This window comes from Cervus elaphus, chromosome 3, assembly GCF_910594005.1.
Source record: "Cervus elaphus chromosome 3, mCerEla1.1, whole genome shotgun sequence".
In the NCBI taxonomy this organism is placed as follows: Eukaryota; Metazoa; Chordata; class Mammalia; order Artiodactyla; family Cervidae; genus Cervus; species Cervus elaphus.
The window spans coordinates 27475109-27544269 of NC_057817.1; the positions used below are offsets into that span (position 1 = coordinate 27475109).

The window sequence follows — 69161 nt, forward strand, 5'->3', positions numbered from 1 at the left end:
TCCCACAGAGTCTTCCATGAGGCCTAAGGGAGCACACCTTGGCTCAGTGGTCTCTGGAATGCCCAACCATTCCCAACAAGGCCCCAAGAAAGGATAGCCTGTCTAGATTTCACCTCCAGGCTCCATGCTTTCTCCAGGGCCCAGAAGGACTGGGGTAGACATGGCTCTTATAAGTCTTTATAGCTTTTGGCTCAGAATACAAGAGAATCTTTCAGATAGAGCCATATAGGGGGAGCATTCAGCCCCCTGCCATCACCCCCCTGAGCCTATATTGCTTTCCATGTTCTAACAACCCTGCAACATCCTTCCCTTTACAGCAATTTGTCAATAGCATTGAAAGATGCTAACCCATATTGTCAGAACAAATCCATATTGTGTGCCACCCATCCAATATAGTTAGATTGGTCCTTGAACACTAAAAGGCTGGGTAGGAACCAGGGCTCTTCCATGACTAGCCCTATGTGATCTGGGGGGGCAGGGTAGTACACTCCTCTGGGAAATGGATTAAGCATCTTCTTCCCAGGGCTGCCTTGGAGAATTACAGAGATGTGCATGCACTCAGTAAACTCCAGAGCACTGTGCAGGTGTGCTTTGTTGTAATCATTAAGAAGCAAGAGACTCTGGGACTGCATTTTCTGAGTTCACATCATGACCCACAAAGAGAAGCAACCAGAATTTTAATGAAACAGGTTAGGACAAAATCAAGAAGAGTAGAATATAGTAGAAAACATCAGAGTGTAGCATACATAATAAAAACATTTCAGGGCCTTTTATTTCAATAGTATGTGATATGTACATATGTGTGCACTTAATCACTATGCAAAATTATTTCTTACTATAATTGAAACTAAAAAGTTTAAATACATGGCTTATCAGTTAAGAACACAGACCCAGAGTCCAAACTGCCTAGTTTCAAAGTCCACCTCTGCCAGCTTCTAGCTATGTAACTTTAGGCAATTTCTTAACCTCTCCCTATCTCATTCCATGATTTGTAAAATAGGGGTAATGCTACCTACATAATAAAGTTTTTATAAGGATTAAAAGAATTAACCCAGGTCAAGCAGTTAAAATAGAGCCTGACACACTCAAAAGGATGTAATCATATTAGTGGTAGGTGTCACTGCTGCTGCAGTTATAATGTCAGGTTTGATGTGGAGGTAGAGATATGTGTTATTGTTTTTGTTGCTACTGCTGCTGCTGTGGATATATCAGCAGGTTTGATGGAATATACCTACCCACATTACTAAACCACGTATGTAAAATACCCACTAATGATGCCCATCTTAAAGGAATAATGAAGTGAAATGAAGTGAAAGTCGCTCAGCTGTGCCCTACTCTTTGTGACCCCATGGCCTATACAGTCCACGGACTTCTTCAGGCCAGAATACTGGAGTAGGTAGCCTTTCCCTTCTCCAAGGGATCTTCCCAACCCAGGGATCAAACCCAGGTCTCCCAAATTGCAGGCGGAATAGACAGATTAAATTTTAAAATATATGGATAATTCTTATCACAACAGCTGGCACATAGCAAGTGCTCAATAAATGTTATCAACTCTTATTCTACCACGGGGTTAATCTTAGGGGCAAGTAGAACTGGAGACCTTTCCTTTATCCTGAAAAAGAACCCAAAATCAAAGGTCCATCCTCAAGCCCAACTACCCCCAGGGAAGCTCTCTTCTTAGGCAAAGGAAAAGTGTCACCAATCCTCAGGGGACCACACTACTGGGTGAAAAGAAAAGCTTGGACAGTCCAAAAAATATGTTATCTGTTGTAATTGATAAATTTGTGTTCCTTATTTTGCCTTAACAGACCATCAGAAATCTTTAGCCACAAATTAATGACATGCTCATTCACCTTGCCTAATGGTGAATTTATTTATTTATTTATTGCCTAATTCCAAAACCTCCTGATTGGTGAGTATCCCAGGGATATCATGGGGTTGAGGCTGACAATCTATCCAAGTATAATGGAACTCTAAAGAGAGCAGGACTTCCACTGTGGCTGGACAGATGGAAGTTGGATTTGAAGAAAAGCTTGCCAGAAGGTGGGCAAGTAGTCATGTCTTCCTAAGGAGCTTGCATTATGTCTCCCATTTAAGGGAGGTTTATGTAAAAGATAAACATTCTTTATTCTGGAGTGGCCATCATGTTTGTGGAGACAGGGTGAACCAAAAGACCTTTTTATCTGGAGATCAGAGCCTCTTCTTTTAGCCCAAGTAGATCTTGTTTCAAGGGATGCCTGGAGATAAGGGGTAAATCAGGTAATTTTAACATTGAGAAGTTCTTGTTCAAGACTCCCTCTAGTCCATCCTGCTCCTGTGAAGGTTGTTGCAAAGTAGATGCCCCAAGATGGACAGTGGGTTAGACAAGGTAACATCTTGTTGTTAGATTCAAGAATTTTGTGATTGATGTATCCCTGCAATACGCTGAACCCTATCTTAAGTTTGCAAGGAGAGAGGAAAGCACTAAGAGGAGGAAAGAAATATGGATTCTGGAACTCCTGATCTGATGGGGAAGACAGACGCAGAAGTTCAGAAGTTCATGAGAAAGGGCAGAAGTCTGAAGAGAGCTTGTTTTTAGCTATACCATCAGATCCTCAGAAGCTCAATGCCTATTGACAATGCCCATTCTGGGACAGTGTGAAATACAGTTAGTCTGATGAGAAAGGTAAGAACGGATCCCTAGAAAGGGTGAGGACAGGCTTCATAAAGCAGCAGGAGGGACAGTGTTGGTAAAAAGACGTGCATGGAGGTATTTCAGAGAGTAGACAGTGGGGGCAATCTGAAGGCCCTTGCAGAAGAGGAAGGGATCACGAGATGCTGTGACAATGGAGAGCCAGTGGAGACAGAGACCTCTGAAGCAGAGCCCATGTCATTCTGCTGCATGGCTGCAGACTGGGAAGCAGCCTGTGAACTCTATGTCTGGAAGATACCAAAGCTCTAGGCTTGCAGCTATCCAAGAGGTTGTGCCAGAGCTCTGCCCCTCAGCCAAGACAGCCTGGGACAGTGACCAGTTGTCCATGAGAACTCACCAGAGGAGGGAGGGCCAAAGGCAGCCCTGGAGGATCTGGCAGAGGAGGAAGCCTGACTCAGGAGCTCCACCCTTGGTGTGGTCCATTCCCACCTACCAGTCTGAGCCCCTGCACCTCCCCCAGCCCATGTCCCTGCCCCATGAGGGCTCATTTCTTTAGAGCTGGAGCCTGCCCTTTAGGTAGGTCTATACCTCTGCCCCTTCCCTCATGAATCTCCTTTGTTCTTCCACTGTGGAGTGTCCCCCCACTATTCTCCCATGGGTCTTGACCTTCTTTTTCCTCCACTGTCCTCCTCTTCCCTCCTCTCCCCTCTGTCTCCCCCAGTCTCCCTTCCATGCCATTCTCCTCACCCCAGTCAGTCTCCATCCTTCTTCCAAGTGGCCCTGGAGAGTAGTAATCTAAAAGCAAGCATCTTTCTTCCTCCTTTGCTCTAAAAACTACCTTCCATCCACTTCTCTTTCCTCAACCCTACCCCATCTCTACTCTGGCCCATGGCCTTCAGAATTTTTGCCTTGTTGTCTGCCTTTCCCTTCCGCTCCCATCATCACTCAGGTTGAGGAGTTTGCTTTGGTAAAGGACACATATACTCACTTCATCTTTCCTTCAGGCCCCAGCCAAGAACCTCTCCCCACCCCACCCCCACCCTTAGGAATGGCCGCCATCCGATCTGCTTCATCTGGTCCCCACCCTATCTTACCAAAAAAAGCTTTGTATAATTAACCATCAAGCTTTGATGGCTCCATTACTCAGCACCTAATGTGCATCTGGGATTCATTTCATTCATGCAACAAATATTTATTGAGCACCTACTGTGTGCCAAGTCCTTGGAATATAGCCATGAACCAAATGTTTGTACCCATTGGTATGCTGCAGAGTTTGCATTTTTGTTCATGATCTGGGTATATGTACAGCTTTTCTCTTGGAATTGGAAGCTCACAACAAATGAGTAAGCTCTCCTCATCCTCTGGTCCTGCACCCTGAGAGCATGCTGAAGGACCCAGAAGAGATACTGGAGGGGGAGGAATAGTGAGCGTGTGTGAATGTACCATATACCATGTGATGCTGTAGTGATGGAAGACAGTGGATGGACAGGACTACGATCAAGCCTTTCCATTGCGATCAAATACACCAGGCTATGAGTGCCAGCTCTGCCTCTAACCTCAACCTGAGCAAATCTCTTGACCCTCTAGTCCTCAGTGTCCTCATCTGTAAAACAAGAATAATAACACCAGCCTCAAAGGGAAACTTGTAAAAATTAAATGCATTAATGAAAGTTGGGCAATCAGTATAGTATCTACTATGAAATAAGATGAACATCAACAGATGTTGTTATAAGTTTGGAAGACTGTTCATAAAATAGGTTTCTACACTAAGCATATGCTACCTGAATAATTTTTTTAAATAACCACATACCTTAGAAAAACTCTTGTACAGATATACCAGAAGACATGGGAAATAATGTTCATGGCAGATCTGTTCATAATACAAACTCTGGGAATACCCACGAGGCCTTGGAGGTGGAAAGATGAATAAACTGTGACATATTCATACAGAGAGTACAATCCACAGTGAACACAAACAGAATACAGCTATAGGAAGCAACTTTGAACAAAGGAATACACACAATATGATTCCATTCATATGAAGTTCAAAAACTGGAATATATGGTTTAGAGATGCATTCCTTGGTCCTTAAACTAAAGAAAAGAAAAGCATAGGCATCATTCAACACAAAACCCCAGAGAAGAACCATCCTGGTTCAGGAAGGAAGGCGGTGCAATGAAAATGAGGTTCAGAGGAAGTTCCTAAGTTACGCATATGTTCCATTTCTTCCCACAGGTGGTAGGCATACCAACTATACATTCTTTTGTAGGAGTGGTATATTTCACAATTAAAGCAATGTTAACTTTTCTGATGGCTCAGTGGGTAAAGAATCAACCTGCAATGCAAGAGATGCAGGAGATATGGGTTCAATCCCTGGGTCAGGTAGATCCCCTGAAGAAGGGAATGGCAACCCATTCCAGTATTCTTGCCTGAAAAAATCCCATGGACAGAGAAGCCTGGCAGACTACAGTCCAAAAGGTCACAAAGAGTTGGACACAACTGAGAACAATTGACTGGGCTTAACTTCCATAAAGCGCCCGTTGCCAGAGCCAAGAGCACAGAGTAGTTATTCTGCCAATCCTCCCCTCTCCCCTCTCCCCTTCCCTCACCAAGAGCTTTTTTCACTCCAAGAAAACCTACAGATAGAATGTCTTTTTAGGTCTTCAAAGTTAGCAGCCATTAGTAATACCTGAATTAAATGAAATGGTGTCACATTTGAATTTTTTTATATCCTGGTTTAAATTGCTTCTTGCTTCTTTCAAATTGCTTAGCAAAGACCAGCCATTAGTAATTAGCTTATGTTTATGCGTGTCACTTTTATAGGGAGTTACACTAGTAGAAAAGGCAAAGTGTATTCGATCTGCACTCTGACTCACAGGGCTTCTCCCTGGGACACCAAGCTGGCTGGCTGGAAGCACCACCTCCATTGTGGGCAGTGCCCAGAGTGGCAGATGAGGGCATAAAGGGCCTCAGAAGAGCCGACCCAGGTCCCCAAACACATAAAGTGACATCAGGAGCCACACCCTCCTCTGGGATGGCCAGATTGCTGACATGGTCAGTGACCCCATGTACATCCTATCGCAAGTCCCCATTCCTGAATGTTCTACATGGACATACTATTCTCTTCTCCTTCCTCCTCTATTCCTACCAAACCCTTCACCTCTTGCCCTAAGCTGCTTTGCCTCCCCTTTGCCCCTACAGCAAGCCAGCTACCAGGGGCTGACAGCTACAGTGTTCCTCTTCTCTTCTTTCCCCATCCATTTAAAACAAACCCCTGTACTTTTATGGGGTCATTTCTCTAGTCTTGCTCTATTGGAATGGGGTGTTTCATGTATGTAGAACACAGTATAATCTTATCAAGGTACTTACAATATACCAGACGCAAGCAAATAGCTAAAACTGCTATTCTCCATCCCTTTCCTTCAATTCTCAGCCACAGGGTCCTGCAGATCTCCTCTCCTCAGCCTCTCATTGCCCTGAGTCACACGCATGCACATTGGCCCTCCTGGTTCCAACCATTCCAACACCCCCTGACTCTGCCCATTTTTCTTAGACTGGCTCTCCTCAATCCTATATCCACAGATTGCTGTTGTTGTTTAATTGCTAGGTCATTTTCAATTCTTTTGTGACCCCATGAACTGTAACTCATCAGGGCTCCTCTGTCCACTGGATTTTTCAGGCAGGAAAACTGGAGTAAGTTGCCATTTCCTTCTTCAGGGGATCTTCCTGACTCAGGAATTGAACCCAAGTCTCCTGCCTTGACAGAAGGATTCTTTACCACTGAGCCACAAGAGGAGCCCTATATCCACACTAACCCTCTCCCAATAAGTTTCTCCATCCTCTTGAAAGTCTCCAAGGACTAGGAAATCCAAGGGTTGTCATAACCTATAGGGGAGAAGGCTTGGCATCTCCTCAGTTCCACTTCTTAATAGCTGGGAGATTTGGGGCAAGTTATTTAACCTCTCCAAGCCTCAGTTTCCTCATCTGTAAAATAGGGATAATGATACGTACTTCATATGGTGGATGTGAGAATTAGAGATCATTTATGGCATATAATGTTGGTAACATAGTAGGTGGCCAGTAAAAAGAAAATAGAACCTATATTTCCCTACAGAAATCTTTCTAATTGTAAAGGGGGAAACATACTCAAGTGATCTGATTTAGCATCACCAGTAACAGGACAACTTGATTGTGCTTTCTGGGGTGATATAGTAAGAGTTATAAAGCATTGTTTATGATATATGCTGCCCAAAAACATTTCAGTTAAATGCAATCAAGCCTCCAGATCAACAGTATCTGAAAGACATTGGTGTGATGGTGAAAATGTTCTGTTTCTATTCTGTCAATAATGTAGCTGCTAGTCATGTGTGGCATGTAACTGAAAGACTAGATTTTTAATTTATTTAATTTTAACTAATTTAAATTTAAATAGCCACATGTGTCTATTGGCTACCGTATTGAACAGCCCAGCTCAAGAGTTACTTTTCAGTGTATAGAAAATACAAGAGATATAGCCATAAGTTATTTTTAAAAACCTATTTTTAAAAATCATAGGACAGTTAGGAAATTTTAATATGAATGGATAGTAAATGATTTTTTGGAATTATCATTCTTCTCCTTGCATGTGAAAAATGGTACTGTCTCTATTCTTAAGAAATGCATGTTAAAGTATTTAAGGGTTCCATGCTATGCTTTCTGTAATCATCAAGTAACTGGGCAAATGTGAAGGCAAATATGGCACAATGTTAATAACTCTTGAATGTGGGTACCTGGGCGGAACACATCAGCGTTTTGTTACACAGGTACCATTTCTTCAACTTTCCTAATTTTGAAAATTCTCATAATAAAAGTGAAAGAAAACATAAAACACAAATATTTAATAATCTGCTGACTCCTGTCATGGCAGGAAAAGTCAGATGTTTTTCAGCAGCCAACTGGACTCTCTGGAGATTGGGAAAATACAGCTTTATGTAACAGTAGCGCCTTGCCCACTACTGGATGGAAACATCTAGAAGTTATTTGTTAACACCCCAGTCTCTCCTAGGCCCCCCACTCACACCTGCACACGCACAGGTCACCTGCTTCTGCCACATCTGGTTTCCCTTCTCCTTCCACCCTCCTGCCCTGCCCTTCCCTTTCCAGTCTCCTCAGATGACTGCATGCCCAGCTGGCAAGGCACTTTGAAGATGAAACATGCTGAGTCCCTTACAGCCCAGGAACTGGCATCCTTTACACAGAAGAGGGTGCGGGCCACTATTAAAGCACATTCTAGAGAGGCGTTCAACTCAGCTAGCCACACAAGCCCATAAAGCACAAATTGCCACAACCGCATCTGCATAGCCAAGCCCCTTCCGACCTGAGCATAAATAGGACCCCGGCTCTTTGAGGAGGACATTGGAGTTTCCACAAGACTCCAGCTCACCTCGCCTGTACTCTGCAACCTACACCTCCAGAAGGATCATGACCTGCGGATCAGGATTCCGTGGCCGCGCCTTCAGCTGCGTCTCTGCCTGCGGACCTCGGCCCGGCCGCTGCTGCATCACGGCCGCCCCCTACCGTGGCATCTCCTGCTACCGCGGCCTCACCGGGGGCTTTGGCAGCCGCAGCGTCTGCGGGGGCTTCCGTACTGGCGCCTTTGGCCGCAGCTTCGGGTACCGCTCCGGCGGCGTGGGCGGCCTCAACGCTCCCTGCATCACCACCGTGTCAGTCAATGAGAGCCTCCTCACGCCCCTCAACCTGGAGATCGACCCCAATGCGCAGTGCGTGAAGCAAGAGGAGAAGGAGCAGATCAAGTGTCTCAACAACAGATTCGCTGCCTTCATCGACAAGGTGGGTTTCCTTGATCACACCTTTCCTGAACCTTCCGTTCCTGGGTGGGCACTCAAGGGTTAGTCAGGGGGGCAGGAGAGATGTGGGCCAGGTGAGCCCCCAGGCTGATGGAGGAGATGGACACACTTCCAGGGTACAGACAGAACAGAGAGATGAGTCTAGAGCAGGGGCTCCTGATTAGAGCACTGTTATTATTTACAACCTCTGTCCAGACAGGCAAGGGCCCTACACACAGACCAGACCACATGTCAGAGAAGAAAGCATACATGCAAACAAGACTTAACAAATGCACATAAGATATAGGAATAGAACCACAGTTCAACCTTTGAGTGGGTGTCCTTGATCACACCTTTCCTGAACCCATCTATACTAAACTTGGGCTGGGCACTGATGGGGCAGTCAAATGCAAAAAGAGCTCTACTTGGCTCCTGACCACATGCCATCTAGACTCAGCAGGTCAGGATAACTCACTTGACCTGAGGAGGGAATGATCTTTCCCAACCCCTTGCTCTCACCTCTAATATGGAAAATCCAAACATGATCACTATCTTGAAATCCAGAAGTTTCCTTGCTTTCACAGTCCCCTCTGTCTAATCTCTGCTGAGTTCTTGGTTTGCGTTGTTGTTGTTCAGTTCCTCAGTTGTGTCCGACTCTTTGCGACCCCATGGACTGCAGCACACCAGCTTCCCTATCCTTCACCATCTCCCAGAGCTTGCTCAAACTCACGTCCATTGAGTCAGTGATGCGATCCAACTATCTCATCTTTTATCTCTTCCTTCTCCTCTTGCCCTCAGTCTTTCCCAGCATCAGGGTCTTTTCCAATGAGTCAACTCTTCACAACAAGTGGCCAAAGTATTGGAGCTTCAGCTTCAGCATCAGTCATTCCAATAAATATTCAGGGTTGATTTCCTTTAGGATTGACTGGTTTGATCTCCTTGCAGCCCAGGGGACTCTCAAGAGTCTCCTCCATCTCCAGAGTTCGAAAACATCAATTCTTCAGCACTCAGACTTCTTCAAGGTCCAGCTGTCACATCCATACATAACTACTGGAAAAACCTTAGCTTTGACTGTATGGACCTTTGTCAGAAAAAGTACTGGTTTTGGAGTTTACCTTACAGCAATCAGCACCCTCCCCAAGCCCCTCCATCCCCCAAATAGGCTTGGGGGCAGTAGGAGCCATCTGACCCCTCCCCCACCCCAAATGGCAGGTGCGCTTCCTGGAGCAGCAGAACAAGCTGCTGGAGACCAAGCTGCAGTTCTACCAGAACCGCCAGTGCTGCGAGAGCAACCTCGAGCCCCTGTTCAATGGCTACATCGAGACGCTGAGGCGGGAGGCTGAGTGCGCAGAGGCCGACAGCGGGAGGCTGTCCTCGGAGCTCAACAGCCTGCAGGAGGTGCTGGAGGGCTACAAGAAGAGGTGAGTGTGGCTGGGGGTGATGTTGGGCACAGGAAATGGACATGGATTCAACCCACTGGATGAGACTGAAGAACTCCAAAGAAGGGGGTGTGACCATGCAGGGCAAGTTGATGGTATGCAGCAGGATCTTCCCATCAGGCAGTCATTGTTCAGATGCTTATGAGGAGGGCAGTGATTCCATAGGAGGTCTCTCTCCCCTCCTTCAGGCTTCTCTTCTCACAGCCTGATCACCCAGCAACAGTGCCCTGTGCTCTGTGGGGAGGAGGCATCTGCATTCTCCCAGGCCTGGCCCTGAGGCTCCCACCTGTAGCACTTGGATGTGATATGAGTCTCAGTGTCTCTCAGAGCTGCCAGGTCCTGGTTCTCTGGGTGTCCCACTGTCTAGGTTGCTCTAGTGCTGATGGTCTCTGAGATTCATAGGTCCTCCCCCAGTTGAGCTCGGCTGGACACCCAGGTGGGGGGAGGCTGGGACTGCAGTGCTCCAGAGGGGCTGCTGTCCACTCCAGACTGGTGCTGAGTCCTTATTTTCCTCCAGAGGTGACCTCAGAGCAGTTTGGGCAGCAGGGCTCATGAGGTTCCAGAAGAGTCACTCCCTGGATCCCTCAATTCCAAGTGGAGAGAGAATCACAGACAACACACCAAGTCCAACCAGAGAGGACCCAGCAGGGCTGCCAGGGATCTGGCTATGTGGGGAGGTCCCTAGTGTTGTCCCCTTCACTCCTGTGACGTGGTGACCTCCCTCTGTCCTTTTCCCGCAGGTATGAGGAGGAAGTCGCTCTAAGAGCAACAGCCGAGAATGAGTTTGTGGCTCTGAAGAAGGTGAGTAACACAGGATTGGGAAGCACAGACATGAGGGCTATCAGAATGACAGGCTCTTGCTGGGGAGATCTATGTTCTCAACCTCCCTGTGGGGTGCAGTGACCTTGCCAAGTCAGGATGGGAAATTCCCATAGACCAGGTCATGAAAGGCACATCCAAGGCTTTGAAAAGGGCAGTTACCTTGGAAAATTCACTAGCACCCTGACCTGAAGCAGGGGTATGACTGAATTGATCTCTGGATATTCTGTGCTGCTTCAGAGTTGATAGTCTGTGGCTGGGGTCCCATGGAGGCATGGTAGCTTCCGTGTCTCTGTTGAGGGATGGTGTCCTGTCTAGTGTTTCAGGAATCTGGTTAAGAGGAGGGGCACAGTCCCAGGGTCTGGGGGGGAGGATGAAGCAGAGCCAACAGTGGCCAGGTGGAGTTTTGGAGGACTGTTGGAAAACAGGGAAGGGTCAAGGTGGTTGAGCGAGGGAGCCAGTCTGGCGAGCTTAGGGTAAAAAGAAGACATGGGAGGTAAGAGATCTCAGGTAGGAGGAGTGAAAGGCTAGTGGTCCACCTCCAAGGCACAAGGCATTTGTTCTTAGAAGGGGAGGAGGTTGTGAGATGCCTCCAGGGAAGGGCAGCATGGAGATAAGACAGGAAGAGGAACACAGAATCCTTTCCCCCTCACCTCCATGTACTGTGTGAGGAGAGAGAGGAATTCAGGTGATGATCACCAGGGGTCCTCTTTGCTCAAAGACTCCCCATCTTCCCAGGATGTGGACTGTGCCTACCTCCGCAAATCAGACCTTGAGGCCAATGTGGAGGCCCTGATTCAGGAGACTGACTTCCTTCGGCGACTATATGAGGAGGTGAGTGATTGTGGTCCAGGCAGAAAGCAGCAGCTGGCCTGGAAGAGAGGGCACTGTTCTGCGATCAGAGTTGGACAGGGATTTGGGCAGGAGCTACAGTCCATGAGGCTGTCAGAGGGGGCCAGGGCTGGAGACCAGGAAGGGCTGAGAAGGCTGGTACACACTGTGGTGGGGGAAGCAAAGCTGTAAACAAGACCCTTCCATCCTCCTGCCCCACCATCTGCAGGAGATCCGAGTTCTCCAAGCCCACATCTCAGACACCTCGGTCATCGTCAAGATGGACAACAGCCGGGACCTGAACATGGACAACATTGTGGCTGAGATCAAGGCTCAGTATGATGACATTGCCAGCCGCAGCCGGGCCGAGGCTGAGAGCTGGTACCGCAGCAAGGTGAGTGGTCCAGGACACCTGCGTTCTAGACAAGATGGAAGGGATGTGAGGTATATATTAACAGGATTTCTTTTGTCTGGGGATTCTGGTCCCTAGAGGTGGTGAAAGAAGTACAGACAGCTCTCAGGTTATAGTGGCAGGACAGGGCTGCCGTTATGGTTTCACAGGCTGTGCCCTGGGCAACCTGAAATCATCCGTGTTGTTCTGAGTGGGTGGTACATCCTGTCCTGAGTTTCATGAGCCTCTCTGCTTCTCGGTCCCCTTTCCCCACAACCAGTGTGAGGAGATCAAGGCCACAGTGATCCGACACGGGGAGACCCTGCGTCGCACCAAGGAGGAGATCAATGAGCTGAACCGCGTGATCCAGAGGCTGACGGCTGAGGTCGAGAATGCCAAGTGCCAGGTAGGAGCTGTTTGAGGCCCACCCAGGGTCCCACAGGCAGTGTGTGTGCCCAACTGGATCTCACCATTCATTCTCCAGTCCATTTGCATGACTTGAGACCAAGGCTGTGGTTACTCAGGGAGCCCCAGGTGATGACGGGGAGAGGCCTGTTCCTGGGGTGATCCCTGCTGTGTGGAGAGACCATAGCCCACCTTGTTCTCTCCTGGGCCCTTAGAACTCTAAGCTGGAGGCTGCAGTGACCCAGGCAGAGCAGCAGGGCGAGGCAGCCCTCACTGATGCCAAGTGCAAGCTGGCTGGGCTGGAGGAGGCCCTGCAGAAGGCCAAGCAGGACATGGCCTGCCTGCTCAAGGAGTACCAGGAGGTGATGAACTCCAAGCTGGGCCTGGACATTGAGATCGCCACCTACAGGCGACTGCTGGAGGGCGAGGAGCAGAGGTGGGTACTGTAGCCAAATTTCTGTCCCAGCAGAGGTGAGGACCATCCCAGCCTGGCTCTGACTACCCATTCCCACCCTTTACACAAATACCTCCCTTGATCCGGGCTGAGCAATGGCCAGGTCTGGAGCAAACCTATCATTTATCACTTTGAGGTGGGGTGGGGTATTCTGAGGACTCTTCCTTCTGACACTCTGCCCCTCCTTCTTATCACTCGTGGACCCCACTCCAAGAATTTGTGGAGCTCTGTTTGCAGCTCTGGCTGTCACTAATGTTGCCTTTTTCTTCTTCCCTCTCAGACTGTGTGAAGGCGTTGGGTCCGTGAATGTCTGTGAGTATCCTAGGCCCTGTGTGGATGGGTTTACTCACTTCCTGTAAAGGATGGAAGTAGTGTTTTCTCTGACACCTAAAAATGAGTGGGCTGGCATCACAGGAAGAGGGATTTGGGGTCAGACAGCAGGAAGGACCACTTCTTTTGGACTAGAGTTGTTAAGATGCTTGGAGAGGGTCATAGTCGGGGAGGCGGCACCCTCGGCCCCCCCAGAATTTTGACTCAGTCTTTGGGGTTCGCAGGTGTCAGCAGCTCCCGCGGCGGGGTCGTCTGCGGGGACCTCTGCGTGTCGGGCTCCCGGCCAGTGACGGGCAGCGTCTGCAGCGCCCCCTGCAGCGGGAACCTGGCGGTGAGCACCGGCCTGTGCGCGCCCTGCGGCCCCCGCAATTCCGTCACGTCTTGCGGCCTGGGCGCGAGCGGCGTGGGCTCCTGCGGCATCAGCTCCTGCGGCGTGGGTTCCTGCGGCAGCGTCTGTCGCAAATGTTAGGCCTCCCATCTCAGGCCCCGCCCGGGCATCTCTCCCGCGCAGCCCGGCGGGGCCCGCCCTGCATGGCCCCGCCCCCTCCCCGCCCACCCCAGCTCTGGGCGGAGCAAGCCCTAGGCTACCTCTCTCGTACTTGGAAAGGTCCGTCCCACTCCTGTCCTCTCCTCACGCCTGTGCTTAATGCCCTCTTCCTGGGTTCTGCCGCCCGCGCTGGGAAAGGCTACGCTAGAAAAAAGTCCTTTTGGTCACCACAGGAAGGGACCCCAGCGCAGGGAGGACCAAGACCCTACTCTGGGTTGTTGTGGGGCCAATGGCCAGAGTCCCCACCCTGTCCCAGCATCTCCCTTCCTTCTCTGCTGTGTTCATCTCTTCCAAGATCTGTGTTTCCAATAAACCACTGTAGCCAACCCTGAGCCTTGTCTGTACTTCTATTTTCCTCCTCAGGGTCGAGGTTTGGGAGGGTCCCCAAACATGAAGCAGACAGAGAAAGCCCCAGATCTGGGGTCTCCACTAGAGTCCTCTGTCCCTGGGCTCACAGCAGTCTCGGATTTAGCCAAGGACGGTGCTAGGCCACTATAGCCTGTAATTTTATCCACACCACCTTCATGCTATATCTTGCAGAGGAAGAAACTAGACCTCAGGGACCCACAGCAGCAGGGGCCAGGCCCTACCCTGAGTTCAGTGGCACACAGCTGGGGTTTGAACCTCGTTTGAATGTTCAGTGGTTATGTCACTAAGCCACAGCTGCCTCCCAGAAATCACCTCTGTGCACATCTGTAAACTTATGAATAGAGTCAACAGTCACTCAGAGCTTAAGGAAACATCACTCTTGGCTTTGGTGGAGAAGACTCATGCCTGAGTAATTCATGAGAATTCTTTAAGGGGTGAATATATGAATGTGACTTAAGCTTTCAAAAAGCTTTTGATATGACTGCCTTTTTTTTTTTAATGGAGTTCTTTTGGGGTTTGGAGACCTGCCATCACTGATAAATTACCTCAAAGCTAGACAACAACAAGGAGTAAAAAGATGATGTGGCCCAGAGGTGAGTAAACAGACCCTGGATCCAGACTGCATGGGTCCAAAACTGGGCTCTGTTCGTAGCTGAGTGACTTTGAGCAGTTTACTTACCCTCTCTGTGCCTCAGTTTCCATACGTCTAAAGTGAAATGCTAAAAAGAGCACCTCTTTTTCACCTCCTAGGGCTGTTGGCAGGATGAAAGAATTTTATATATGCAAAATAACTAGTGCTTGCCACAAAATAACCACAACATGTATTTATTGTCAGTAGTATTCTTTTGCAGACTATAAAATAGAAATCCTTCCTGGGATAAGGGCCATGGCCTGCCTATCATTACACTTATATCTGTGATCAGAGATGCAAGCATAAAGAGAAATCCCCACATCTTCTGGGCCATCAAGCGCCTCGCTGCAGTAAACTGTCCCCCTGACACTGATAAGGATATTACAAGTGCTGGTGCAAGTGGGACGATGACCCCTCAGCTTCACTAGAGACTGAACTGAGTACCCGAATATACACATATACAGCACAGTGAGTCTCAAAACTTCTGGATCCAGGCCCAGGAAGCTAACAGAAATGGAAGCCCCCATTCCATCACAATAGAAATAATTGAGACCAGAAGTGAGAGGTCTGGAAAGACACAGGCTCTTTTAAAGGACAGGATTAATCCTAGGTCTTCTGACCACCAATGTGTCCCCTCTACCCTCCAATGGAATTCTGAGGACAGAGCCCTCGGAGAGTTCTAGAATCCACAACTGTTCTAACCAGCCCTCTGTGCTGTGACAACACACAGCTCAGTAGTAGACCTTGTCTGGAGTCCAGATGCAAGGCCCCAGCATCAGCTCTATCCCCCACTCCCAGTTCAGGAGCCACCAGTCCTGAGAGACAGCTCCATCAACTGACCCCTCCCTCTGCATCTCACTAGTCTCATCAGCCCAGGGGACCTTGATGACCTGTCATACTTCACTCTCTCACCCTCCCTCTGGCTCTGACCTCTTACCTACTCCAGCTCCACAATCCTCACCTACCTATAGGTTCCCAGTCCTGGACAGGCTTAGGCAGAGGCACGAGGGTGAATGAATCACATGCATATTGCCCATGATGCAGAATGGTAAAGAAAATGAAACATCTTGCTGTGTGACATTCAGCAAGTCACTTCTCCTTTCTAGACCTCAGTGTATTCATTAGTGGGAAAAAAAAAAAAAAGATTGGACCAGATAGACGCTAAGGTCCCTTAGCCATTTAAAGTTCTATTTTTTTTTAATTGAAATATAGTTGATTTACAATGTTGTGTTAGTTTCAGGTATACAACAAAGTGATTCAGTATATATATAGATAGAGAGATAGATACTATTTTTCAGATTCTTTTACATTTTAGGTTATTATAGGTTATCTAATATAGTTCCCTGTGCTATACAGTAGGACCTGTTGTTTTTTTATATATAGTAGTTTGAATCTCTTAAACCCGAGCTCCTAACTTATCCCTCCCCCTGATCTTTCCCCTTTGGCTAACTGCAAGTTTGTTTTCTAACTCTGTGAGTCTGTTTTGTAAATAAGTTCATTAGGATCACTTTTTTAGACTCCACATATAAGTGGTATCATATTTGTCTTTCTCTGTCTTACTTTGCTTAAGTGTGATAATCTCTAGGTCCAAGTATGTTGCTGCAAATGGCATTATTTCATTCTTTTTTATGGCTGAGTAATATTCTAGTATATATATGCCACATCTTCGTAATCCATCCATCTGTCAATGAACATTTAGGTTGCTTCCATGTCTTGGCCTGTGTAATCAGTGAAAGGTCTATGATTCTTTAGCAGACATGGGACAGGACAAGGAGCTGGAGGGCAGTAGGGAGCCATGGTGTCAGGCACTGTGCTTCATCCCTCACAGCTCACTGTCTGTAGGTTTCTGTCTGTGAATGGAACAGAATGATTGCATCCAGGTACATGCACAGGTCTGGGCATCTGTGTGGAAACACGTACGTGTGTGAATATGTGTATACCTGTGTGTATGTGCTGAAGAGAGGACATCTGTGGGTACAACAGGGTATGACTGCAGTGTGTGTACACAAGTGGACAGGGTGAGACAGGGTCACATGTGAAGAACTGGACTCCACAGTGTGGTGGGAGTGGAGATAGGCAGGTGCTGCTGGGGGTCATACTGGGGAGGTACCCTCTGGCTGGGGAACCCTAGCTCTAACTTGGGCTCCTCTAGCTACCCCTCCTGCCCTGCAATTACTGCAGCTCCAGCCAGGACAGCCTTCTTGAAGTTGGCCTTCTTGAAGTTAGACAGCCTTCTTCAAAGGTACTCAAAACTTTTCCCAAGAACTCCAGTAAGTGAAATATTGATTATATTCACAGAATTCTTACTATATTTTCAGCTTCTTACATATAGTAATATATTTAATTCTGAAACCTCCCTGTGTTAGGTACTATTCTTATTTTACAGATCAACAGTAGAGAGATTAATTAGGGAGGTAAAATACAAGGGATAAATGAATCTTCATTAGGTGTAGAGAGAGCAGGACTGAGGCCCAGAAACAGTTGAAAAGTAAAAGCAAGATTGGGAACAGAATCTGGGCCCTTTCTTCTTATTCCAGGCTGGACTGGCTGATATACTGTAGCTAGAATCACATCAGGAAGGGCTGCATTTAGATGCATCAAGAGACTCTCAAGGAGGTCTCTAGGGTTAATAGTGGAAGAACAGGTCCCAATTCATCCAAGAACAGAGTGGACCACACAAGACCACAGAGCTTCAGCCCATTCATATCTACTACATGGCAGACTCTGGAGATGGGTGGATGAGATATGTCACGGTCATCAAAGGATGCTATGAAGTTGCATCCAACACTCCAAGTGCTGCTGTCAAGTGTGAGGCAGGTGTGGGGGCAGATGGGGGCTGACCCCTCAGGATCTCTTTCTCTGAGAAGCAACTGGTGACACCTCTCCTCTCTTCGGAAGGCACTCGACTCACAAAGCTTTGTAAATAGACAAGGACTGACTCTCCATAAATGCCCCAGGCTGGAATGTGGCCTGTGGCCAGGAAAGCCACTCAGAAAATTGGTCCCCAGACCACAAGCATTGGCCTGGGCCCAACAGGTGACTAAAATCTGACCCCATGGCCCTTGGCGTCTCTAGCCTGACATCAGGCTTGGGATTTGGAAAGAAAATCTGTGGTCTGCAACCAGTCCTCAGTGATACTGGATGCAGGATACTCACCATCAATCCTGCCTACAGCTCCTGGGGCACATGGGGTGGGGGGGAGGGCAGGGAGGGGCATAGTTCTTCCTTTTTCACTTCCCGTAATCTTCCTTCATTGACATGATCAACACGGCAGAAGGTGGAAAAACCTGACTTTGAATATCAGAGAATCTCATCACCTCCTAGCAAAATGCAGGGAACACGAAATCCACCTGAAGAAGTGTGCAGAGGAGCGGCTCTGCTTTCAGGCAGCTGCTTTGCATTGGGTGTGTTGGTCAGAATGTTTATACCATTGGTGTCGGTCAGAAAGGATCAAGGGGGCTAATGCGTGAGTCCAGTGGGGCCCTGTTCCCTGTCCCTCAGGTGAATGGCAGGCTACCAGCCAAGTTCTGGTCCCATTCCTCTTGCATGAGACTGCTGTTTATCCAGGAGGTAGGCCTTTTGGGTACCTGTTCTCTGGGCAGGAACCCAGAAAACACAGCAGACATTCTGGCACTAGCGAACCTTAAAAGGTAAACCTGGGGCCTCTGGCCAGTGACTCACCTTAGCCCCACCCAGGGACATAGAAAGCAGGGACCATTGTCCGCCAGATAGGTTGGTGATGTAATCCTTTGTGCAACAGAAAAGAATGTGAGCTCCTTGAATGGAGGCTTCTCTCAGGCCTGTGTGGCAAGGAAAGAACCCAGAAATCCAGCCTTTCTCAGGCCACCCCACTGCCACAAACTGGCCTACCTTCTGCACCCCCTCCCAAAGGTGCCTTGTGAAAATGCAGACCAAACTACACCAGAAACCTGGAAGTAGCCAAACTGGAACTTCTGATTCCAAAGTTCATGTTTTCCTCCTCTGTGGTATGTTGTTCCCAGCCCATGGTCAGATGATTTGTTCATTTAAAACCTGGACCACCCAACTGTGTCCATGTCCTCCAGCCCTAATCTGCCAGGGTCATTTTCCCCAGGGCCTGTCCTCAAGTGCTCGCACCAGGGCAGTAGAGGGAGGCTCACCTTCAACCCCATCACTGTATTTCTTTCTGCTCCATTTCCTGGTTTAAGGCCTTCTGCCACCCACCCACCCACCCACCACCAGACCACTGCCCAGAACTAGAGTTCCTTGCCCACCAAGCACTATGCCTGACCCTCAGTGGCCATTCAGCGCTTATAGAGTGAGTGGATCAATGAATGCAGTTCTCAGCAACTCTGGCAAGATCAGCTGCCTGTGGACCCCAGACCGGGAATCAGTCCTCCATCATGCATGAATCAACCCCTTCTTTCCCTTTCACTGGGTTTTCCTGGTAGCTCCAGGGGCCCTCACACACACACAAACACACACACACACAGAACATCCCCAACCCTTAAGATCCTGGTCCTCTGATATTGCCATCAACTGAAGTCATGTGGACCCACACAGCGAAAGGGGGGTTGCTTCCTGGTAATGTCTCCCCTTTTCTTTTCCCTCCCCCAAATCCAGCCAGCTTTGTCTTTGCTCTGGGGATAAAGAGCCTGAAGAATCTAGGCCCAAACAGCAGGAACGCTCCAACTGCTACATAACTTTTTATTGCAGAGGAGGAGTCCCAGGAAAAGAAGGGGATGGGGCAGTTCAGAGGGGAAGGGTGCTGTGTCCAGGGAAGACAAATGCCATGCTTCCCAGTGGCACAGCGTCCAGCCTATCCCCACACTGGGGACGGGTCTACCATGGTCCAGTAAACTGCATTCAAAGACTTTATACTCTAGGGTCGGGGACAAGAGGGAGAGGTAAGACGAGGGTCGGAACCATGGGAGAGGGCATCTGAGATAGAGGTCCAAGTCACTGGGGAGGAAGCTAGGGTTCCTTAACTTCTCCGGAGTGGGGCAGGAAGGATTCAGCATCCGCGTGAGCCGCTGCAGCGTAAACCCGCGACACAGCCGGGGGAGCCGCAGAGGGCACAGCCGCCGCCAGGGGCGCTCGTCTCCACGGAGCTGGGACCCGCTCCGGGCGGCAGCAGCGCCTCGGCGCCCGAGGCTGAGCCCGGCAGGCCGGTGGGAGCACTTCCCAGGACTGAGCGGAGAGCGGCTGTTGGAGGAAAAAGCTCTATCGTCTCCCCTGCCCTTTCCGCCCCAGAAGACAGACATACAGATATACAGATGCGCAGACACCTCCCCCTACCAGGAGACAGACGTGCAAACTCCTCAAAGTGACAGATACACAGACCCCATCCCCTAAGAAACAAACTCGGGAATGTCCCCTCCCTGGAGTCAGCCCCAGATTCTCCCCCACGCGAGAATAAAACAGTTTCTTCCACGGGGATGAACCCACAGACCTTCCTCCCACACCCCAAGACACACCAACAGATCCCCCGCCAAAGAACAGACCACAGAACTCCCTTTCCCGATACACACAAACACCAGTAAACCATCCCCAAGAGAATAAAAGCAGCCCTCACAAATGGGAGACACAGAGGAAGTGGCTCCCCACTCCCTCCCCAGAGAGGATACATACCCAGGGTGGGGAGGGGATAACATGTGACCCCTTTCATCCCAAGTTACTCTCTTATTTACTTACTGACATTTCCTGCCCCAAATCCCAGACCAAGCCTGCAGGGAGAAGGAGGGAGCAGGTGAGTGAATCCATCTACCAGACAGAAAAGTCACCCTTCTTCAAAACAAAGCACTTCTGGCCCCTTCCAGACAGGCAGAAATCCTTCCATTCTGAAAGCTCCTTGGGTCTCTCAGATCCCCTCAGCCCTTTCGAGTAAAGACTCCTTCTGGACCTTTACATTCAACCCTTCCTGTCTTAAATTCAAATAATTCTTTTACTGAAGAATTCTTAGAGAAGGGAGAAGGCAGAAGATCTACACTGTCTTTAGCTTATCTTGAAATTAGACCCCATGATGGGGGCATTTTGAAGGCAGGTCCTAGAGGAGGTAGGTCAGTTGTCTGGAGAATATTATTCAAGCCTCACCCAGTCAGTTTCTACCTGTGGGTCCTTAAGGTGGCCTTTTATTCTCTGAGACTCAGTTTCCTCATCTGTAAAATGGGGATAATAGAACCTCCTCCTCCCCCCCAGGAGTTTAAAGGAGACAATAAATGCAGCTTGTCTGCTGCACAATGGGTTCCCTTTCCTTCCCCTCAGCCTAGTGGGCCCAGCTGAAGCTGGAAGCCCTTGGGTCTCTACCTGCCTAATGTTAAAAGCCAGACCCTACCTGTCGCCATAAACCCTGCCTTCCCTAGGCCTGAAGGAGAGAGGAGCAGAGCTGAAGGCGCCCACACCAGCGATCTTACTACCCCTGGCTGGGCCTTGGTCCTTGCAGTTGTCTCAGTATACAAACTGGCCCCTGCTTTCTGATCCTGGGAGTAAAAGAGTCACTCATCACAGGTGCTAAGGTTACTTGTTAGCTGGGACCCTTGGTCTAAAGGTCTGTGAGATGGTGGGAAGAAAACTGACTCCAGGAGAACAGATCCCTGGATACCCAGCTCACCTCTCCTCACCTTATCCCCCACCCCAGCTGGCGAGGACCCAGGCAGGATCCTCCCAAAGCCTCTCTACTCCTCGCCTTGACCACATCTGAAGCACCGCCTAGCCCTCACCTGCTCTCCTCGCCCTCCAGCAGTTTCCTGTAGATGGCGATCTCAAACTCCAGGCCCAGCTTGACGATCATGAGCTTCTGGTACTCACGCAGCTGCCGCACCATGTCCTGCTTGGCCTTCTGCAGGGCAGCTTCCAGCCAGACCAGCTTGCCCTTGGCGCTTCCTGAGGCACTTTCCTTCTGCAGAGCGGCTGGGTCCTTGCCTCTCTCTGGTTCACAGGGCTGGGGACAAAGGGGGCAAAGAACACAGACAGGAGGACATCCTCAGCCCCTCCCCACTCAAGGATCCACACCTTTCTCCATAGCCGGAGGGCCGAAGAGAAACTAGAGATCGTTAAGGGGAATGAGTGTGCCTACTCTGAAATCTGTGTTTGTGTGTCTGCCCCACTCCCAGGGTGGAGGTTGGGGACCAGCCTTCTTAGATGACTGAGAGCCTTTTGCATCTAGTATGTGTGTGTGCATGCTAAGTTGCTTCAGTCATGTCCAACTCTTTGCAACCCCATGGACTGTAGCCCACCAGGCTCCTCTGTCCATGGGATTCTCTAGGCAAGAATACTGGAGTGGGTTGCCATGTGCTCCTCCAGGGGATCTTCCCAACCCAGAGGTTGAACCCGTGTCTTCTGCAGCTCCCACCTTGGCAGACTGGTTCTTTACCGCTAGCCCACCTGGGAAGCCCACATCTAGTATAGTGACACTTCCAAAATGAGCTAGGGGCTGGGAAGCATCAAATACATTTTAGCATGTCATTCTGGGGTTATTGTTTCATCAGGGAATGAACAGGAAGAGTATCCTTTCCTCATAAGAGACTGGAATTTGTAGTTTTCTAGGGAAAAAAAATATTGATAATAAAGGCCTGCCTTGGTGAGGCATACTTGCTGCCTAGGGAACCAGTCGGGGAATCAGAGCAGCTGAGGCTGCTGGGAGACTGGGCCCACCCAGCCACCACTCTGTCACCCCTGGAACCTGAACAGTTTGTCCCTCCTCAAAGCCAGGGGTTCCTGGAGAAGGGAGAACCCCCACAAATATCCTGCAGAGCCTGAGACACTTGTCTCTGCAGAAAACAAGAACTGACTGGAAGCAGAACCTCTTCCCTTTGCGGGGTGGAGCATGGGCTGGGGCAGGAGCTTAACTAAGAGGGCGGCTGAGAAAAAAGAGGAGCGGGTGAGAGGGAGAGAGGTGGGGAGAAAGAGGGCATTCATGTGGGAACCTTCTCTTTCTGGAGCCTAAAGCCTGAGAAACACAAATGCCTACAGAGCCTGGCTGGAGACATCAAAAAAGTATAGGCCAGGGACTTTCCTGGTGGTTCATTGGCTAAGACTGCACTCCCAATGCCCAGGGCCTGGTTCCATCCCTGATCAGGGAACTAGGAGTTCTGTAACTAAGACTGGGCACAGCGGGGGTGGCAGGGAGGGAGGGGAAAGGGAATAAAGGCCAAATGTAAAGTATATGTGGATAGTACCCAGCTCTACAAAGAAATATACACACTCTAATTTTCCTGAAATCACAATGATGTCTTTCCTGTTTTCAGTCTTTCATTTCTTCACCTTAGATAGAGAACTAGATCCAGAGCCTAGCTGTATCTCTTTGACAAGAATGACAAAGAGTACTAGCCAAGGTGAGGATAAATGGCAAAGATCCCTCTGCCTCAGTGTCAAAGGATGCAATCTGGAGTGGTGGAGTCTGCGGCACACTGCAGGAACATGACCCCCATGTGAAGATGAAAGAGAAGGTAGAGGCCTCTCTTCTCTCACCAGATGTTACTGTGTGAGACCATGTGAGACCAGTTTAATATTGCCAGATCTGCATGTTTATAGAGGGAATCCATGGTACTGAATTTCTAGGTAAGATCTTGCCATTTCTGAAGATGGGCTCAAATTTCACACTATAGGACAATCACAAAACATACAGACTTAAAAAAAAATATATATATATACATAAAAAATGATATACAAACAAGCATCCATATGCATACATTTTTACCTACATGTTAATTACGTATCCACATTAAAAAAAAAAAACTCAAAGTCCTGGGCAAATGGAAGCATGGTATATACACACATAACCACACTCCTGTTTGCTCAGACATTCACAAAGAGAAACTCTATCCAAAGGATGGGGGGAAGGTCTAGTCTAGTCTAGGATGCGTCACCAGCATCACCACTCAGCCACCCCAACGCCCGCCCCTCACCTGGCTCTTGGTGCCATCCACTTCTGCTGTCAGCCGCTGGATGGCCTGGTTCAGCCTGTTTAGCTCCTCCTTACTGTGTCGCAAGTTCTGCACGTGTTTCTGCACTGTTGCCTTTATCCCCTCGCACTGTGAGGTGGGGACAGCCAAGTGGGGTGGGGGGTTGATCAAGAAGATGAGGAAGCAGCAGGTGCATTCACTGGAGATCAGCAAGACCGTTCCAGCACCCACCCACCCACTTGCTATCATGGGTGGGTCACTTGACTCCTCTGAGCCTCTGCTTCTCCATCTATAAGATGGGAATGGTCATCCTTTCTATCCCCAGAGGTGGTTGAGAGAAGGAAGCGCACTTGGCTGGCACCAGGGCATGTGGGTCACCAGGTCTGTGGATGCCAAAGGTAGTGTGAACTCAGCCACAAAGGGAAACAGTGCAGCAGTTTGCTGAGTCTTTGGACTGAGACCACACCAAACTGACCCCAAGAATCAGGGTAGCTAACCCTAGGAAATCAATTCCCGTCCTTCACTACACAGACTCATCTAAATGAATTCAAAAGGCAGTTAATAAAATTCAACATTCCTGAATTTTAAAAATACTTTTTCAAATCTAAGAATATGAAGAAACTTTCCTAATATGAAGAAAATTTCCTAATTCCTAAATATGAAGAACTTTTCCTAAGAAAATTTCCTAACCTTCCTAAAAGGTTATTAATCAGTGACAAGAGGTCCAGTTTCCAGCTACTTTCCCAAACCCCAGGCCACTCTGGGACCACATTATGGGACGACAAGGGACCAAATCAGTGGGCCTTTACCCTTCCTGCATCCTGTCTGTACATGCCAACATCTAACCAGTTGGGTACGGTGACCATGCTTTCACAGTGCCTTACACTCTCCAGTATTTTTCCTCCACCATCCCCCTGGGGCTCAGGACCACCCGTGAAGTAGACCAGGGAGATGTTCCTGTATCTATTATCTTCCCTCGGGCAAGCTGATGCTCAGCCACCATGCAAGAAGTAGGGACCCTGAGGGATATGACCGACCCTGCAGTCAATGGCTGAGCCTGGCTGCATCTTAAGTCCACGCACTTTGCTCTACTCCCCAAGGAACAGATAAAGTCACACAGGCCCTTCAACACAGAGAATAGGAACTGTTCACTCCAGCCCAGTGCAAATTTCCTTCCAAGGTATTGATAGATAGGGTGTGGGGAATGGATGAAAAGAGACTGCAAAACTTCATTTCCCACCAATCTCTGCCCTATTCTTACTGCCTGTACCCGCTCTTGTTCCCAAAAGCTGAAGACTCAGCAGGCAAGCTTGTGCCTGGCGGGGTCCAACAGATCTGGACTGAGTTCAAGATCCCTCCTCCTGTGTGAACTAATGAGCTGTGTAGACAAGTCTTACCATGATGAGCAGAGCTGTTCTCTCCTCCAAGCCTCCCGTGGTCCCTGAAACTCAGCTGTAGCCCAGAGAGCTCCTAGAATGCTCAGCTCTGAAGGACAAAGCCTCTTCTTCCTGGTGGCTCTGTGACCTCATCTTGTTACATTTGCAGAGTTCTGATTGGGGAGAGTGGTGGAAGGGGCCATCCTGTGAGCCCAGAGGGGAACATGTTAGTCTCTGAGCTGGAATGGACCTTCAAGGAAAGAGGAGGAGGAGGAAGCGGGGTGGGGGAAGGAAAAGGACTTCAGGTGGGGGAAACGTGTGGAGCTGGGGAGTCTGGGCTTTGGGAGTGGGCAACAGGGAGCCACAGAAAGTGCTTGAAGAGGCCAGCAGCCTGGTGTATGTACAATGCAGTGTGGAAGGCCTGTCTGATAGCAATGCAGAATACAGATAGGAGGGAGAGAGACTCTGGCTGGGAGTTCATTTCCACTAGTAGGTAAGAAATCTGAGTAAAGACAGGACTCCAAGCTGAAGGAGTAACAGGGACCAGAGAACACAAGTTGATCGGCATTTTCTTCTGTTTGATAAATTTCTCATACATACAAGAGTATATATAACATGCATTTGATGATTTAAATAGCGACATAATAAAACAAGCCCCTGTGTGCCCACCAGAACCTTCAAAGCCCGCTGTGGGACTGACCCTTCCTGCTTACAGCATCCTCTCCCTCTGACCCCATTCACTCTGCAAGGTGACCACTATCTTGGGTTTTTGTGTTAAGCACCCCCTTGTGTTTTCTTTATTGTTGTATCATATGTGTATGAATTCCTAAGCAACTGTTTTAGTTTTGCCTTCCTGTAAGATTTCTATAAATAGAATTACATGCAGGCTTCTATGACTTACTTCTCCCTCCTCAACATTCTAATTGTGCGATTCAACCATTCTGATGCATGTAGCTTAGTTTGTATTGCAATGCTGTAGAGTATCCCAGTGTGATTATTGCTCCTAGGGGTATACACATGTGCTTTTTTTTTTTTTTCTTTTGATCATAGCAAACAATGCTGCTATGAACTTTGGGATATGTATTTGCTAGCGTACTTTGGCAAGAGTTTTTTTGCGGTACTGGCTGTCAAACTTTTTTTTATAGCCATAGCTCAAGTTATAAGAAATACATTTTAGGGACTTCCTTGGTGGTCCAGTGGTTAAAAATCTGTGTTGCAATGCAAGGAAGACAGATTCTATCCCTGGTCAGGGAGCTAAGATCTCACATGCCAGGAGAGCAACTAAACCCAAGTGTTGCAATTACTGAGCCCACAGGCTCTGGAGCCCACGCAACACAGCCAAAGACCCGGCATGACTCAGCGATGATCCCATGTGCTGTAACTAAAACCCAACATAGCCAGTTAAATAAATAAAAATTAAATAAATTTAAAATATATATATTTTATATCATGAATCGGTACCTATATACATATCCACACACATAAACTGAAATAAATTTTATGAAAAATTATTTCTACTATAAAGTGCCCTCTGATCCTCTAATCGGTCACTTTAATGTTTCACTTTCAATTTACTGACCTAGGTTTTCAGTAAGGGCTCATGTTTAGGTTTTCATATGTTTCAGTTTTTTCACCAAGCCTTATGTTTAGGTTTCATTTCTTATAAATAGCATATTAACCTCATTATTTGTTAAATAATGTAATGAAAATGAAATATCCATGAACTAACTTACTGACACAAGAACCCATTCTGTCCTCTCCCTCTCACTCTGGAGGTAACCACTTCCTTGAATTTGTGTAAACATCCCCTTGCTTTTTTTTTTTTTTAAGTTTTATCACATATATTACATATATCTAAAAATATATCTGTAAGGTTATCTTGTTTGTTTTTTAATAAAAAGGGTATCAGTTACACAGGGCTTGCTTTTTTTTTTGTCTTTTAACATTATATAGCTAGGATTCCTCCCTGAGCATTCATAGTATTCTATTGAGCAAATATACTACACTTCTATGTTATTTTGTTTTATTTTTTCCTTTTACAAAGTTGATTCTACAACCATTTTTCTAAATGACCCCTGATGCACATATGTGAGAATTTCTCTTTGATACACATCTAAGATCTAGGAGTAGAACTTGGGGATCTTAGGATGGTCAAATGTTCAACATGACAAAACAAAAATTATTTGCCAAAGTTATTATAGTAACAATTTACACTTTGATCGGCACTGTATGACTTCCCAGGTGGCGCTAGTGGTAAAGAATCTGCCTTCCGATGCAAGAGGATCAAGAGACACAGATTCGATCCCTGAGTTGGGAAGATCGCCTGGAGTGAAACATGGCAACCCACTCCAGTATTCTTGCCTGGAGAATCCCATGGACAGAAGAGCCTGGTGGGCTACAGTCCATGGGGTCGCAAAGAGTCAGACATGACTGAGTAATAGGCATGGCATGGCAGGACAGCACTGTATGAAAGATTCATATATTCTCCACATATCTTAATTTTCAACAGTTTAATGGGGACTTCCCTGATGGTCCAGTGACTAAGACTCCATGCTCCCAGTGCCAGGGGACTGGGTTCAATCCCTGGTCAGGGAACTAGATCCCACATACTGCAACTAAGAGTTTTCATGCAGCAACTAAAGACCCCATTTGCTGCAACTAAGACCAAGAACAGTCAAATACATAAATAAATATCTTTAAAAAACAATTAAAAGGTATAATCAATCTCATTTTTGACCTTGCTTTAAATTTTCATGATTACTGTTGAGGTTGAATAGCTCTTTAAATGTTTATTATCTATATGTATTTGCTTTCTTTTGACCATTTTTTCTATTGGGTTGTTTGCCTTATTCCTATTGGATTACAGGTGTTCTTTATATTTCTAACTATTATTATTTTACCACTTATATGTATCACAAATAGCACTTTCAAATTTATAGCTCCTTTTTTTATTTTATGGCATATTTTTATCAATAAAAGTTCTTAATTTTAATGTAGTCTAACTTATCAAGCTTTTATATTAAGCACTCTGTGTGACTTGCTTAAAAGTCCTTTTCTATACCAAGATCAGAAAGGTGTTCTTTTTTTTTTCTTCTTAGAGTTTTAAAGTTTTGCATTTGATGTGTATAATTTTAATTTGCTTGAAATTGGTTTTGTGTATCACAGAAATCAGGGATCCAATTTCATTCTTTCCCATGTGGCTAACCAATGTATAGTTCTTTCTTTGCTATTGATCTGTGAATCAAAGATATATATAGCTATACATCTATATAGATATAGATATAAGATGTATTTAACTGTGCATATTATATATAATTTTATTTATGTCTTATTTATTTAATACATTTATATCATATATACACACAAGAATAAATTGACCAATGTAACAAAACAGAGAGCCCCCAAATTGATATGTATTATATATATATATATAAATATGTCATATATAAATATATGATGCAAAATATTATACAGTATGTCATAAGCATAAATTATGCAATACATATGTTTTATATATGTATGTATACTATACACATCAATTTAGCAGCTCTCTATTTTGTCTCATTGGTCAGTTTGTCTAATCTTGTATAGATACTTTTGCCCTGAATTTCTGTAGCTTTCTAAAAGGGCAAATACTCATTCTTCCTTTTACACCAGTGCCTTGACTATTCTCAAACTTTTCTCTTCACCATAAATTTTAGAAACAGCTTCTTAATATTTATGTAAACCCTTGTTTGGAATTCAATTGTAGTGGCACTGACACTGTAAATCAATTTAAGGACAATTAATGTCTTTTTTTCTCTCAACTATGCTATGTCTCTTCATTTAGTTAGGTCTGCATTTTGACTTCATTTCCTGTAACATTTCATAAAATGTTTGTATTTCTCTAGGCATAGTTCTCTCACATATTTGTTAGATTTATTTCTAAGTATCTTATGGGTTTTAAAGTCATTAGTTTATCCATTTTATTGGGAGATAATTTACATACAGTAAAATACACACATTTCAAGTGTACAGTTCAACAAGTTTTGATAGATGTTTGCCCTCATTCAACCATCAGTGAATGAAGATAAACGACATTCCAGCAATCATCTCAGTAGTTTCCTTCATACCCCTTTGCAGCGATCTTCTCACCTCATCCAAGACAACTACTGATCTAATTTCTAGCAATGGAAATTAGTATCGCCAGTTGGAGAACGTCCTATGAATAGAAGCACACAGTATATACTCTGATTATTTTCACTTAGCATAATGTTTTTGAATCATCCATGTTGTTTCATGAATCAGTAGTTCATTCTTTTTTCTTGCTGAGTGATCATCATCACATGAATATATCTCTGTTTATCCATTCACCTATTAATAAAATGTTTTTATTGTTTTTACTTTGGGGCTATTATGATTCAAGCTCCTAAGTAATTCATGTACAAGTCTCTGTGTAGACCTGTTTTCATTTCTTGTAGATAAATACCCAAGAGAGGAATTGCTGTGCCATTTGGCAAATGTATGTTTAAATTTATAAGAAATTGGCAAACTATTTTTGGGGTGCCTGTATCATTTTATCCTCCATGAATGTTCCAGATACTTGATGGTCAATCTTTTAAATGGTTAGTCTTTTAAATGATTAGTCTAGTGGGTAAGTTTTTTCTCATTGTGGTTTAATTTAGGTTTCTCTGATGACTAATAATGATGAACGGCTTCTCACATACTTCGGGTCAGTTCAGTCGCTCAGTTGTGCCCAACTCTTTGCGACCCCATGAACTGCAGCACACCAGGCTTCCCTGTCCATCACCAACTCCCAGAGCCTACTCAAACTCATGTCCATAGCATCGGTGAAGCCATCCAACCATCTCATCCTCTGTCGTCCCCTTCTCCTCCCGCCTTCAATCTTCCCCAGCATCAGGGTCTTTTCCAATGAGTCAGTTCTTCGCATTAGGTGGCCAAAGTATTGGAGTTTCAGCTTCAGCATCAGCCCTTCCAAAGAATATTCAGGACTGATTTCCTTTTGAATTGACTGGTTGGATCTCCTTGCAGGCCAAGGGACTCTCAAGAGTCTTCTCCAACACCACAGTTCAAAAGCATCAATTCTTCGGTGCTCAGCTTTCTTTATAGTCCAACTCTCACATCCGTACATGACTATTGGAAAAACCATGGCTCTGAGTAGATGGACCTTTGTTGGCAAAGTAATGTCTCTGCTTTGTAATATGTTGTCTAGGTTGGTCATAGCTTTTCTTCAGAGGAGCAAGCATCTTTTAATTTCATGGCTGCAGACACCATCTGCAGTGATTTTGGACCCCAAAAAATAAAGTCTCTCACCGTTTCCATTGTTTCCTCATCTATTTGCCATGTAGTGATGGGACCAGATGCCATGATCTTAGTTTTCTGAATGTTGAGTTTTAAGCCAACTCTTTCACTCTCCTCTTTCATTTTCATCAAGAGGCTCTTTAGTTCTTCACTTTCTGCCATAAGGGTGGTGTCATCTGTGTATCTAAGGTTATTGATATTTCTCCCAGCAATCTTGATTCTCACATACTTACTGAATCTTAATACATCTTTTATTAGGTTTGTAAAGTGTCAATTGAAATCTTTTACCCATTTTGATTGAGTTGTTTGTCTTCTTGTTACCGAACCCAAGTCTAACTGCTCAACACTCAAAAACAAAGAGGCCAGGTTGGTGGAAAGAAACTTTGCTTTATTTTGCATGCCAGCAAGCAAGGAGGCAGGGTGGGGGGTGGGGGAGGTAGACACCTGTCCAAAAGCCGACTCCTCCCACCATTGACAGGGGGCAAGAGCTTTTATAGACAGAAGGAGGGGGTTACATGCAGAAATAGTACAGTCAACTCTGACAGTCATCATGAGGTTGGTCATCAGTGGTCTGACCAGTGTCAACTTGACTGTTTTAGGTAGTTTATCTTCAGTTCCATGGTCGGTTTGTTCTAGTTTCCTTGACGCCAGTTCTTGGAATTATAGCAGCTTATGTCATGGCTACAGTCTGGTCATCATATAGTTAACTTCTTCCGCCTGGTGAGGGTTTCAGTATCTATAAGATGGTTCACAGGATATGGCTCAGCATATTATCCACAGTCCTTGAGAGGGAACTAAATGTTCTTGATTATGCTTAATGACTACATTATTATTATGTTGTCTCCTTTGATTGTTTTCCTTTGTTTCTGCATTTTCTGACTTCTCTGATTAAACTTATTCTTTGGCTAAAGTTTTTCCATGGACAAAATGCAGGCAGAGGACATGAGGGGGCAAGGACTATGGGGTCCTGCTCCATTTCATTCTTATTGAGAGCTGAGTTCTTTACATTTACATTTAATGTAATCGTTGATATGATTGGTTTTAAGTCAATAATTTTGTTGTCTGTTTCACATTTGTCTGGTGTGGTTTTTTGTTGTTGTTGTTCTCTACAGTTCGTTTTCTGCCTTCTTTTGATTTAATCAAACATTTTTTAAACATTTCAAGGTTATTTATTCTATTGGTTTTTAGCACTTTTTTTTTTTTATAATAAACACTGTTTTAGGGATTGCTCTAGAGCTAAAATTGATTGTGCATCCTTGGGACTCCCCTGGTGGTTCAGTGGCTAGGACTCTGATTCCACTGGTGGGGCTGAGGTTCAGCCCCTGGTCGGGGAACCAAGACACTACAAGCCATGCAACTTGATCCAAAAAAAAGCATCCTTAATTTATCAAAGTCAGTTAAGATCCCCTGGAGGAGGACATGGCAATCCTCTCTCCAGTATTCTTGCCTGGAGAGTCCCATGGACAGAGGAGCCTGGCGGGCTGCAGTTCCTAGGGTCGCAAAGAGTCGGACTCAACTGAAGCATCTGAGCACACACACAAGTCATCTTCCTGGGGATTAAGCTGATGTGAGATGCTTCTGCTCATCCCTCTAATGATAGCATCTTGGTTCACATTTCATGACTGTTGATTAATTGTGAGCTTCCATTTGTTGTAACACTCTCTGGAAGAATTTCTAGAAGCCTGGGTTTGAATGGCATTCTTCTAGAAAGGATTTGTATTTGCTCTTGCCAGATTCAGGGGAGAACCACCAACCCGGGCTCATTTTAAACAACGTTCTCATGTACGGTACTGTGGGTATTTGCCACCAAAAGAAAAAAAAAAAAGTGAACTCCAGCCCAGAGCTGGATGAGGGTAAACTTGTGGTTTAAAGTTATCAGGAAAAACTTTTCTTTACCAAAGCCAAGGTCAAGATGTACATGTTTCTTTCCTCTCTTTTTGCGGATTCTTTTCCTGCTTCCCCTTTCACTGAGTATCATCCAGTTGCCTATTATGGACCTTGGATCCAATTCTCCCTTTTGTGGGCCTAGGCTTTGTGTCCAGTCCCCTAACCATAGTGGGCTTCCATCCATTGAATGCCAATGACCAACAGATGTCCCTTCCATGTCATCAGGCTTCATCATTCACATACTTCCTTGGAGTCATGCTTATTGTTATTGTTATCCAACTCTGATCACCTTCCATGTGTTCTTGCTAGCTCATGATGCATTAAAATATTTTGAAAGTCTATTATCTAGAATTTTAATGACAAAAAGTTTATTCAGAATTCCTAGTCTGACTTACTGCAAGGAAAGAAGTTGCAGAGAAAACAATTCACAAAGTTTGGTGACTCATTAGATAGAGAAAATAGGTGTCAAAGAGTTTTAAGCTGGAGATATTAGAAAGTGAAGGAGTCTTTTGGGCCTAGAAAAGAAAACAACAGTCTCAAAGGCCCCTTGATGAATCATCTAACTTTGGAGAAAACAAAGCAAAACTTTAGTTCCACCCTGATGCTCCAGGCCAGTTGCATCTATCTGGGACTTATCACCCCCTGTCCAGAAACCTTCCACCCCCTACACCTGCCCAGAAGACTTATCACCCCCTGCCCAACTACAAATGTCATCTCAACAAAAGAATATTCAAAATATCCTGCCTGGTTAACGTTTCCCTTATCGCTTCCACAAAACTCCCTATAAATATGAAGACTCCCTGATCCCTCTCGGTGCTCAGCCTGGTCATTAGGCTGACCGTCGCCCCTCTTTGCCTGAATAAAGGTAACCTACTTCTGTTGAGGTCGTCTTTCCTTTTCTGCCTCGCCCGAACTATACCTTACAGAAAGAACTGATAGAAAGAAGGAAAGGTGATGAATGGGCATCTGTAGATGGGAAAAATGATGAGATGTTTTTAAGGCTTTTTGAATTTCAATTATCAGTGCAACATTCACGTGGAGGTGCCCTGTGGTCAATTGGAAACCTCAGAGATGAACTCATTCATTCTCTTAACATTGCTCAGTGCCTACTATAAGCCAACACTGTGTCAGACACTTCCTAGCACTAGAGAATTACCTCAGAGAGCCCTGAGCCATCGGCGCACCCCTCCTCAATGTCCCCAGCCCTGAACACACAATAGCGTGGCCCAAGCAGCAGGCCCGCCCCCCCCCCCACCCCTCCCGCTTCCTGGAGACCCCACCCACCTGTTCCAGGCCTGAAATAATGGACAGAAAGATGCACACATATGATGGAAACTAGATGACTTTATTTTAAGCACAGATAGCAAGAAAGAAAGAAGATTTGGGAAAGGAAATGACGAACATTAAAGAGTGCAAGGGAAAGAAAGGTGGGAGGGGGACTTAGGTGTTGCCCTCTTCATGGGATCAGAGAGCCCAGAATCCTCAAATAGACTACATCCATGGATCACTCCTCCCAGCAGACTCTCTCAGCTGTAGGCAGGCAGGAGACAAGGAGGGAAGGAGGGGATTCCCACACAAGAATTGAGAAGTGGACAGTAGAGAAAGTGAGTCAGAATGACGGGTTGCACATGGTAGGGTTGGGCAGACGGGCCAGCTGGGAGGCTCGGAGAGGGTGAGATGGGCTGGGGCTCGGGTGCCTCCTCAAGTCCTGCCAACTCAACACTTCTTACAGCTGCTGCCACAGGCTCCCACCCCAGAGGACCTGATGCCACTGGTACGGGTGACTGAGAGGTCACCACATACAACTCCACCCCGGGAGCTGCTCACACCTGCACAGAGACAATAATGGTAAGTCAGAACCTTTGGGGGTGGCGGGGAGCTGGTCCCAACAACAACTCCCTCCCTAACACCCAGTAGGATGTCTCTGGATCATCCACATCTCCAGGGAGAAAGACAATCTGAACTCCCGTGTGGTCTCAGGACTCCCATCTTCTGGATGGGAATGACCTCAATCTTTCTTAATCTATTCTTCTGTACCTGGTTTCAGGAAGACCTCCATGGGGACAACCACGCTGATAAAATACCTGTTTTGATCTGGAACAAGATAACTGGAGTATGGACAAGTATGTTTGGACAAAGAGAAAGTCAGAGCTTCCTATGATGGGGAAAATAAGACTGACACTCTAACAGGCCTGGGATGAAGTATTATTCCACTCATAACCTGTCCACCAGCTCCCTCTTTGTAATTGTGTGGCTGCTAATGAATGGAACTCCTCTCCCTGGGTCTTTTCACCCTCAGAGCTAAGACATTCTTCCCACTATCTCACTTCAGTGTCTCCCCTTCAGGGCCCAAATTACTCACTGACATTCACAGCGTTGATGCCTTCACACAGCCTGATGTGGGAGAGAAAAGAGCATTAGGACTGGGTGTTAGTTTCTGACAACGATCCCAGAAGTCACATAGTCACCCACTCTGAACCCAGTCACCTAAGGAGCCACCCAAGTCCCTCCCCAGAAGGTCAGAGGAGGTCTGGGGTCCAGTACCCCTAGAGGCTCAGCATCTCCCCAGCTCTGTTCCAAGAGAACACAAGGGGTAAGACCTCCCAGGTCCCTCTAGGAAGAGGGTCCTACTACAGGGGGGCTGCCCCCAGGACTCCAGCTTCAGACTGCCTACCCTACTCCTACTGACTGGCTCTACCATCTACAATCCAGTCTCCCTGGGCCACAAGCTTTTCATCTCTCTAATCGAAATGTATTTTTCTATTTGCCCTTTCAGTTTGAGGCCATTTTTATCCTGTCCCTTAAGCAAGGGTGTTCTGACACCAGCTCCTAGCAGTTAGTTCACAGATACTGTTTTGTACATTTCTAGCCAACTCTGCATGAAATCACAGTGGTAGCTTGAGCCCAGTCATGACAGAAGTATTTATACCACTAAAATACACAAATGTCATACATCATAGACTTTTTATTCCCTCAGAGAACCAGAAAACTACTGTCCCTAACCAAATGATGTAGGAGCCCATTGGAAATCAGATAGTGGGCTCAACTGAGACTGTCCTCCTTAGCCTCTCCTTGGAGCAGAGAGGGAGTCAAAAAGGGTTCCAAGATGTGAGTAAAAGAAGGAATGGGGAAGTAGTAGAGGGGAAAAAAATGGACCAGGTCTATGCAATTGAGGCCCCAGCTGTGCAGAAGGTACCCACCTCTGTTCCTCTCCCTCCAGCAGGCGTCTGTATGTGGCAATCTCGATGTCCAAGCCCAGCTTGGAGCTCATTACCTCCTGGTACTCCTTAAGCAGGCAGGCCATGTCCTGCTTGGCCTTCTTCAAGGCTTCCTCCAGCCCCGCCAGCTTGCCCTGGGCATCATTAAGGGCCGCCTTGCCCTGCTGCTCCGCCTGGGTCACTGCAGCCTCCAGCTTGGAGTTCTAAGGGCCCAGGAGAGAACAAGGTGGGTTATGGTCCCTGGGTCTCTGTGTCCATTTCCTGGATGTGTCCAGTCTCTCCACCCAGATGAGATCACCCCAGGAACAGACCTCTCCCCTTCATCAACTGGGGCTCCCTGAGGGGCCATAACCTAGGACTCAAGTCATACAAATGGGTTGCAGAGTGAATGGTGAGATCCAGCTGGGCACACACACTGCCTCTGGGATCCTGGATGGGCCTCAAAAAAATCCTACCTGGGACTTAGCATTTTCAATCTCAGCTGTCAGCCTCTGGATCAGGCGGTTGAGCTCATTGATCTCCTCCTTGGTGCGGCGCAGGGTCTCCCCATGTCGGATCACCGTGGCCTTGATCTCCTCACACTGGGAGAGGAAGCAGAGAGACTCATGAAACTCAGGACAGGACCTCCCACACATTCAGGACAACGTAGATGATTTGCAGGTTGTCCAGTGCTCAGCCTGTGCAACCATACACGGCAGCCCTGCCTTCCTACCCCATTGAGATGTCAATACTTTATCTACCGTCCCTAAGGATCAGAATCCCCAGACAAAGGTAGCCTTTTTTAATATACACCTTGAATCCCTCCCAGCACCACGTCTAGGAGGCAGGTGTCCTGGACCACTCACCTTGCTGCGGTACCAGTTCTCAGCCTCAGCCCGACTGCGGCTGGCGATTTCATCATAGTGAGCCTTGATCTCGGCGACAATGCTGTCCATGTTTAAGTACCGGCTATTATCCATCTTGACAATAACTGAGGTGTCTGAGATGTGGGCTTGCATGACTCTCAACTCCTGTGGGGCCAAGAGTCATTCACATTACATACACCATCCAGAGCCAAGTAGAACAGAGTTCACATTCCACCTTTACACACACACACACACACACACACACACACACACAAGACTACAATTTCCAAAACCCTCACGCTTGCAGGCACCCCTGTCTATTTCCTCTGTACACAGGCTGGCCTGGGAATCAGGAGGACTGAGTAATGTCCTCTCTGCTGGTGCTCACCTCTTCATACAGGGTCTTCAGGAAGTCCACCTCCTCTACCAGACTGTGTGCATTGGCCTCCAGATCTCCTTTGCGCACATAGAGACAGTTAACCTCCTGGAGATAGAAACACACAGCAGTCCCTGGTCATTGCAGAGGATTTCCAGGGGGGCTCCACTTCTCCCAACCCCATCCCCAGCCCTGCAAAGCAAGTCATATGCATAGATCAGGAAGTCAAGAATAAGGGAACTAAGGTCTCCCACCAACTCTAGCAAAATGTCCTGTGTGACTTTAGAAAGTCCTTCCATCTCTCTAGGCCACTCTATAAAGGAAGAGCCAGAGCATTCCTGCCCTGTAGATCTCCTAGAATGTAAGAAGGGAAATGCCCTTCTATCGGTTGGAATAAAATATAAGTTTATTAACTGAACAAGGGCATACTGATGCCCTGAGGGCTACCAGACTCCCAGAAGACTATCCCACAAGCAGACCTACTCACCTGCTTGATTTTGACAAGCTCATTCTCTGCCGTGGTCCTCAGGGTGACCTCCTCTTCATACCTCCACAAGGTAAAGTAATTTGAAACAAGAGATTTAGCTAGTAATGGAAAGGAGGGCTCAACCTGACCCATCACATCCACCCCCCAGGATATCTGAAACATCCCTCTCACCCACATCTTAATTACACATTTCTCTAACTGAGACATGATTCACTTTAAAGATAGTGGTTTTGTTATTACTCAAGCATAATAAACTGCCTGGAAAGGTGGACGGAACTAGTAACTTGAACCAGTGATTATGAACAGTGGAGGAGACATAGTGTCATTTCTTTGTACCTCCAGTACCTAGCACAGTAAAGCAAAAGAGTAAGTGTTCAGAACAGACTTATGGGACGGGTGGATGGATGGATGGATGGATGGATGAACAGGGATATGGTCCCTATCCTAAGAAGTTGATAATGCAATAGAAAAAGGTTCTTTGCTGACATTTCAGCTTCTCTTCATGTGTCTTCCTGTCACTGCCTTTAAAGCTGACAAAAGTAAAAAGTGAGTTAATGAAGAAATAAGTTTCTAAAACCAGTGTGCTCAGTGGGTCCCCAGCTGTCGTATCATGTCAACCCTTCTGAGAGAAGTGGACCTTCCCAAATGCACTCACTTCTTCTTGTAGCCCTCCAGCACCTCCTGCAGGCTGTGGAGCTCGGAGGCCAGCCTCCCGCGGTCAGCCTCCACGCGCTCAGCCTCCCGCCTCAGAGTCTCGATGTAGCCGTTGAACAGGGGCTCCAGGTTGCTCTGGCAGCAGCGCTGGTTCTGGTAGAACTGCCACTTGGTCTCCAGCAGCTTGTTCTGCTGCTCCAGGAAGCGCACCTGCCACCCAGAGGAATAGTCACTCAGACAGCCATAATCCCAGCATCCTGCAGGATCCACCCCCCAAAACTTCCGCCGATTCCTTTCCCCCTTCCCACCCCAACACATACATGAGGATCTCTGTCACTGAGATGGCTGCAGATCTGAGTCCACGTACCCATGATCAAGTGGAAAAGTCCTTTCTCATGCCTGGCTTCACTGTGCCAGGGATCAGAATCCCTTCCCAAATGACCAAGCTTTCCCCTGGGAAACCTTCCCCAGTTAGGTCTCCTGCTGGCCCATTCCTGTCTGAAGTGAACATTAAAGGGAAGCCTCAGCTGGCCACAGGGTTCAATGTGAGAGTGTGTGAGTGAGTAAGAGTCAGAGGGGGATGCGGAGACAGGGTGGGGGCGGGGGACAACGAAGCATTCCAGGCAGCACTATCCCCAAAGGTGACCCTATAGTCTTATTTCTATTTCTTTTTTCTTCTGTTTCTATTTCTGATGTAAATTTCATATGTGTCCTATGGGGGACGGGGGTCTGTGTCGCCTCCCTCTGACATGCAGTTCCAAGCCCATTCTTGTCTCTCTTGTACATTATAACAGTGCTATCATACCAGGAGCCCCTGCACTATGCTCACATCTCTCTGGTCTGTCTGTGCCCTGGAAGTGTGTCCATCTCCTCCATCAGACCAGGGGTTCATCTGGTCCACATCTCTCCTGCCCCCTGACTAACCCTTCAGTGCCTACCCAGGAAAGAAGGTTCAGGAAGGGTGTGACCAAGGACACCCACCTTGTCAATGAAGGCAGCAAACTTGCTGTTGAGGCTCTTGATCTGCTCCTTCTCCTGGTGCTTTATGCGCTGTGCATTGGGGTCGACCTCCAGGTTGAGGGGCGTGAGGAGGCTCTGGTTGACTGACACAGAGGTGATGCAGGGAGGGCTGGGGCCACCAGAGCGATACCCGAAGCTGCGGCTGCTGGAACCAGCACGGAAGCCCCCACAGACACTGCGACTGCTGAAGCCCCCAGTGAGACCGCGGTAGCAGGAGATGCCGCGGTAAGGAGCAGCCGTGATGCAGCAGCGGCTGGGCCTGGGCCCGCAGGCCGAGGTGCAGCTGAAGGTGCGACCAGAACCGTACCTTTGAGTGGTCACACAGGAGCTGGAATTGTGGACTCCACTACGGGAGCTAAAGCAAGCTGATCCACAGGTCATAGTGGCTCAAGGCAGGAGGAGACGAAGCCAGAGGAAGAGGAGAAGTGTTCTGAGCTCTCCCTCACTGTCTGTGCCTTTTATAAACCCAGACACCTGGCACTGTCTGCGTCACCACATGGAGTAACCTTCTTGTCACCTTTATGGGCTTGGGGAATTTCTCGGTCATTTCTCCTCTCCTGGGATAATATCATCAAGATGGGGCTTTGGAAAATCCTACACTCAGGCAACTCTGAAGCCTTGGCAGAATTTTTTCCATAGTTCAAGGCCTGAGGGTGCCAAGGAGCCTAGGTCAACCAAGGTCTGGGGACTCTGCATTTTGTGAGATAATTGAGGAGAGGAAGGGAAGCCGGGTTGGGATGATGGTTTTCAGGTCAGCTGGACTCATAACCTCCGACTTTTAGTTTGGATCACAAGATGCGCTGAGACAAGGGACAAAGGGTGGGCCTGCCTGGGATGGGAAGATTGGGGTGGACCTTGGCAGCTTTGAGAGCAAGAGCCTTCCAGGGGCTTCACAGGCAGGGTCTTGGGGGCCAATTCTTCAGGGCAACCGATGACACTTGACCCTTGGCATGGCCAGAAGGAGATTGTGTTTACTCCCACCAAGACATGGAAAGCCAATCACATAACCAAAAAAAGTATTTGTTCAGCCACTTCATGCTGGGGGATCCATGAAGTGGGTAGATGTGTGTGAGCAGTGTGGTGTGAGAGTTCAGTATCTGAATCCCTAAAACCCCCTCTGTCCACCCACCTCCATCCCTCTTTGTGGGCCTTCAAGATTCCTCACCCACACCTAACAGAGTGTCTCCCTCAACTAGACCTTAAGTACAAGGCCACACTCCCCCAGACAGTCTCTTTCAAAGGCCTCCCTGTTTTCTCGGGCATTTTCAGAAGAGCTTCTCCAATAAACTCTGAGCCTGGACTGAGTGGTGGGACCTGGGATCCATTCCAAGAAACTTCAATGGGCAGGAAGCCCCAGTTCCCAGACTGGAAGACAAGGCAGGCCCAGGGTGGGGGTGAGGGGAGTGGGGAGGCCAGGATGGTTGGAAGGGAAGGTGCCTGGGGCAACCAATGAGCCATAGAGGGGAAATGATAACAACAATAATAACAGCTGATATTTATTGACCACTTACTATGCACCAAGCATTGTATTAATGCTTTACATATACACTCACTTTATCCATATCACATCCCCAGATAAGTTTTATTATCTTCATTCTAGATACAAAGGAAACTAAGGCTCAGAGAGGTTATGGAATTTTCACCCAGATTGCAAGGTGCAGAGCCCAGGCTTGAACCCAGGTATGTCTGATTCCAGAAACACTTTGACCATTATTCCATGGAGAAAAAAGAGGTGTGTCTCTGAAATGGGCATGCTGATGTTCAAGATGTTTCATAAGAATGCTGTGGGTTACCAAAAGTAGACACACACACACATCCCCTCCATGTACTATCCCCACATCCCATTTGCTTATACACGGTGAATATGGCCTTCTCCCGGTCAACTACCTCTCACACTCAGCTTGACAGTCTAAGCCCACCTTACCCATCCACCATATTCACCAAACCCCTGCTTCCTTTCCCCCTAACCTCATCCATCCCGTTTTCCAACCAAAGCGGACTCGCTGCCAGCGGTTCCTCCCACATCCTCTGGCCTCCCTTGCTTTGCGTCTTTGCTTAGACGGTTCCCTCTGCCTGAACCTTCCTCCCATCTCTCTTCTCTGTACATCCAGCTCTTCAGTGTTCTTCATCCCCAACCAAGCTGTCATTTCCTGCAAGACCATGCCCTGACCTCTGGCCCAAAGGCCCTGGAGGCTGACTCTCCCACCGAGTACCCTGGCATTAAAGCCAGACCCCCTGCAGCCTTGTATTAAAGTCCTTTGTGTGTGCCTGCCCAGCGTGGGGACTGCAGACTCCTTCCAACTCTGAGCCTGGCTCCTGTTGGGTACCTATTTGCTCCCTGCCTTAAATCGGCTCCAGGGGCCTATGGTGGGGGTAGAGACACGACACCAAGATAGAGAGACACGACGCCAAGATAGAGAGCTAGCTTTCCATCAGTTAGCTCTCTATCTTTCCAGACCAGGCACTGAACCTGTGTCTCCTGCATTGGCAGGTGGATTCTTTACCACGGAGCCCCCTGAGAAGATGGAGAGTTAGCTTTCCATCAGTTGACTGGTGGGTTGGAGATAAAGGGGGCAAGGGAACAATTTCTAGAAGATCTGGCTGAAAATGGAGCAGCCTCCCTCTTCCTCATCACTCTGACCACCAACCCTCTTTATGGGGAAGTGTGTCCTTGAATGTATCTGACATCAGAGCTGGGTCAGGAATTGGTACTGACACTTGGGGGACCACAGTGCTTTAGTCATTAAACCTGTCATTTCCATCCTTCTGGTTATGTTAGAGAGCACAACTCCGCCTGCAGCCCTCTGGTCTCTTGGAACTTTAAATGCACTTAATTATCAGTGTGAACAAAAGCTGATTATCAACCTCCTCACTGATTGTGATAGCACAGAAAATCTGCTCCATCCATCCACCAAAATGCAGAAGGCGATCCAAGCAAGCATCATGAAAGTGCTTCTGTAAGTCTAATTTAAATCTTTAAATTAAGGAAATTAAATACTTTGGGGTAAGTTCATTTCCTCTTGTGAGGGAGATACCAAGGGAAAACTTCTTCAATACCAATTTATTCCCTAAAGAAAATTGGAGTAGAGGGCTTCCCTGGTGGCTCAGTGGTAAAGAATCCACCTGCCAATGCAGGAGACACAGGTTCAGTCCCCAGTCCGGAAAGATCCCACATGCAGAGCAACTAAGCCCGTGTGTCCCAAACTACTGAGCCCACTTGCTACAACTAGAGAGTAGCCCCTTCTCTCCACAACTAGACAAAAATCCGCACAGTGACGAAGACACAGCAGAGGCAAAAATAAATAATTTTTTAAAGAAGAAAGAAAACTGGAGTAGAAATTCATAATCCTGAAGCCATTAGTCACACAGCTGGAGCTGGGAGCAGAAGCGCAGACACTGGAGGTGGGCTCCGTCTTCTACAGAGTATGGCACTAAGGTTACACTGAAACCCCTGCAAAATCAAAGCTGGACCAAAGGGATTCAGGTCTGCAAGAGAATTGGGAAAGACACCAATGGGGGCAGCAAGGCACTCCCTAGAAATGGGACACCAGGCAGCCAAAGCCAGGCATGGCTGGCCAGGGTGACCTCTGGTGTTCCAGGATTTAATTACCCCCTTGCATAATAACAAGTCATATTTAAAAGCAAAGGAAGCTAAAGATGATTTGCGTGTTTCTCTTTAATGCTAGCTGCTGAGTTCACACTCTGGTTTCCTCTGTCTGTAATTGGACACATAATTAACTACCATTATGACGGCTTGTAGCCTTCTAGGGTTGGTGGCCATGAGCAAGCATCAGTTGAGAAAAGGCTTTGGATCAGGCCGATTTCTCTTAGACCCCAAAACCTAGCAGTCTGGGCTCCTGCCTCCATGAGGACTTAACTCTCATTCAGTCCTAAAGACTCAGACCCTTGAGTCTTGGTGGAGGGCTGGGAGCCTCCTTCCAGATTCTGACTTTGCCCCTTGATGGACCCTTCTGTGCTTTACCTTGGTTTTTTTTTTTTTTCCCCCCATTTATTTTTATTAGTTGGAGGCTAATTACTTTACAACATTAAGTGGTTTTTGTCATACATTGACATGAATCAGCCATGGATTTACATGTATTCCCCATCCTGATCCCCCCTCCCACCTCCCTCTCCACCCAATTCCTCTGGGTTTTTTTTTTTTTTATCATTATTTTTATTTATATGTTTCTGGCTGTGCTGGGTCCTTGTTGCCACGAGGGCCTTTCTCTAATTGTGGGGAGCGGGGGCTACTCTCTAGTTGCAACAAGTAAGCTCAGTAGTTGTGGCTCTCAGGCTCTAGAGCACAGATTTAACAGTGTGGCGTACAGGCTTAGTTGCCCCATGGTATGTGGGATCTTTCCGGACCAGAGATCAAACCCGTGTCTCCTGCATTGGCAGGTGGATTCTTTACCACTGAGCCACCAGGGAAGCCCCCATGTTTGATCTTAAATAAGCCATTGGTTCACTCTGAGTTCACTCTGAGTTCACCTTCCTAATCAAGTAAATTGGCACAGTAATTCTGACCTCGGAAGAATGCCCTGGGGGTTAGATGAAATAATGCAGTATAAATTCCTCACACATTGTATGTGCGTGTGTACTCAGTCACTTCAGTCATCTCCTGCTCTTTCCGACCTCATGGACTGTAGCCCACCAAGCTCCTCTGTCCATGGGATTCTCCAAACAAGAATACTGGAGTGGGTTGCCATGCCTTCCTCCAGGGGCTCTTCCCAACCCAGGGATTGAACTCGATTCTGTTGCGTCTCCTGCATTCCAGGCAGATTCTTTAACTGCTGAGCCACCCAGGAAGCCCACACATGGTAGGTACTCCATAAATGCAAACTCCCTTTCTCCTTGCCAGTAGAGTGGAGAGAGGTATGAGGGGTGGGAGTGGAGGATCCAACCTTACTAGGTGAGGGGCTATGAGCTGAGTTCTGACAAAGAGAGGAGAGAGAGTTTTTGTCCCAGGGGAAACAGGATGAATGGCAAATTAATAATAGAATAAACAGAACAAACAAACAAACAAACATTTATAAAGTTCTTATTAAGAGCTAAGTAGGGCCCTAAATATACCCTGTCCATTGTGCTGCCGCCGGTGCTGTTAGGATCCCTGTTTTGCACATGAGGAAGCTGAGGTTCAGAAAGGTTATTCACCTGTCCCAGATCATGACAAGAATTTTCAGAACTGACCTCTAAGATGCCTCTCCTTCAACACACACACACACACACACACACACACACACACTCACACACACACAGACCTCGCAGAGCCGCCCAGGCAACTAAGACCAAAGCTTCCCAGCCTGCAGGGCGGTGGCGCAGGCTGGTGGGGCCAGGGGTGCCTAGCTGCCCAGTTTGGGACTAGAACCAATGCCCCTGCGCTTCCCGGCCCCGTCCCGGCCTAGGGCCGCGGCTGCCCGGCCCCAGGCCCGCAGCGCACGGCGGGCGAAGCTGAGCAGGCGCTACCTGGCCCCATAAAGCGCGCGCGGGTGGGAGGCGAACGCCGTTTTATGGAGGCAGTCGGGAGGCCTGGTTCACTTTAATTCCGGCTCGCAGAGGCGCGCAGCCCGACCTCCAAGCTCATAAACGAGTGGGCCGCGCGCTCCCCCACTCCGGGCCGCGATATAAGGCCCATGGTGGGCTTCTGGGTCCAGCCGCCCTCTACCACCGCCGCTCGCCGCCACCGCACCATGTCCTGCCTCTCTTCGCGCGTCTGTATCCCCGGCGGGGTCCGAGCCTTCAGCTGCGTCTCCGCCTGCGGACCTCGGCCCGGCCGCTGCTGCATCACGGCCGCCCCCTACCGCGGCATCTCCTGCTACCGCGGCCTCACCGGGGGCTTCGGCAGCCGAAGCGTCTGCGAGGGCTTCTGCGCCCGGTCCTGCGACCGCAGCTTCTGGTACCGCTCCGGCGGCGTGGGAGGCCCCAGCCCTCCCTGCATCACCACCGTGTCAGTCAATGAGAGCCTCCTCACGCCCCTCAACCTGGAGATCGACCCCAATGCGCAGTGCGTGAAGCAAGAGGAGAAGGAGCAGATCAAGTGTCTCAACAACAGGTTCGCTGCCTTCATCGACAAGGTGGGTGTCCTTGATCACACCCTTCCTGAATCTTCCCTTCCTGGGTGGGCACTCAAGGGTTAGCCAGATGGGCAGGAGAGATGCGGGCCAGGTGAGCCTCCTGGCTGATGGAGGAGATGGACACACTTCCAGGGTACAGACAGACCAGAGAACTGAGTCTAGAGCAGGGGCTCCTGATTAGAGCACTGTTACTATATACAACCTCTGTCCAGACAGGCAGGGTCCCCACAGACAAGATCCACCCTTCCTGAACCTGGAAGTCCTGGCAGGACCTGAGAATTTACAGGCCAGTCTCTCCTGGAAATTCATTCCTGGTGGCTCAGTGGTGAAGAATTCGTCTGCAATGCAGAAGACCCTGGTTCAATCCCTGGGTGGGCAAGATCCCCTGGAGTAGGAAATGGCAACCCACTCCAATATTCTTGCCTGGAGAGCAAGAATACACAGAAGAACTACACAAAAAAGATCTTAATGACCTAGATAACCACGATAGTGTGATCATTCACCTAGAGCCAGATATCCTGGAGTCCAAAGTCAAGTGGGCCTTAGGAAGCATCGCTAAGAACAAAGCTAGTGGAGGTGATGGAATTCCAGCTGAGCTATTTCAAACCCTAAAAGATGATGCTGTGAAAGTGCTGCACTTGATATGCCAACAAATTTGGAAAACTCAGCAGTGGCCACAGGACTGGAAAAGTTCAGTTTTCATTCCAATCCAGAAGAAAGGCAATGCCAAAGAATGTTCCAACTACCGTACAATTGCACTCATCTCACACACTAGCAAAGTAACACTCAAAATTCTCCAAGCAAGGTGTCAACAGTATGTGAACCGAGAACTTCCAGATGTTCAAGCTGGATTTAGAAAAGGCAGAGGAACCAGAGATCAAATTGCCAACATCTTTTGGATCATTGAAAAAGAAAGAGAATTCCAGAAAAACATCTACTTCTGCTTTATTGACTACACCAAAGTCTTTCACTGTGTGGATCACAACAAACTTTGGAAAATTCTTCAAAAGATGGGAGTACCAGACTACTTTGCCTGTCTTCTGAAAAACTTGTATGTGGATCAAGAAGCAAAAGTTAGAACTGGACATGGAACAACAGACTGGTTCCAAGTTGGGAAAGGAGTGTGTCAAGGCTATATAATGTCACATGCTTATTTAACTTATATGCAGAGTACATCATGCAAAATGCCAGGCTGGATGAAGCACAAGCTGGAATCAAGATTGCAGGGAGAAAAATCAATAACCTGAGATATGTAGATGACACCACCCTTATGGCAGAAAGCAAAGAAGAACTGAAGAGCCTCTTGATGAAAGTGAAAGAGGAGAGTGGAAAAAGTTGGCTGAAAACTCAACATTCAGAAAACTAAGATCATGGCATCCGGTCCCATCACTTCATGACAAGAAGATGGGGAAACAATGGAAACAGTGAGAGACTTTATTTTCTTGGGCTCCAAAATCACTGCAGATGGTGACTGCAGCCATGAAATTAAAAGACGCTTGCTCCTTGGAAGAAAAGCTATGACCAAGCTAGACAGCATATTACAAAGCAGAGACATTACTTTACCAACAAAGTTTCATCTAGTCAAAGCTATGGTTTTTCCAGTAGTCATGTATGGATGTGAGAGTTGGACTATAAAGTTGAGCTCCACAGAATTGATGCTTTTGAACTTTGGTGTTGGAGAAGACTCTTGAGAGTCACTTGGACTGCAAGGAGCTCAAACCAGTCAATCCTAAAGGAAATCAGTCCTGAATATTCATTGGAAGGACTGATGCTGAAACTGAAGCTCCAATACTTTGGTACCTGATGCAAAGAACTGACTCGTTGGAAAAGACCCTGATGCTGGGAAAGATTGAAGGCAGGAGTAGAAGAGGACGACAGAGGATGAGATGGTTGATGGCATCACTGACTGATGGACTTGAGTTTGAGCAAGCTTCAGGAGTTGGTGATGGACAGAGAGGCCTGGTGTGCTGCAGTTCATGGGGTTGCAAAGAGTCAGACACCACTGAGCAACTGAACTGAACTCTCCTGGAAATGGGGAATGAGGACTGTTGATATTTTATGTGATAGTTTTAAATGTTCCATTGAAGCATTAAATAACATCGAAACACCTGATGAGAAAATTCATCTCTTTAATTTATTAATTTAATTTATTTAATTTGATCCTTAAGATCAAATGGGGGAAATCTCATTAGGTATTAATATGTCTTTAATATTCCTCTAATACTTGCTACCCTCACGCTTTTAATGAAAGAGAGCAAGCCTCAGTGTCAAAGCTGTCTGGGGCAACAGTTTCAGCTAGAATTTTATGCTTTCTGTTTTCCTCTTATGTATGCCTAGTGATACCGGTTTTACAGCTACCATGCTAATATAGTTACCCCTTTAAGCCCCGTTTAAGTGTTTAGTGAAATGCTAACCAAATCCATTTGTAGATAAATCATGAGTAAAACAGGCAAAATCCTGAAGTTGGCCTGTGAAGGGTTCACGTTTGAGAATCACTGCCACCAGAGTAGTCCTTTGAGTGCAATAGAGGAGAAAGGAGATGGGGAATTACGGCAGGACCGGCCCCAGCCCCCACCCACATTCCCTGAGAGTGGGTGGCAGAGCAGGAGTCCAAGCCTGGCTCTTCCAGGCTCTCCAGATCCCTGAGGCTAGAGAGTTCAAAGTTTGGGGCCCAGCTCCCCTACCCCTCTCGAGCGAGAGCTGGCCCACTTCAGCAGGCACTCTATCCTGAGTGTGCTGGAGCTCACAGCCAGGAAAGGTGGCCAGGGAGTGAAGCAGAAAGGCTCCTGGCCCAGGAGCAGGCAGTATGGGCTCTGTGTCCAGTTCTCCACTGATTCTCTCTGTGATGCTGGCCAGTGGCATCCCCTGTCAGCCGCAAAGCTCTGCTAGGTGCAGTGTGTGTGCTGGCCATGACTTTGAAAGGAAACGCAGGGATCAAGACAGGCAAGCAACTCACCACCATGGCTTGAGCCCTGCCAGCTAAGACCCCCTAAAATGATCCCACATAATATCAGCAGTCCCCTTTCCCCATATCTGGGAGCTCCACGGGGATTGCCCAGCTGCATTCATCGGGTTGGATGAAAGGATACCAGGTCTATAAAAGGCAAGGCAATGTCTCAAATCCAGCTAAAAAAAATCTGAGAAGGGGAAAACTGGAGATCAGGGAGCCTGGTCCTGTTTGCTGATGTCCTTTCTGGTGGCACAGTGATTGCTGCTGTCACATCTTTCCAGTTTGAATGATTTCCAGCAGAGGTTTGCATGCTTTACTTCCCTACAGCCCCCACCCTCCCTATTTTTGAAAATCATCCCCCCTTCACATTACCTGCCTGGCTTCTAGACACATAACAGTGTGTGTTTCATCACACAAGAATGTGTGTCTCCTCACACAAGAGTGTGTGTCTCCTCCACCAGGCCTCTTCAGACCCCAGCCATCCTACTTGGTGAGAAACTGCCCCCTCCAACCTCCCTCCCCAGCTAGGAAGCCCCGCCCAGGCTGACCATCCATTCAAGCCCCAGGCTGGCCACTGGGGACAGAGCTCCCCTGCACTGGTGAGGGTTAGAGCGAAAGGCTTTCCTCTTATTCTAACCCTCTCAACCCTCCTCTACACTCCTTTCCTCCAGGAAACCTTCCCACCCCAACCCAACCCAGCACAACCCATATGCCCTTCAGTGTCTCACTCACCCCAGCCAGGCCCAACTGGACAGACCCTCACTCAGATCCGAGCAAGCAATCAGGAAACAAGGAGTCTCCAGCTGCCTCCTAAGGCCAGGAGAGCCCAGCAAGGACGATGCCATCCACCCACCCTCTGCCTCTGCACACCTCGCTGTGAGCTCTGGTTCTCTCGCTGCCTGCTCTTGCAGGAGGGCTGGGCTTATTGGCTCCTTTCACTGTTTCTCCCACCTCCACACCACACCAGGTGCGCTGCCTGGAGCAGCAGAACAAGCTGCTGGAGACCAAGCTGCAGTTGCACCAGGGCCGTGAGTGCTGCGAGAGCAACCTGGAGGCTCTTTACGAGGGTTACATCCAAACGCTGAGGCGGGAGGCTGAGCATGTGGAGGCTGACAGCGGGAGGCTGGCCGCACAGTCCAACCACATACTGGAGGCACTGGAGGGCTACAAGAAGAAGTGAGTTCATCGGGGAGGAGGCCGTGGAGAAAGGAAATGGGGTGAGATCAAATAGGATAGATTTGGGTTAGACCCCTAGAAGAACTTTCCACTAGGAAGTAGAGAGTGACAGAAAGCCTGTGGGGAAATTATTTTCTTTTCTGAGATGGGAGAGGAAACATTGGCGAGTCTGTGCTTCTCCAGCCACCTCATCATTCTGTGTTTATTTTATTTTGATTTATCAAACATTTATGGAGCATTTATTCTATGTTCCAGGTGTTGTGTTGGGCCCTGAAGAGGGGTAAGGATAAGAAAGTCAAGAGGACAGGAAAGGGGTACACCTGAACTAGATCAGGGTGCCACCACCACCACCAGGGAATTAGCTTCATGAACAGAAAGGAGGCCTACAAAAATGTGCATGGCACCCACCCTACCTCTGAAACAGGAATAACAGTGGGTGACATGGCTGGTTTGAGTGCCCAGAGGAGAGGGATGGATACTTTTTGATTCCATGGCCACATCCAAAAGATCCAGTTCCTGGAAGGTGTTTGCCTGAGCCTTCCTTCTCTTTGCTTCTCTTCAAACCCCAGCCTATTGAAACTAGCCACTGAAACTTGTGCACTTTTTTCACCCAGGTATGAAGAGGAGGTGGCCCTCAGGGCCACTGCCGAGAATGAATTTGTGGCCCTGAAGAAGGTGAGTGGCCCCAGAATACACATCCCACAACTCAGAACCGTGGACAGAGGTGGAGGGAGCACTCTGTGATTCAGTGAAGCTAAGTGACTTCCCCAGAATCACACAGCCCAACCTCTCCCTTATTTCTTTCTCTAAATGTCCCAGTGCTCCCTGAGTGGTCCTGGACTTCAGCACAGTGCTTCAAGCAGGGCAATCTTCCACCATCCAAGCTAACTCCCACCTGCCCAATGGCTTCCCACCTCCTCCTGCTCTGAGCCTGGCAGAAAACAGGCACTGCATAAATTTTTGTGAACAGAACAGCACCTGAATGCTTGGGGACGGCTCCATCCTTGGCCGGCAACGGTTGGGAAATGCTGGCATGAACAGAGCTGTCACTCCTCACCTCTTAGGACTTGACTCAGCAACACCGCCCTCAGTACACTGAGCCACAGACCAAGCAAGGGTCTCGCCCTGAGTCACACTGGTTTGGGAGCAGAGCTGATCCCTGGGATGACTTCTGACCACACATCTCTAGAATTCTTTCCATAACATTCCAGAGCAGGGAGAGGTGGATCATCGTTAGAACCGAGCTATTTTATATCAGATCCTAAGTTTCATGATAGTGCCTTCTAGAGGGATCATCCTAGTACCAAGGGGAATGCCTGGAAATATCGGGACCCCCTCTCTCACCCAGACCTGCTCTTGACCCCTCAAAATGAGTAAGGGACTTCACTAACACCATGACACCAGGCACCGGAATGAGCAGCTAAGGAGGGTCCAGGGAGTGCACCCTCCCTGGTGGGGAGAGCTCTGTGCTGTCTCCCCACTAAGACTCTTGCTCCTCCTTCTCCCTTGAGGATGTGGATGGCGCCTACCTCCTTAAGTCAGAGCTGGAGGCCAACGTGGAGGCCCTGACCCGGGAGACTAACTTCCTGCGGCAGATGTATGAGGAGGTGAGGGGCCACAAAGCAGCTGGGAAGCAAGGAGGATGGCAGCTAGACATTGGAAAGTACTTGCCACCATTTGGCTCCTGAAACTCTTGGTTTGGGGACAGGGCAGAGTTGAGGGACCCGAGGCAGGTCTACTGTCAGAAGGTGAAAGGCATAGCTTCGTGTCTTATCTGCCAAGCCCAGACAAGCTGGTGCTCCCAGTTAGTGTGGTAACAATGATCACAAATTTTAAGTTCTAGTCCTAGATCCAAAGGATCAAGACAGGAGGCCCTGACTGAAGTCAGGTAAGCAGGCCTCAGAGCTGGACTCCTCTCAGCCTCAGGACTCTGGTCCTGAGGAGCACTGAGAGGTTCCAGGGTTGCAGGGGAGATGTCACCTTTGAATTGGAGTTTCAGACAGTGAGGCTGTAGAAGAAGCAGGGGCATGGGACAGGAAAGGAAGTGAGAAAGCGGGCTGCCTGGAGTGGGGCTATGGTCCAAAGGGCTCTTAACACTCCCCCACTTCCCCTCAGGAGCTCCAAGTTCTCCACGCCCACATCTCAGACACCTCGGTCATTGTCAAGATGGACAACAGCCGGGACCTGAACATGGACGGCATTGTGGCTGAGATCCAGGCTCAGTATGACGACACTGCCGGTCGCAGCCGGGCCAAGGCTGAGTCCTGGTACTGCAGCAAGGTGAGTGGTCCAGCACTCCCTTCCCCGAACAGGGATGCTAAAATCTGAAAGCATTAGCGGGGTGGGGAGGGATGCTGAAAAAGCGTTGACTTTTGTCTGGGTGGGCAAGGGAAGGACAGACAGCTCTCGGGATGGGGTGCAGATGTGCAAGCTGTGGAGTTCAGTCGGATGACACGTCCCGTGTTTCATGAGCATCTGTGCTTCCCCCCAGTGTGAGGAGATCAAGGCCACAGTGATCCGGCATGGGGAGGCCCTGCGCCGCACCAAGGAGGAGATCAACGAGCTGAACTGCATGATCCAGAGGCTGACGGCCAAGGTCGAGAATGCCAATTGCCAGGTACAGGGTCCTGGCCCACCCCTCAATGTAGAAAGAGAACAGGGTTGGCCTGAGACAGGGAGATTGAAGTCAGACATCTTGCCAAAGTGTGGGAAAATGAGCAATGTGAAACTTTAAGCAAGTCCCCTCCATAGACAATGCTCTCCATTCCCCCTGAATGTGGATTGGGGGCGGGGGTGGGGGGGGGGCTCTGGAGGAGAATGGGATGACCTGGTCTTTCATGGTCTCTGAGGCAGAATGAGGCAGAGGAAATATCACAGTCTGAGGGGTTGGAAACCTATGCTCTCAAACCAGCCCTGCCACTAGCTCATCCCGTGATTTGGGAGGCAGGGGGGCCATTTCACCTCTCTGGCCCATTGTTTTAGGCCAGTGATCACACACTGAGTTGTCCCCAAAGATTAGTGAATCAGTGAAGCAGGCTATACCAAAGGCACTAGGGTTCGGTAAACTGGAAAGCACAATGGGCAGAGCTCATCAGATCAAACTGCGACAGACCCTTTGGAAAAGCAGGCCCAGTGTGGCCAGATCCTCTGATTTTTCAAGACAGGCCAGGAATGTGGGTTTATATGTTAAATTTCAAAAAGTTAAGGACACTGTGCTGACATTCCCCAAGAGCACTAATTTGCAACCCCTGAGCTAACAAACCAGTAAGGGCCCTTCTTCTCCTGACAGTCAATGGCCAGTGGATACCTGTTCTCTGACCCTAAGTCCTAAAAGAGGAGCCTTAATAACCTTACTCTCTGCCCCAGAACGCCAAGCTGGAGGGTGCAGTGACCCAGGCTGAGCAGCAGGGTGAGGCGGCCCTTAACGATTCCCACTGCAAGCTGGCAGAGCTGGAGGAGGCTCTGCAGAAGGCCAAGCAGGACATGGCCTGCCTGCTCAAGGAGTACCAGGAGGTGATGAACTCCAAGCTGGGCCTGGACATTGAGATCGCCACCTACAGACGCCTGCTGGAGGGCGAGGAGCAGAGGTGAGGACCACATCTGTGCAGAGGATGTCTCTTCACTCTCCAACCTGTGTTCAGAGCCAGGAACATGTCTGCATCTTATTTACATCTAATTTGCATCAAGATTATTTGGAGGAGGGAATTTGCTGGTTCTGCTCTCCCCAACTAATTTTTGTCTCTTTCTTCTCCCCACAAGGTTGTGTGAAGGCATTGGAGCTCTCAATGTCTGTAAGTAATCTGTACTGTGGGTTCTGAAATAAGAACCTGGGGTTCCTGGTGGGCAAACTTTTTACCAAATGGCCAAATAGTAAATATTTTAGACTTGGTGGGTCACACAGTCTCTGCTCAACTGCTCTGCTTGTTGTAATGTGAAAGCAGCCACAGCCATAGCAATACTTAATAGATGTGATTAGGTTTCAATAAAACTTTATCTACAAAGACAGGAGGGCCTCAAGGGGCCACAGCTTAAGACCCTGAAAGGAAGGAGGGGGATGTGGCAGTGAATGATTATAATTACTTAAATAGCTGTTCCTGCCTATGGGGGAGGGCCTGGTCTAACAGTTTATCTACGATTCTTGAGGTTGGACTACAGGAAGTAGTGTCCAGGTATGATGGTGTTTGAGGGGGAAGGAGGAATAGAATGGAGGGAAGGGGCTCTGAACAAGAGAAGAATGGGTGGGGGGACTCTGGCCAGCATGCAAGAGCCTCTGATGACGACCTTGCACGAGGACCAAGCCACATCCTCCTCGCCCCGCAGGTGTCAGCAGCTCCCGCGGCGGGATCATCTGCGGGGACCTCTGCATGTCGGGCTCCCGGCCGGTGACGGGCAGCGTCTGCAGCGCCCCCTGCAGCGGGAACCTGGCGGTGAGCACCGGCCTGTGCGCGCCCTGCGGCCAGAGCAGTGGCAACAGCCGCCTGGTGCGCTTTGCATAGCGCCTTCGGCTTTGTAAATTCCCCGCTGGGCAAGCCAACCGTACCTGCCTCGGGCGGCGGCGGGGCTTAGAGCTTCTGGAGCTAGCCGGCTTGACCTGTCCCAACGGCTGCTTTCTCCTCCTGCATCTTTCCTCCCGCTTGTCTCTTCATTTCTTTCAGGGAGAGGGGCGGGCTACTCGCCTCCACCCCCCAGAGTCAGAATGACCGGTTTCCTCCAGCCCTGGGCAAAGAGCCCATCCTGACTCGGGCTGCTCTGGGTACTTGGACGCCCATGGCTTCTAAGGGACAGACTGGCCCCAGGGCCCCTCCAGTGCCTCCTAAGCCCTCCCACGGTGCCTGAGTTTGCGTCCCCGGGGTGGGAGGGCCAACTTTATGTCCCGCCTCCCTCCCACTCTCTCCCTTGTGCTTGGTCTCTGAGTTTCCAATTAAGCTTATGACTCGAATATAACGCTGAGAATCTCCTACACATGTGGACTGCCAGCTCCGTTTCTGCCCTCTTCCAAGGGAACAGAGGAACTGTTCTAAGCAAAGAGGGAGAGAGGGCTGTCTCTAAGGTACCCTGCCGCTAGGACCACACTGTACATCTTGAAGGGTGCCTGGGGGTGTCCTACAGCCCCTCAAGTCCAGACACACGGAGGCATAGGGGGAACTGGGAGGGAAGTGAGAGGGGCTGCAGGGACGAGTGGTAGCCAGCAGGAGAAGGGTCTCATCACATGTGGCCGCTGAAAGACCAGTGGCCCACTTCCTCTCTTCCCTCACTCCACTCCCGCCTCAGTATATGAAAATTCCTGACCATAGGATCACATACACAGCCTTCACCTCTTCCCACAAACCAACACTCCCTAGATAGTCCCCTCCAACCCTGTCCCCACACCCACCACCACATCACCTCCAGGGAATCCCAGTCAGAGACCTCCTACCTCCTCTCCAGTACCCAAGATATGAGCTGCTGTTCATCAGAGGTGGATGCCCCCAAGCACAGACCCCCAAACACCCCCACACTCACAGACACACACAAGTCAGAGAACCCGACATGTACAGACGTCCCATCAAGCAGAGCCTTAACATACCAGTGTCCTCCCCAACCCCCACCCCATCAGGGATCCAGATCCACAGCCCGTCTCTGGGTGAGGGGGGTGAGACAGCCACCTACCAGGGATCCAGACTCTGGGACCCCCTCACTCTAAAGTCCTCCCAAATGCACACAGTCCTCCTCCCACTGCCGTCACTTCCACAGAATCCCAGAACCCCTCCAGGACCTCAGACACACACCATCCAGAGCCCAGAGCCCGGCCGACTTAGCACCAGGGAGGGCTGAATTGCCAGTTGGCTGGTCCACCCGAAACCCAGGCCCGGGGCAGCTAAATGTTTGTGGTCTTCTCACCACTAAGGAATGTTCTCTGACAGCACAGGGCATTGGCAGGGGGAGGGGGTGTGCAAACAGCCCTCCCACCCCCTCAGCAGGAGAGGAGTCCAGTACCCACTTCCTGGCAGAACCAGAACTTCCAGGGCTTTCTGGCTTGTTCAGGAGAGGAGCTGGAATCAGCCCCAGCCTTGAGAGGGGCCACGGCCTCACTCTGGGTAAGAGCCAGTTTGCTTTGCGCAGCGCCCCTATATGTCACCAGTGTGTGCTCCCAGTGCTCTCTAGAGCCCCTCTCTCGCCACACCTTCCCCTTGGGGCCTAATGAAGCCAGGATACCAGGTGCCAGGCAGGGGTTCATCCAGGCCTCAGAAAGCAGCTGCTTTATTGGAAGCTATTCTTTTTTTTCAAACTGTCTTGCAGTTCTTGGGATGAGGGGTGGGACCAGGGTTGGGGGTCCCCTTGTGACTATGGGAGGAGGGGGTATGTATCTCCCCACACCCAGGGCTCAATTGCGGGTGCTCCTGCTGGTGGCGGATGTGGTCCTCATGGAGTGGGCCTTGAGGGTCCCAGGCCCTCCACCGCTGGAGAATCTCAGGGCGTTGTTGCCCATGGTTCCCCCAAAGGTCAGCCGGCTACCAGAACCACCCGTGGAACTGACCACAGCTGAGGGAGAAGAGAAGAGGTCTCCATCAGTGTGAGGCCCACTACTTGAGCCCCTAGCCTCCTGCCATAGCTGCCTGTTTCCCTCCCTCCACCCACCACCCTTCCCCCACCAACAGCCAGGGGCCAACCCAGAAGTAGCCTCAGACAGAGGTGAGGGCTGCTCCACATTGTCCCTGCCCCACCCTGCCCTCATGCATGGCTTTGCTGGGGTGTTGAGCCTGTCTGGATGGAATCTCCAGGCACCTGCTGAAAGCTGTTTAAGGGAAGGAGGCTCCAGGCCTCCATGAGGCCAGGTCTTCAGGCCAATGTGCCATCTAATAGACCCAGCCTAGTCTGGACAGCACAGGTGATGGGCCGCAGCCAAGGACTTACAGATGTTCACGGCTCCCACTCCATCTCCGGTCAACCTGGGGGCAGAGGAGAGACCTGTGAGGGCTGCTGTCTCCTCAGCACTGGAGGAGGCACTCCTGCACCCCTCCATCCAGGCTGCAAGCAGGACTCATGTTCATTCCTGTGTCCCCACACATCCAGCCTTCCTGCAGCCTTTTCACTTCTGGCTACACAATCTTGGGAATGTCTCAGAGCCTCCATTTCCTCACTTGTAAATGCGGTCTTAGCCTGTCCCAACCTCACAGGGTTGTTTGTGAGGGTTAAACTCATAACTTAACCTAAAGCCCTCGGCACACAGGATTCTGTAAATGGTAGCTGCTCTTATTGTTTATGTAGATGGCTGCCTCCCTTAACCAGATCATAAAATCCTCAAAGAAGGCTGTGGCTTATTGATTCCTGCATCTCCAGTCACCAGCATGAGGTCTGGCACATGCTAATTACTTTATATGGGTTGAAATGGTTAATGAAGTGTAAGTGTTAACTGAGTGAATTCAGCTACAGTGGGAACTGCGAGGGAAGGAGGAGGCAGCAGTGGCTTTAAGCAGCCTGGGGAGCTGAAACAGGTCTTGTACTGGAAATTAAAAATCTATCTGAGACAGATAGGTACGTTTGTTCTGTGACTCATAGCCCCATTGTCACCAAGCCCTTAGCCGTGAGGATGCATTTACGCTGCAGGGAGGAGGGAAGGCCTCAATTTAGTGGAGCAAGTGAAGGAAGCCCAGCTGACCTCAGCAGCCCCAAGTCCTGGAAGGGGATAGAGCAAAGAGCAAGGGCAAGAGAGGTAGACACTAGGAAGCTTCCAGGCCCCTTATCTGTTGACAAAATGAGTCAATCAAGCCATCAAGGTATGAATCAAGACCCAAATTTATGGACATAGGTTTTGAGTCTTTTGTGAAGAATTTCCTGTAAGACTAACCCAGCCCAGCTTCATCGCAGGCTGCAGGTAAGCATGCAGATCTCTCTGGGGACAAGGGAAATTTACCTCCTCACCATGCTCAGTCAACACCACATGACTTAGCCCTCAGTTATGTAGTGAGAAGCAGACTGTTGCCAAGGAAGATGGTTGGACCAGGAATCAGCAGAGCTCAGTTGCATACTGGTTCTGTCCCCTCAGTTAATAAAACTAACCAGTTTCCCCTCTGTACACTCAGAAGTCAATAATACCTGTCTTACTTACCTGATGTGTTCTGAGAATCAGATAAGATGACCTTGTCAACACACAAAAATGCTGTTATTACTTCAACTTTCCCACTGAGCTTATACCACAAGGTCTTTCCCTCCAGAAAGCCATCTCATCAAGGGCAAAGAAGCAAGCATTATCTGTACCCTCCCTGCACTTCCCATCCTCACCGCCCTGCAGAAGGAGGGATAAGGGAAATGCTTGCAGGTGGATGGGTGTCAAGCTGCAAGCCCCACTGAGCCAGCCTGTGTGTCCTCACCGGCTCTCCTCGCCCTCCAGCAGCTTGCGGTAGGTGGCAATCTCGATGTCTAGGGCCAGCTTGATATTCATGAGCTCCTGGTACTCCCGGAGCTGCCGGGTCATGTCCTGCTTGGCCTTCTGCAGGGCAGCCTCCAGATCCTCCTGCTTGGCGCGGGCATCCTTGACAGCCAGTTCCCCACGCTGTTCAGCATCGGCAATGGCAGCTTCCAACTTGGCGCGCTGTGGGGAGGAGCGGAGCTCTGAACTGGGGTCGCAGGCCTCATCAGTCACTGCCTTCCTGCCTCCCCATCCTGCAGTGAATACCTGGGCAACTTGCTTACTGTGACTTCACTGGTACCGGTCTCCTCCCCCAAGCACCAGGGACTCCCAAGGGTTTAAAACATGGGCTTTGAGGGACTTCCCTGGTGGTCCAGTGGTTAAGAATCCACCTGCCAGTGCAGAGGACACAGGCTCCCTCCCTGGTCTGGGAAGACCCCACACACCAAGGGGCAACTAAGCCAGTGTACCACATCTGCTGAACCCGTGCACCCTAGAGCCTGTGCTCTGCCACAAGAGAAGCCACAGCAATGAGAAGCCTGCACATCACCACTAGAGAGTAGCCCTTGCTTGTCGCAACTAGAGAAAGCTTGCATGCAGCAACTAAGACCCAGCGCAGCCAGTAATTAATTAATTTTAAAAACATGGGCTTTGATACCCAATGCCTAGCTTTCAGTTCTGGCTCTGCCACTTACAAGTCATGTGATCTTGCATGAATCAACCCTTCTGAGCCAAAAGTCTCCTCTTTTCTAAAATAACAGTAATCATGGCATATAAATATAGATGGGAATAGCTCAAGTAATGAAATAATACACAAGTCCTTGGCACAGTGTCTGGTATTCAGCAAGCATTTAATAAATGCTATTATGAGTAAATGTGATTATGATTTATAAATGCTCACATACCCAACCCCTAGCTGGAGGAGCTCCAAGGCCATGGGATGCTAGTGTAGTACTCAAATTTCAGGAAGCTGACCAGGCACCTTTCAGGTTCCTTGAAAACAGGAGCCATTTTGCAACAGGCCCAGAACAGGGAGACTTGGAGCACAGAAATGCTTCTTGGAACCCCTAGATTCCAAGCCAACAGCCCCCCAGGTGCGGGTAGGGGTGGTGTGATTCAGAGGGACCTGAGCAACAGCTGTCACTTCCTGCCTGGCCTTAGTGTTCCCTCTCTTGTGGCCCATCCCCTACTAGAGGAGGCTATATAGTGGTGTGTGTGTGTGTGTGTATGTGTGTGTATACTCAGCCATGTCTGACTCTTTGTGACCCCATGGACTGTAGCCTGCCAGGCTCCTCTGTCCATGGGATTCTCCAGGCAAGACTACTGAAGTGAGTTGCCATTTCCTTCAGGGGATCTTCCCAACCCAGGAGTGGAACCTTCGTCTCCTACATTGACAGGTGGATTCTTTATTGTTGCACCACCTGAGAAGCCTGAGCCGCCCCTTATTCATTTCCAAGGGCCACCATCCCAGCCCCTCTCAGGGCTCCTCCTCATTCCTTCTCACAACCACCTTCTGCCCTCAGATCCTCTCCCCTCAGGGCATGCACTCTGCCTCTCTGCCCGATCCTCCCAATCCTGCCTTGGAGGCTGGCAGATGCCCTTGCCCCCATCCACCGGTCAGCATCCTCCCCTGTCACATTGGTGCCCCCTTGGCAGGGTCATGCCACTGCCTCTGAGCCACAGCTTCAGGGCCTGAGCCTGCCCTGCTCTGTGAGAGGAGAACCGGATGTGGGAGAAGCTGTGGGGTTCGGGAAACTGCCATTCATGGCTCTGTGCCTCCCCTCCTGGCCTGGATGCTGGCTCACTGCACCAGTGACTCATGGCTCCAAATCTGTGCCAGGAGGAAGCCTCCATTCTAGCCCACATGTAAACAGGCCTGCAGGGCTCTAAGGGGAGGACATTTTTGGGTAGATCGCCCTCACATCCTATCCCCCGGCTGTCATCCATCAGCTTCTTTCCCTTCCCACTGCAGATGCCTGCTGAGGCTTAGCTGCCTCCCCCACTTCCATGCCTTTGTCAGATCTTAGGGGACCCTTTCTCACCAGTGGCCCCCACCCCAGCTTCACAGGATCTCCTCCCATCAGTCTATCATCTGAGACCTGTGCCCTACTATGTGTCAAGTGCTGGGAAGGGAGGAGCAGTGAACCAGATGGAAGGGGAGGCCCGGCTCTTATGGCACTTTTAATATCCCAGTGGAGGTGGGGGACAATATTTACTTACACTTAATTAATAAGACTTACCTAGTAAGTCATTGGACTTCCCTGGTGGTGCAGACAGAAAATAATCTGCCTGCAATGCGGGAGACCCGGGTTTGATTCCTGGGTCAGGAAGATCTGCTGAAGCAGAGAATGGCTACCCACTCCAGTATAAGACAGAACATTTCAGAGAGTGTTAAGTATTTCAGGGATCTTCCCACAGACTGCTGAGAGAGTGGCTAGGTGGCTGAGGAAGCCATCTCTGAGAAAAGGTCTTTCATCCTCAACAAAAGACGATGAGAAAGGGGCATGATGTGCAGAGCTGGGAGAACCACATTCCAGGTGGAGGGAACACCAAGTGCAAAGGCCCTGAAGCATGAAGATGCTTGGCAAACATCATCTCCAGGAAGTGGCAAGGGCATGGCCAGAGAGGGAGCAGTGGGGAGTGAGGTCAGTGGATATGGCGGGGCCTTGGGATTTACAGTGAGTTGGCCCCAGACCCCGTGGCCCCCATTCCCAGGAATACATTGCACCCAGAGCTAGGTGCAAGAACAGGGCTTAGGACCAATGCGATAATGAATGGTCATTCTCTTCTGGCCAGCAGCCTGAGGCTCCCTCCACAAGCTCTATGCCCGGCTAGGACTCCTGTTCCCCCTTCAGCCAAGCCAGCACCTGGCCAAGAACATTTCATCCTGGAGAGCTCACAGGTGGGTCTGAGAGACTAGAGCTGCCCCAGCCTCGTCCCCAGGACAGCAGGGGCAGGATTGATGCCCCTGCCTCCTGCTTCTCATTCTGAGCATGGTCCCAGCTGGCTGCCCTTCACCTGCCCCAAGGACAAGCACTGGTGCCCACCTGGTTCTTGATGCTGTCGATCTCAGCCTGCAGCCTCTGGACAGCCCGGTTCATGTCCGCAATCTCATTCCGGGTATTCCGGAGGTCGTCCCCGTGCTTCCCAGCCTGGGCCTGGAGGGTCTCAAACTGGAGGGGCCACACAGAAGGGTATGGCAGGGGTGGGCTATGATTACAGGGGGCTCATCTTCTCCCCACCCAAAGAAGGCCCCAGGTTCTGAGTGACAAGCCCTCCCAGCTTATCTTGCCAGGGAGGGACAGTCTGACTCCCAGCAAGCTTTGCCCGATACCAGAGGCCAGACTCCTGGACAGTGGGGTGGGGCAGGGGTTCAGCGTCCTCCCAGCCAGGACAGGGAAGACAAGGATGGCTCCCCGGACCCATCCCCACTGATCCCAGTGCTCTTCCCGTTTCCATCATGGCCTAATGCTGGAGAACCACAGGAAGTCTGAGATCCTTACCTGCTAACCCCTTCATCACTATCACCCATCTCACAGATGAAGAGAATGAGTCCCAGAGAGTGGAAGGGACTGCCTGAGTTGTCCTTATTGACATACCTGTGTTCTCACATGCACCATGGATGACTCCCTATTTCTGCAGAGACATCACTCTGTGCCCCTTTTAAACCCTCAGGCTCCCTCCCTCAGTTACCCCAGCACCCCCCACCCCACCAGCCCTGTCCATCCCCTCAGCACCTGCCCTCACCCTGTGCATATAATGATTAAACCTAATCTGGAGCCCTTGGATCCAGAATCTGGTCTCTGCTCTTCCACTCACTACCTGTGTGGAGCTAGAAAAATCACTTAGCCTCTCCATGCCTCAGTTTCCCCACCCGTGAAAGGGGATAATATTGCCTACCTAACGGGATGTTCTGTGGGTTATATGAGTCAATACAGGTAAAACATTTGAAATGTTGCCTAGCACTATGCTTACTCGCCAAATTTCAGCTATAATAATTATTACTCCAAGTCCATTTCCTCTGCCCTGCCCCCTACATCAGGCTGGAATCCCTTCCTGGGCAGGGGCCTGGCCTTCCCTTTCTCTTCTTCCCAGGACACTGGAGACCCCCACAGACTTAATCCCTGGTGCCTGTCAGCACAGTGAGACACAGGCCCCAGAGGCTCGAGACAGGATGAGGAGTAAGGGAAGCCACCACCCAGGACCCTGCCAGAAAGAGAAAATATGGCTCCAGTGACTACACACCTTGGTCTGGTACCAGGTCTCGGCCTCAGCCCGGCTGCGGTTGGCGATCTCCTCGTACTGGGCCTTGACTTCAGCAATGATGCTGTCCAAGTCCAGGGAGCGGTTGTTGTCCATGGACAGGACCACGGACATGTCTGAGACCTCAGACTGCAGCTCTTTCAGCTCCTGTAGGGACAGACAGAGCATCAGGGCTTGGGTGACACATTCCTGTCCCCAAGCCTGGGATCCCCTGCACTAGGGAAAGATAAAGAGGGAGGAGGCCAGAGTGGGAGCGAGTCACCAGGCAGCCAGAGGGCACAACAGACCCAGCACCGACTAAAGGGCTGTGCCAGCCCCGGCTCCCGGAAGAGCCCATCAGCAACCTGTCAAATCAGAGTCTGGTGGGATCACAGAGGAAAAACCAGAGACAGAGTGTGGTGAACGGCGGTGGCTCCTGGCTATGATTTGCTGCGCGTGTTGGCCTCTATTATGAAGAGGATCACTAGGGGGTGCGTAAAAAAAAGTCATATTCCACCCTATTTTGGATGGAACACTCGGCAGCCTTTAACACTGATGATACAGCCATATTTATGGACAGGAAACTACATCCATGATATACAGTTATGTAAGAAAGGTATGATTCTATTTTATTAAATATGTATATTTCTGTATCTTTATGTATATATATATATACAGAAAGAGCCTGAAAAGGTAGCCATCAAGATGATAAGAGCAGGTATAGGAAGGTTGTTTTCAATTTTATGCTTTACCTAATTTTCTAGATTTTTTGCAATGAGTATGTACTTCATAACAAGAGGAAAATATACATACACACACACATATATATAACATGTGATAGACATATAAAGGCCCACAATGAGACTAGGAGGGCCCAAAATAAGCTTCAAGGATCCAGCCCCTGAAATTAACACATGTGGAAATTCTCTCAGAGATGCAAATGGAGGCTGAATGTTCAGGTAAAAACGAGACTGAAGAGAAGTGAGAACCAGTCTGTAATTTGCCTCTTGTGTAACTATGTCCCAGACCAGCCAGATGATCAGCTATACTATCTTCTGCCTAAGGCCAGAGCCTCACACTGATGGGATGAAGAGGTTTTTAATCCCCTTCAGGGAAAGGCTCTGGAAGCTCAGGGCAGGGCAAGGCAGAGCAGGAAAGGAGATGGGAGGGGCAGGCAGAGAGAGAGGCTGGGTGGTAGGTGTAAACCCTCAGTCTCTCTTGACCTGGCTCCCCTTGCCAGCCCACCAGCCCATCCATGAACCCTGTCACAGCCCAGATCCCTCAACATCCTCCTGGTTTCTTCCAGCCCCTCCCAATCCCCCTTCCTGACAAACGGTCATCCCATGTCTCTAAGAAGGCTAATTTTGACTGACACACCCCCACCCCCCACCCTTACCCCCTCCTGCTACACTGCCTCAGCTCCTCCTGAGCTCCTCGACCACCACAGATTCCTGAATCTAGAAAAAATAAAGAGCAGGGTCATCTCCCCTACATGCACCCAACACACACCCAGACTGACCCAGAGGCAGGGGGTGGACCAGATGGCCCCTTGGCTAGGACATGTAGGATGTGGCATATTTCCCACCCCTGAGGTCTTCACCTGCTCATAGAGGGTCCTGAGGAAGTTGATCTCATCATTCAGGGCATCCACCTTGGCCTCCAACTCCACCTTGTTCATGTAGGCAATATCCACATCCTGGGAGGGGTGGTGGCAAGAAGGGGTAGATGGATGATAGCATGTTATCATACGTGAAACATTTGGCAGCCAGTACTGTCCAACCCCAGGACCAAACCCCACTGCCCTACCAAGAAACATACAGCAGCTCCATGCTGCCTGACACATCCACAGTGGGAAGTTCCCTCCGCTGGACCCACCCAGGCTTTGAGATGGACGTTATCTCCACTCATCCCCAGGACTGGAGTGCCTTCTCAGCACTGACAGCCCAGAGCATTCTGAAGCCCCAAATCTAGCTCTTTACCAGTTCTAAAGGCTTCAATGGTTTAGACACAACCCTGGCTCTGCCCCCTAGTGACTATGTCACCTTGAACAAATCACCACAACTCCAGGAGCCTCAGCTTTTCAGTAGTCAAATAGGAGAGCATGAAATCATGCAGACTTCAGGACACCACACCCAGAGATGAGAAATCTCCAGCCCAAATGTGTAACTGGAAGTTTGGGTGAATTGAAGCAGGCAGGCCATAGATAACACCACAAGTCCAAATGATGTCTGGGCCCCATCCTCTGCTGTGGGTTAGCTCCTGTGGGGAGCGCTCACTTCCACTCATCCCTGAATCTCCAAGGGCCCAGCACTCCAGGGCAGGTTACATTTCTGTGGATGGGCCTGGGACAGTGAGTAAGTGTACTTTAAATCACAGTCTTAAGTCAAGCCCTTATTCCTAAGGCCTTCCAAACTCAACTTGCACACCTCCAGGTATGGGAAGGCTCACTCTGCCTCAAGGCAGCCCATCCGTTCATTCAGTGTTTCAGGCCTGCCATGTGCGACCCTCATTTGTAACTGAATGTTCTAACTGATAGAACACTTACTTATTATGGGGTTGAAATTGCCCTCTCTAACCTCCAACTTGTAGTCTTAATTCTAATCTTTCCAAGCCCAGAAACAAGTCTACTGACTTGCCAGACACACACACACAAACACACCAACCATACACACACACACACACACACATACATGCACACAATGTTGTAGCCTTATAAAGGGCCTGGCTTTCAGATCTCTCCTTCTCCAAGCCCATCATTTCCCTTTTATACACCCAGTCAGACTCTGACCACAGGTTCCTATTGGTTGCTTTGGTGAGAGGCATGTGGTCCCCCCGCCCCTCTGTTTCTATAGCATCCCCTACCCTCTGTGTCTGCCCCCCTCACCTTCTTCAACACCACGAACTCATTCTCAGCAGCCGTTCGACGGTTAATTTCATCTTCATACCTGCAGCAAAGAAGGGGAGCATGGTGTTGGTGCAGCTCTGCCTCCATCCCCTCATATCCTGTGTGAAGGTCTGCCCTGCATCACCTTCACTCCCTCCTTAATGACACGGTAGCTCAGCTGGTAAAGAATCTCAGCAATGCAGGAGACCCTGGTTCGATTCCTGGATCAGGAAGAACCACTGGAGAAGGGACAGACTACCCACTCCCGTATTCTTGGGCTTCCCTGGTGGCTCAGCTGGTGAAGAATCCACCTGCAATGTGGGAGACCTGGGTTCAATCCCTGGGTTGGGAAGATCCCCTGGAGAAGGGAACAGCTACTCACCCCAGTGTTCTGGCCTAGAGAATACCATGGACTATATAGTCCATAGGGTGGCAAAGAGTTGGACACGACTGAGCGACTTTCACTTTCACTTATGAAACAACGTGTCCCTGACTCGTCCATTTGGCTATTCCTAGGACTTTGAGTCTTGGCAGGGGGTGGGGGAGCAGGGCACATATGTGAATTAAAGCACAGAGGCTGCATACCCTGGGAGTGAGAAGGCAGAGAACAGCCATGCTTATGGACCGCTTCATATGGCCCCGCCCCGTTATGTGCTTCCTATGCATTCGCTAATTTAATGTCCACAACAATCCTGTAACAATGGTGCTGTGACTCACAGGAAAAGGAACAGAGGCACTGAGAGGCAAAGTACTCCATCTAGTCATCAAGCTGCTAAGTGCAAAGCCCAGACTTAAAGCCTGGTCATCCGACCCTTGAGCTTAACCTGCTTAATCCCATTGGCTGAGGGTAAAGAAGGCGCCTGGAAAGGAGGAAACCTGTGGACTCAGGAAGAAGAACCAGGTCCCAAGTAGGTGGTGAGCCCCCATCCTTACTCTCACAGCCCCCCTCCCATCCTTCTTTCTCTCAAGGAGCCAGTCCCCTGCCCATAGGAGGACACCAGCAAAGCACAGAGCAAGAAGGCAGGTGGGCCTGACCCAGTGTTTACTTGAGGATTCAAAACAGGTCTCGGAAACTGAAACTCAACAGTGCACACAAGCTTCTGGAGAACAACAGGGGCGATGTGGGGCAGCTTCAGTGGGGAGCAGGATGCTCGGGCAGGCAGAGGCCCTCCAGGAGTCCAGACCCCCAAAGTCCACTCCCCCTACCCCAGCCTCTAGAATAGTTAGAAAAATATCTACAAGACTGTCTGTCTATTCCTGCCATGCTGCTGGGCCCAGAGTGCACACGAATGAGGGCTCCCTGGGCAGCTGCATCAGGACCCCTCGCCACATCCCCTTCCAGCTCCTCCTTCGGCCTGGCCTGGAGCTCAGCCTGGCTCCCCAGGAGAGTGCTCTGGGGCTTTGGCTGGGGGGAGCATGTGTGCACACATGCACCCCTGACGGCAGGGGCTCACAGGCTGTCCCAGGCCTTCCCTGCCCTGCACCTGTCTGGTTCCACCTGGTGTGGGATTAATCTTGTTGACTGTTGCCCTGGGGAAGTTAGGGGAGGGGGGAAGGGACACTCCCTTCAGAGGCCTTTGTTTGCTCTACCTCCAGTCAGAGGAAGTGGCCCTGCTCAGCTTAGTCATACACCCCCGGGCAGAGCACAGAACTCACTCATTACCCAACCCCTACCCCTGTGCCCACAGGGCAGGGATGCCCACTCAGCCTCTGGCTTTGGTTTCTATTCAGTGAGAATAGCGGGCACCTCAAACACCTGCCCTCAAAACCAGCCTCCACCCTCCCTGCCCCTCCTCATAGCCTCCTTTCTGGTTCCTGCTCTGGCCAGAACCCCCCATCCCCACCCCAACCACAGCCTCTGCAACCTCTGCCATCGCTCACGGTGGTCATCCTCTCTGCTTCTTTCCTTCCCAAGTTGTCTCCATGTATGTCTCCTCTTGGGAGTCAGGGGCCCCAAAACAAGACCCAGCACTCCCAGTGATCTACTCTGCAATCTCCATCAAGTCCCTGAAACCTGCTGGACTCTAATCCTCACAGGAACAAAATGGAGTTATTCTAGAATAATCTGAGGGTCATACAAGTTCTGATGCACATCTGTCATAGGACACTTCTTGCCCTGGTCAGGCTCCCGAAGGAAACAATATGGATCAGGAAAGGGTTGAGAGAGTTCTTTGGGAATGTCGGGAGAAAGGACCAGAATGACATGGAAATGGCCCCCAGAGACAGAGAGAAGAAAGGGCTGGAGAGGCAGGGAACCTGTGAATAAAGACCTTTTTTCCCTTGAGGGAGTTACTGTACTGAGCAGCACCACCCCATGACCTCTGACCCCAGAAGGATTATGAGGGGGTGAGTTGAGAGGAGCACATTGGCCCAGGGCACGAATCCCCAGAGGCTGCACTGGGGGACCATACTTATTCTTTTTTTTTTTTTTTGACCATACTTATTCTTGAAGTCTTCCACGACATCCTGCATGTTCCGAAGCTCCACCTCCAGGCGACCCCCATCCAGCTGCAGGGCCTCCAGCTGCTTCCGCAGGCCAGCAATGTGGGCCTCAAAGATGCCCGGGAGGCGGTTGCTCTTGGCAGACTTCTGCTCCTGCAGCAGCGCCCACTTGGTCTCCAGCAGCTTGTTCTGCTGCTCCAGAAACCGCACCTAGAAGGAGCAGGAGGCGGAAACTCATGAAGGGCAGACTGTGCCACTCAGAGTGCAGTTGGGAGCGTCTGCAGCCACCTGGCAGAACCTGCACTCCCACTGGCTCTTCCCTCAAGCCGAGCCCCTAGCCCTTGGCCCTCTCCTCCAGGAAGCCCACCCTGAACAAGCCTCTCCTCCAGGACTCTCTGTCTCCAGTGTGTCCAGGGCTCAGATCACTGACATGTCCCAGTGCTTATGCTTTAGGGTCTCCTCCTTCCTCTGCTCCCCATCACACCACAGGTGATGGTCTACACCTCCCTCTCGGAAGGGCTGCCTCCTTTCTATCTTCATCCTGAGCCTGACTTGGGCCCCGTCCCTTCAGGCTGGGACACTATCTCTTCCTCTGTCAATATCCTCCCTTCCCCTCTTCCCTCTTCATCCAACAAGGCCTCAGGACAGGATGCTAGAATCAAGCCCAGTGTAAAAGGAGCCCTGAGAAGCACCAGTGTGACCGGTGGTGGGAAGCCAGCCTCCTCAAGACCAGCCACTCAGGCAGCAGGACCCGGGGGCTGCAGCTAAGTAGCAGGGGGAGGAAGCCTGAGCCTGGGGCTTCATGTGGAGGCTGCCCCAGAACCTGAAGGATGTGTATGGTCTGAAGGGTGAAGGAGAGGAGGAGATGGGGGAACAGAGAATCGGAGTGGACACAAGGCAGGAGAGGAAAAGCCTGCTCCAGACCCAGGGAGGAGGCCCTGGCCCTGCTCCAGGGGACTAGCCCTTAGTTCCTGGGTCCAGTCCCCCACAAGTCTGCACCCCCATCTTCACCCCCCACTCTTTGGGGACCTGAACAACCAAGAAAAACACCTCCTAAATGGCCCTTCTGGGGGGCACTCAGTGCCCCCAGTGGGCTCTCTCCAAGGGCAGGAAGAGCCTCACTTCCCACTACCAAACAGGATTGGAAGACCAGGTAGGTGGGGCAGCCAGGGCTGGGAGCCTCCCTCTCTCCAGCCCTTTATTTCCAGCAACTGCTAGAGAAAAACTGGAGAGGACAGGTGGGAGGGTGAGGTTCTCAACCTACCCCATCTCCTACTCCACACAGCCCCCTCTCAGAGAAAGGGACCCAGGGAAAGCAGTCCTGGCCCTGGCGTTTGGAGCTCGAAAACTGGGCGCTAAAAGCGGCCCAAGAACTCCAGCTCACAGGACAGCCCCCGGCACACATTCCGGGAGGAAAAAGCAGGTTGATTTGGATAGCTTGCCGGAAGAGAGAAGCTGAGGTTGGCAAAACAGCCACAGGATTCATGGGGAGGGTTCAGTCCCGGATATCGGAGGAAAGAGAGCCGGTACCAGCCCTCCCAGCGCCCGGCTCACGTGTGGCACGGCGGGGCGGCTGCGGGGCCTGGAGCCCGGCTCCTGGCAGTGAGGGAGCTCACCTTGTCGATGAAGGAGGCGAACTTGTTGTTGAGGGTCTTGATCTGCTCGCGCTCCTCCTGGCGCACCTGCTGGATGGCGGGGTCGATGTCCACCTGCAGCGGGGTCAGCAGGCTCTGATTGACGGTGACCGCGCGGATGCCGGTGCCCACCGGAGCCCCATAGGACGAGCGCGCGGCCACTCGAGGCCGAGAGGCGCCCAAGCCATAGAGGCTGCTGCTGCTGCCGAAGCCGCCGGGGCGCACGGAGCTCAGGCGCACCTGGGGTCCGCGGCCCGGGAAGGCGGCGGAGCGCGAGCTGAAGACCTGGGAGCCGAAGTGGAGCGACATGCTGAGCTGGGTCGGGACAGAACGAGCGGCTGGAGACAAGGGGCTGAACTCGCTGACCTCGGGCAACAGGGCCGCTTTTATCCGCTAGGCGCGAGCGGATCAGCTTACACAGGTCGGGGCGGGGCTGGCCGCGGGCCACCTTTCTCTGCCCGCTGGCCCCTCCCGGGACCGCGCTTCCGCCCTCCGCGCGGTCCACCTGGCCGAGGCTTTCGGTCCCAGCCCGGGCCAGTCCAGGCTGGGCAGGAGGGCTGTAGACACCCAGACCCCTTGATGCAGGCGAGTGCAAAAAGCGGTGGAAGACAGCGGGCCCAGTCCATCTGCGAGTCAGGGAAGGCTTCCTGGAGG

General features: G+C 49.5%; 5 protein-coding genes across 6 annotated transcripts; 2 read left to right on the forward strand and 3 right to left on the reverse strand.

Moving 5' to 3' along the window:
- Nucleotides 1-8008: 8008 nt before the first annotated feature.
- On the forward strand, nt 8009-14005 carry LOC122681452 (keratin, type II cuticular Hb1). Its single transcript, XM_043883574.1, has 9 exons — nt 8009-8461; nt 9670-9878; nt 10637-10697; nt 11454-11549; nt 11776-11940; nt 12218-12343; nt 12558-12778; nt 13077-13108; nt 13351-14005. The coding sequence occupies exons 1-9, from the start codon at nt 8093-8095 to the stop codon at nt 13593-13595; spliced, it is 1524 nt and encodes a 507-aa protein (XP_043739509.1). The 5' UTR covers nt 8009-8092; the 3' UTR covers nt 13596-14005.
- A 5391-nt stretch (nt 14006-19396) lies between these two features.
- LOC122681480 (keratin, type II cuticular Hb1-like) lies at nt 19397-25070 on the reverse strand. 2 transcript variants are annotated; one of them, XM_043883638.1, is made up of 5 exons: nt 24953-25070; nt 23559-23684; nt 21372-21592; nt 20347-20378; nt 19397-19857 (listed from the first exon to the last, which is right to left on the reverse strand). In XM_043883638.1, exons 1-5 carry the CDS (start codon nt 24953-24955, stop codon nt 19667-19669), a joined length of 573 nt encoding a protein of 190 aa, XP_043739573.1. In that variant the 5' UTR covers nt 24956-25070; the 3' UTR covers nt 19397-19666. The 2 variants fall into 2 exon arrangements, with proteins under 2 accessions (XP_043739573.1, XP_043739565.1); XM_043883630.1 differs by having other exon boundaries at nt 23559-23938; nt 24953-25036.
- An 8385-nt stretch (nt 25071-33455) lies between these two features.
- On the reverse strand, nt 33456-39100 carry LOC122681475 (keratin, type II cuticular Hb1-like). Its single transcript, XM_043883619.1, has 10 exons — nt 39085-39100; nt 38681-39027; nt 37701-37909; nt 37046-37106; nt 36571-36666; nt 36183-36347; nt 35793-35918; nt 35320-35540; nt 34482-34513; nt 33456-33948 (listed from the first exon to the last, which is right to left on the reverse strand). Exons 1-10 carry the CDS (start codon nt 39098-39100, stop codon nt 33836-33838), a joined length of 1386 nt encoding a protein of 461 aa, XP_043739554.1. The 3' UTR covers nt 33456-33835.
- A 5211-nt stretch (nt 39101-44311) lies between these two features.
- On the forward strand, nt 44312-53520 carry LOC122681446 (keratin, type II cuticular Hb3-like). The gene is made up of 9 exons (XM_043883565.1): nt 44312-44790; nt 48708-48916; nt 49531-49591; nt 50428-50523; nt 51032-51196; nt 51408-51533; nt 52283-52503; nt 52676-52707; nt 53237-53520. Exons 1-9 carry the CDS (start codon nt 44350-44352, stop codon nt 53410-53412), a joined length of 1527 nt encoding a protein of 508 aa, XP_043739500.1. The 5' UTR covers nt 44312-44349; the 3' UTR covers nt 53413-53520.
- Nucleotides 53521-55132: 1612 nt separating this feature from the next.
- Nucleotides 55133-68910, reverse strand: KRT7 (keratin 7). The gene is made up of 9 exons (XM_043883606.1): nt 68490-68910; nt 66872-67083; nt 64432-64492; nt 63148-63243; nt 61551-61715; nt 60353-60478; nt 57268-57488; nt 55811-55845; nt 55133-55438 (listed from the first exon to the last, which is right to left on the reverse strand). The coding sequence occupies exons 1-9, from the start codon at nt 68814-68816 to the stop codon at nt 55281-55283; spliced, it is 1401 nt and encodes a 466-aa protein (XP_043739541.1). The 5' UTR covers nt 68817-68910; the 3' UTR covers nt 55133-55280.
- Nucleotides 68911-69161: the final 251 nt, after the last annotated feature.

Coding starts and splice junctions, on each gene's coding strand:
- LOC122681452 (XM_043883574.1), top strand. CDS start 8,093: ATGACCTGCGGATCAGGATTCCGTGGCCGCGCCTTCAGCTGCGTCTCT. Junction 9,879..10,636: donor CTGGAGGGCTACAAGAAGAG/GTGAGTGTGGCT, acceptor CTTTTCCCGCAG/GTATGAGGAGGAAGTCGCTC. Junction 11,941..12,217: donor AGAGCTGGTACCGCAGCAAG/GTGAGTGGTCCA, acceptor CCCCACAACCAG/TGTGAGGAGATCAAGGCCAC.
- LOC122681480 (XM_043883630.1), bottom strand. CDS start 23,804: ATGATAGCAAGTGGGTGGGTGGGTGCTGGAACGGTCTTGCTGATCTCC. Junction 21,593..23,558: donor TGGATGGCACCAAGAGCCAG/GTGAGGGGCGGG, acceptor CTTTGTCCCCAG/CCCTGTGAACCAGAGAGAGG. Junction 19,858..20,346: donor ATTTGGGGCAGGAAATGTCA/GTAAGTAAATAA, acceptor TTCCTCCAACAG/CCGCTCTCCGCTCAGTCCTG.
- LOC122681475 (XM_043883619.1), bottom strand. Junction 36,667..37,045: donor AGCTTGTCAAAATCAAGCAG/GTGAGTAGGTCT, acceptor TTCTATCTCCAG/GAGGTTAACTGTCTCTATGT. Junction 33,949..34,481: donor CATCAACGCTGTGAATGTCA/GTGAGTAATTTG, acceptor GTCTCTGTGCAG/GTGTGAGCAGCTCCCGGGGT.
- LOC122681446 (XM_043883565.1), top strand. CDS start 44,350: ATGGTGGGCTTCTGGGTCCAGCCGCCCTCTACCACCGCCGCTCGCCGC. Junction 50,524..51,031: donor TGCGGCAGATGTATGAGGAG/GTGAGGGGCCAC, acceptor ACTTCCCCTCAG/GAGCTCCAAGTTCTCCACGC. Junction 51,197..51,407: donor AGTCCTGGTACTGCAGCAAG/GTGAGTGGTCCA, acceptor GCTTCCCCCCAG/TGTGAGGAGATCAAGGCCAC.
- KRT7 (XM_043883606.1), bottom strand. CDS start 68,816: ATGTCGCTCCACTTCGGCTCCCAGGTCTTCAGCTCGCGCTCCGCCGCC. Junction 67,084..68,489: donor TCGCCTCCTTCATCGACAAG/GTGAGCTCCCTC, acceptor TGCTCCTTCTAG/GTGCGGTTTCTGGAGCAGCA. Junction 55,846..57,267: donor CTGGAGGGCGAGGAGAGCCG/GTGAGGACACAC, acceptor CTCTGCCCCCAG/GTTGACCGGAGATGGAGTGG.